This window comes from Nicotiana tomentosiformis, chromosome 9 (genome assembly GCF_000390325.3).
Source record: "Nicotiana tomentosiformis chromosome 9, ASM39032v3, whole genome shotgun sequence".
Lineage (NCBI taxonomy): Eukaryota > Viridiplantae > Streptophyta > Magnoliopsida > Solanales > Solanaceae > Nicotiana > Nicotiana tomentosiformis.
The window spans coordinates 78,623,455-78,695,543 of record NC_090820.1 but is presented as its reverse complement, the minus strand read 5'-3'; the positions used below and the strand labels follow the sequence as shown (position 1 = coordinate 78,695,543).

Below are 72,089 nucleotides of genomic sequence, written 5' to 3'. Positions count from 1 at the left end.
CAAACAAAAGGTCAACCCGAGCCTACAATTCGGAACCTGATAAAACTTATAATTTCCAGAAACCCATTTGAATATGAGTCCAACCATACTAATTTCATCTAATTCCGACTCCGAAATGTTCAAAACATAATAATTTTCTTTAGAAAAGTTTTTTGATAAATCACAATTCTCCAATCAAATCATGGATTAATTAAAAACTAAACTAGTGTAATCATGTTGAAATTCAAAATTGAGGTTAGATACTTACCCCCATGAAATTATGATAAGAACACCATGAAAATCACCTCAATCGAAGCTTTAGAACTTAAGATATATTCCAAATACAAAATGAACACTATCTGATTTTTTATACACATAGATTTTAGCTTTTGCGCCCAAAAAGCCGCACCTGCGGTTTTCCAACTGTCATTTTCTGCTTTTGCGGACCACCTTTTGCACCTACGGGGTCGCAGATGCGGACCCTACTTCGCATCTGCGAAGCACCATCAACAGCTAACTTCTCCGACATTAAAATGGGCATAACTCTCTCATATGATGTCCAAATTCGATGATTTATTTTGCTATAGCTCCGTAATTATAATACAGTTCTAATGCTTCAATCAAAACAGAATTTGGAGTCCATTTTATTAATATGGTACCATTTGTGCTTGAAGAAACGACGTCGAAACATCAAAACAAGCGCAACACAACCCTAACCTATTTAAAACTCAGCCGAGCCCCTCAAGACTCCGTTCGAACATATCAATAAGTCCCAAAACATAATACGGACTTGATCGAGGCCTCAAATCCCACATAACAACATCAAAATCATTAATCGCACCTCAAATCAAACTTAATGAACTTTTGAATTTTCAACTTCCAAAACTCATGATGAACCATATCAAATCAACTCGGAATGACCTCAAATTTTGCACACAAGTTCCAAATGACATAATGAACCTATTCCAACTCCCGCAACCACAATCCAAACCCGATAATATCAAAGTCAACTTACGGTCAAATCTATAAACTTTTTAAACTTTCAAGTTGCCAACTTTCGCCAATTAGCGCCAAAACCTTCTAGAAACATCCAAATACAAATTCGGGCATATGCCCAAGTGCAAAATAACCATCCAGGCCTAATATTACTGTCAAAACTCTGATATGAGGTCAAATACAGAAAAGTCAAACTTGGTCAACTCTTCCAATTTAAAGCTCCATATTTAAGAATCATTCTCCCAAATCAATTTCGGAACAACTTGAAGACCAAAACCGATCATACATACAAATCATAATACATCATATGAATATACATGTGCCCTCAAACCATCAAATGTAATGCAAATGCTCAAAACGGTCGGTCGGATTTTACCCTAGAAGAACAAGCCTCATACCGGCTCCCTAGTAGGAATATTTGTTTGTATCATATGCATTTGACGTTGGGGACTCAACACAGGGGTTGGCTCTAGGACATGTGTATCTAAAATTAAAGGCCATCATGTTGCATCTTATGTGCTACTTGTATATTGTTTGTTGGGCTTGCATGTTGACTGACTTCTAGAATAAGAAAAGAAATTTAGAAAAAAATGAGAAGGAGTAGAATAAGAGAGAGAATTCACCTAGTTTTCTTAAAATCCCGGTATTCTAAAAACCCAAGATTGTGTCAAAACTTTTACTCAAAAAATATTGCAAAATAATCTAGAATTTTAAAAATGTTATTCATCCTCTTATTTTGAAAACTTACCAAACTACGCGAGTCTGATTCTCACTAGCCGTGAGATATGTAGACAAACTTCATCAGGTTCGGCCCCACCTTTTGCGAAAATTACCAAAAATAAGAAACGTGGCAAAAGTTTTCAGATAAAGTCATGTCACATATTCTTTTCATCATCCCCGAGTTGTTCTTGCCGAAATATCCTCAAAAATATTCTCTCGAGGCACCGGAAGGCTGTCTTTACAAGAATAGTCATAGTCAACTCTCATGAGTCCTTTCTCCTCATTTTTCCAAAATTCACGCCGCTTGGCGAACACAACCCTAAATTCTTCCCTCAAAGTGCCGAAGGGCCGTGGTTGTGCAAGTAGACATCTTTTTACTTTGGTTAAAAGTTGCCCGTGTTGAAATATGAGTTTTGCAAAATGAATTTTTCCATGGTCATTTTGAAAAAATAACATCTATTTTTTTTTTGATCCTTCATATGTGTAGAATGAGCACTAATCAGAACCTATCTTTGCGAGTCGTAGACGAGGTCCCATTAGCACTTCACCTGTGTGTGGGATGATCTAGGAATAGAAAGACGGGACTGGGTCACCAAGTATCTGGGAGAACTTACCGATTTCATGAGGATTAGGCGTAGAGGCGACCTGATAAAATCCTTGGTATCATTCTGGGATACGACCCACGATACATTTTACTTCTTCGACTTTGAGCTGACACCTTCCTCTAGAGGAAATGGCAGGCTATACCAGATATGCTAGATATATGAGGCATCAATACTCTATATCCCCGAGAGTTTTTACTCCTTACAAGTTCTTGGATTTTCTGAAGATAGGTCGGCAAATCAAGAATTTGAATTTGGCATGCGGGTTCTGCTCCTTTGAATTTTTATAATGCCAGTTCAGGCAGCCAAAAGGATTTGACATCCATGAAAACGGCTTTGAAACAAGGGGAACAAGAGCATTTAGGAAGAACACATAGGCTTTGCCTTCATAGTGACATTCTTAGGCACCTCAGTATTCCCGAGAGAGGATAAGAACTTAGACTTACGTCTAGCCGGAGTTGATTTTATTTTGACTACTCAAGCCAAGAGTACCCTCATACCCATGATTATGTCGGATATGTTCCGGGCATTGACATATTGCCGGGTCGAAGCTAAGTTCTTTGAGAGTTGTAACCTGTTGTTACAAATGTGGTTAGTGAAACATCTCTGTCATCGCCCTAGGTACATGAACTATGGTGCAAGTGTAGGCAGCTATATTCAAGAACATGAGGGAAGGGTGAGTGGTTATGAGTTTCCGAAGAGGGTTGAGGCCTAGATTACCTGCCTCTGATCACTGACTGCGAGCAGGATCGAGTGGACTTTCGGATGGCTCCATGTTGATGATGTTTTTCATATGCTGTCACCGGTTGCTATTTTCTCCTGATGGGTCTTCGTAATATTCACCCATACGCGCCGTATAAAGTATTGTGGAAGTTGGGTAGGTGCCAAACACTTCCTCGAGATGAAGAACTCAGTGTTCATGCCATTGAATTACGTCCTGGAGATTCGTTTCCTGGGAACATGGTTCATCAAATTTAGAATGAATGTCAGTATTTAGGACCAGATACCTGGGTGCATAATTTGTCAAAGGGTGAAGTAGAACCCGAGTATGCTGCTTGGTACGGAAAGAATGCGCGGGTAAATGATGAGCCTGAAATGCTCTCCGAAAGGCCACGTGTAAGGCCAAGTGAAATTTCACCTAGAACCCGAGGTTTTGTGGTGCCGAGGTAAGCTAATGTGTTTGAGGATTGTAGATTTATCACATGCATGAGATAATAGATACTGTGGGGAAGTTGTTGAACAATCTTGGGTGGTTTTGTTCTTGAATTAGTTGGGGGAAGGTTGGGTCATCAGTGTAGCAGCTCTTGCCATACGAATTTCTCTAATCATGCTTGTAATTCGTCCCTCTTTTATAGATTAACATCGTTAGAAGTATCGGAATGTTATTGTTACACCAAGGAAAGCTATTTCGAGGTATGAAGGATAAACTCTTCTTCTAGTATCAGAATTCTCTAATCCCTGCAAAACTCCATCATGTGTAGTCGAACTTGAAACACTGTTGAGGTGGGATGTTCAAGCTAGTAAATTAATTCCCAAATTGTATAACGTGTCTGAACCCTTATGTGTTAAAGATTTCTATTATGACTTAATTATGTTATACCCCTTTTGGGAGGAAAACCTTGTATGAAATTAATATGATCAAACACTTAATTCTTATATGATGAAATCTTATAAACTCATACTTTTGTTAAGGTCAAAGGTGCCAAAGAGATTAATTTGAAAGGAAATCTTTTGTACAAACTGTTATCATTTTGAGAATCTAAGTTGTGGTTACACCTCCACCCGCATACATTGGTTGAGGCGGTAGGGCCGCTTTGTGTAGAGTTGTGGTATTGTGGTTACACCTTCACCCACATACATTGGGGTGAGGCGGCAGGGTCATTGTGTATAGAGTTGTGATATTGTGGTTACACCTCCATCCGCACATATTGTAGTGAGGCGGCATGGCCATTTTGTGTAGAGTTGTGGTATTGTAATTACATCTCCACCCGCATACACTGGGGAGAGGCGGTAGGGCCGTTTTATGTAAAGATGGTTGCAGAGGATCCCCGCCTTGAAATTATGAATGTTATTGGAAGTTCTTAATAAATTTGTTTTGACTTTAACGGCTATCTAAGCCCTATTATTGTTACCATGATTCATCATATTCATGTTGTATTTCCAAGTCCTTGAATAGGTGTTTTGGTTTTCATACTAGTACTATTCGACATGTACTAATGTCCCTTTTTGCCCGGTGTGTAATTAATAGAATATATCTCCTCTTTATTCACGGATGAGTTGGGTAGAAGGAAATCTAACAGGCTTTCTCGACCGGGTTATCTCGGTTGAGCGCCGATCGCGTTCCCCGAGGTAGGGTGTGACAATATGTTTAGGAATTTGCAGACGGAGGAAAGGATCAGTGGGCTTGGATAGCTAAGGAGGAAGAGTACCAAGCTACTGAGCTGCTTTACAAGAAAAGTTGAGAATCCTAAGCTTTGAGAAAGAGTTGCCGGCTCTGGGGGACGAAGGAGAAAGAAGAGGTTAGTATGTGAAAATAAGGGCCTCCGAGCTCAACTACGAAGGAAGAAGAAGGCACTTGAGGTGTCGGTTAGGAATGAGAGAGACCAAAAGATCATCACCAATCTGAGAGATAAAGTGTTTGATTAAGCTTCTATCTTGACAAGAACGGAGAAAGAACTGGGAAGATCCAAAATGAGGATAATACAGTTGGGAGAGGACGTATAGAACCATTTGAGGCTAGCCCGTTAAGCAAAATAAAACTACGATGAAGAGTTTTTCGGTTTGAGGAAAGATTTAGGCGCCCTTGAAGAGGCCATGCGCGGACATACTAGAGCGTTCGAGGCTGAGAGGGAGCACCGCTATAACTTGCTCAATAATCTAGAGGGAGATATGGTGAACTTGCAAAATCAAAAAGACGAAGCTTTACAGTTGGTGCAAGCTCGAGAGCAACAAATTTGAAGATTGTTCCAAGACCAAAGGGAAATAAAAGATAAGAACTCGGGAGAACTTACTACACCTCCAAGAAGTGCAACGATTGTGAGAGTATGGGAAAGGCCATATTTTTGCTATGGTGTTGAACTCAGTACGCCAGGTTATGACCGATTTGGAGGTCATCTATGAAGAGATAGGAAATAGGTCAAAGCAATTACCAATATATGTCACCAGGAGGATTATTTTTATCAGATTTATAGTCTTTTGCTTTTCAAATCTATAGTTATGTTTCTTGTATTAGCCTTTATGTTTATCAGTTGAGCGCCAGTCGCGCTCCCCGAGGTCAGATGTGACAAACTTGTTATCAGAGCCTAAGGTTTTAAAGTGTCCTAGGATGTCTCGGCGCCGTGTCTAGTAGAGTCCTTTTTATCGGTGTGTTGTCGACTACATCTATAATTAGGAGGCTACTCGGACATTTAGGAATAATACCCTTCTTTGATTTTCTCGATCATGCGATAAAGCTGATTGTAAGATTGTTCCTCCTTTAACTCGTGCATTGCTCTAACTTTCAGTACATGACGCCTAAGAACAAGGCAAGAACTGACCAAGGAGCCAATGTCACCCTAGGAGTGGCTACTGATTCTATATTTGATGAAGCGGGTGAGCATACGAGGGATGAGGATATTCCTCCAATTACTACACCGCCTGAATCTACTATTCTTGCTCAGACTGTACCAGTTCCTACACCTACTGAGGGTGAAACGGTCCCTCCAACTAATATTCCAGTTCCACCTTCAGCCCCAGCTTTCGGTCCCGGTGTTTCTGATGGGGATCTTAGGGGAGCCATGCGGATGTTGGCTCAGATAGTGACCTCCCAGGCCCGAAGATCAAATGTTGCACCCAGTTCTTCTAGTCAGCTAGGAGATTCTGCTGGTTCCAAGGTGAACAGGTTTCTCCAATTGGATCCTCCAGTGTTCACAAGTACTGATCCTGAGGAGGACCCCCAGGACTTCATTGATGAGATGCACAAGACTCTCCGAGTTATGCGTGCTACTGAGACAGATGGAGTGGAGTTGGCCTTCTACTGCCTGAAAGGGGTGGCCTACTCTTGGTTTGAGATGTGGGAGGAGTCCCGTGAGGAGGGGAGCCCTCCGGCGAGGTGGAGTGAGTTCACCGATGCCTTTATGGATCATTTCTTGCCTGCAGAGACTAAGGCGGCCCGTGCCGCTGAGTTAGAGATCCTGAAGCAGGGTAGCATAAATGTGTGGGAGTACCATATGGAGTTTGCGCGCCTGTCCAAGTATGCTATTCATATATTGCCCACTATGGAGGCTAGAGTGCACCGGTTTGTACAAGTTCTTGGCCCCTTATTTATTAATGAGGCTGCGACGACTGCCGAATTTTTGTAAAAGCTTTCAAAAATGTAAAATGATGATTTGAAGGACGATTTGATGTCGGAATTGGATAATTTTGTTATGGTTGGACTCATATCAGAATGGGTGTTCGGATTTTGTGAGTTCTGTCGGGTTCTGAGATGCGAGCCCGGGGTTGACTTTTTAGTTTTCATGAAATATCAAAGCTTTATTATCTGAAATTGTTTCCTATGGTTTTTATTTATGATATTAGGTTATTTTAGCTAGATTTGAGCCGTCCAGATGTTATTTCATATGAGAAGGTCATTTTAGAGTATTGATTTGGCTTCTTTGAGGTAAGTATCTTGCCTAACTTTATGGGGGAGACTACCCCTTAGGATTTGTGTTGTTATGCTATTTGTGTTATATGAAAGCTGTGTACGCGAGGTGACGAGTGCTTACTCGGGCTTATATGTGGAAATTGACCGGTTAGACTCTTAGTCTTCTTTCATGTATTTATTTTGAATTTTTAGCACATGTTATATCTTTTATTCAGCTTGTTTGCTATCACATGCTTTATTGAAATTGTTGTTACATGATATTCTTTTGTTGCCGGGTTATTATCATGCATTTAGATATAGTTGCTAGTCTGTTCCATCTCTTTCATTATTAGCCTATTTCATACACTAGAATCTGAAGTTTGCCATATCATGGAAATACCTTCATTATCGAGTTTATCCTTAAGCAATTAATTGAAGTTGAAGTTATTGAAAGTCATTAATCTATTTTAATTGAAGTTGTGGTTAAAAGGGGTGTTGTTCATTGTTGTGTTACTTTCCCGTTCATTTTGTTGTTATTGAGATTCTACACGCATTATGTTTGATCCATGGGCTATTTGTTGTGGAAATATTGATATTGTTGGTTCTTTTGGAAAGGTTGTAGTCTATGGGCACTTGTGGTACTAGTTGATATGTCATGTTGTTGTGATGTTAGCACATGTGAAGTGTTGTGTGGATTGGTTGTTGTTATGCGGAGCATAAGGGTAGCATCTCATTGTTGTTGTTATGGGGGCATAAGGGTGGAATCTTATTGTTCTTGATTGTGTGGGGTGATACGGGTGGCTATTGTGTTATTGTCCGGGCGGAGCGATAAGGATAGCTACTATGCGGAGTGATACGGGTGGATATCAGAGTGATATGGGTGGCTAATGATATTATCAGGGTGGAGTGATACGGGTGGCTATCGGAGAGATAAGGGCGACAATGTTAGGGATGATGTGTGATGGCATTGGGGCATTATGCTGACGATATTTGTGTGGCAACGTGATACTCTTTGTGTATTTCGTACACCTTACGTGACTTGCTGTGTTGCTTTCAATGAGCTACTCAATTTCTTTGGTATTACTTGTTGAGTTGGGTTGTACTAGTACACTCGCACAAGAATACACCGTAGCATGCCACTTATACTAGTTCGGGAGTATGAAACTTAATATTTATTGATCATGCCCATGTATTCTTGTATTATCTACTTTCATGTTGATATTGAGCATGTGACCATGCTGGGCGGATTGTGATTATAAGCATGTGATCATGATGGGTGGATTGGAATATTGACACGTGAGTTGTCCGTGCAATTATGATTAGACATGTGGGCACAAGGTGCCATGAGCATATGATTTGTGGTTTGAGACTCGTGACTTGTAATTATGAGATGAGGTATCTCGGGGTAACTTCGTTGTGAAACTTGTGTTAGAACAACTTAATTAATTGGTTGTCATTTGTGTTCCTTATTTGATTTAAATGGTACTTTCATGGTGTTCTTATTACTTTACTGTTTATATCACATTTTGATTCTTGTTGCCATTTACTGTTTCCTTCTTTTCGTTATTAGCTCTATACTTCTATACTACACAGATTATTTTGACTAGTAGGTGTCTTGGCTTGTACCTCGTCACTACTCCACCGAGGTTAGTCTTGATACTTACTGGGTACCAACCGTGGTGTACTCATACTACACTTCTGCACATTTTTGTGCAGATCCAAGTATTTGAGATATTAGACTCAGGTAGAGTTAGTCATTTGATCATGAGGATTCAAGGTAGAGCTACTTGATCGTCGTAGTCCCTTGGAGTCCTTTTCCTTTCATTATACTGTCAGGTTGTTATTTGAACAATATTGCATATAGATCTTTGAGATCTTTCCATGTATTCAGCTAGAATTCGTGACTTTGTATTACCTAGTCTTGGGAGGTTGTAGTAATTGATGTCCCGTAGGCTTATTTCACATTTATTTCGGTATTTATATAATTCTCTGATTTATTTATCATTGTTAAATTGGATTAATTATTGTAAGTAATGAGCTTACCTAGTATAAGAGAATAGGTGCCATCACGACGCCTAAGGCGGATTTTTTAGTCGTGACATTCTTGCGCTATTTTCCCTTTATTATTATTATCATGTTTTCACTGTTAAGATGAAAGTGAGTAGTGGACTCTTCCAATCTCGTCACTATCATCAATCCGAGGATAGACTTACTACTTACTGAGTACAAGGGATCGATTGTACTCATACTACACTTTGTACTTTATGTGCAGATCCAAATGCTACTTATAGAGATGATTGCTAGAGAGTTGCACCGGTTCCTGTTAGTGATTTCAAGGTAGCACTGCTATTTCCATCTGCATGCCTTGGAGTCCCCTCCTTTACTTTGGTTATTATTGTTTATGTACTTCAGACAATATTGTATCGTTATTCAAACAATTGTACTTATTATTCTATAGAGCTCATGTACTCATTGACACCAAGTTCTAGGATGGTATTTTAGATGTGTTATTATATTGTTACCATTATTTATCTTATTCTACTTCTGCAACTAATTCTTATTGTTATTTGAGTTTATTTTTGCATATTTGATGTTGGATTGCCTGGCAAGTAGTGTTAGGCGCCATCACGGCTTTGCTGGGATTTGGGGTCGTGACAAGTTGGTATCAGAGAACTAGGTTGCTTAGTCTCGCGAGTCATGAGCAAGTCTAGTAGAATCTTATGGATTAGTACGGAGACGTTTACACTTATCTTCAAGAGGCTACATGGTTGTTAGGAAACTTTACTTTCTTTCATTCTCTATCATGTAGATTTATTTACCTCTAAGTCTGAATCCTTGATTTTATATATTCTCTCAGATGGTGAGGACACGATCGTCGGGTGCAGCTTAATAAGCGCCACTACCCCGGGATAGGGTCATTAGAGGCCAAGGTCGAGGTAGAAGTAGGGGCGGAGTATGCAACACAGCTAGAGCCCCTGCTCGAGCGGCTGTTGTGGAGCCACCAGTAGGTTCTTTTGGGGATCAGGTTCATGACTTTAAGGATGATCCAGAGGTACCAGCTCAGGTTCCCTGGGGCCTATTTGTTTTACTAGTTATTCAGGATGCGTTGGTCCATATGGTTGGCTTGTTCGAGAGTTTGGCTCAGTCCGAGGCATTTCCTACTATACCAGCTACTTCTTAGGCATGGGTTGGAGCACAAACTCCAGCTACATGTACCCCAAAGCAGATGGCCCATGTTATTAGACTCTTGCAGTGTTACCCGTTGGGGGAGTTCAGCCTACTATTGCCGCGTAGCTTGAGGATAGGCCCATGATTTCAGCCGATGAGCTGAAGAGGCTAGATAAGTTCACCAAGTTGCATCCTCCTTACTTCAGTGGTACACCTTCAGAGGATGACCGGGGATTCTTGGATCGTTGTCATGAGATTTTATGCAATTTGGGACTAGTTGAGTCCAATGGAGTTGATTTCACTGCCTTCCAGATACAGGGTCCGACCAAGAGGTGGTGACAGTTTTATGAGATGGGTCGACCAGCAGGATCACCTCCTCTTACCTGGGCTCAATTCTCTAGGGTCATTATGGAGTATTTCATATCCCACACTAGGAGAGAGGAGTTGGGAGGCAATTTGAGTACCTTCAACAGGGTCTGATGTCAGTTATTAAGTATAAGAGGAGGTTCACAAAGTTGTCTCGTCATGCTATTATTTTGATACCCACTGAGGATGAGAGAGTGAGTATATTCATTGATGGTCTTCACCATGGTATTCGTATTGCTATGACTAGAGAGATGGAGCCCAAAACTCCATTTCACCAGGTCATGGAAATAGCGCATTGTCTTCAGAATATCCATGTCCCGAATCTTCAACTGGCGATACCCGGACCTCAAATCAATCTTAGAGAACACTATAGCTCCATGAAGCTGGTCAAATAAATTATCAATGCGTGGCAAAGGATACTTGTTCTTGATTGTAACTTTGTTCAACTGCCTATAGTCGATGTGATGTGCATAGGACCATCCTTCTTCTTCATAAACAGAACCGGTGCACCCCAAGGCAACACACTAGGCCTAATAAAACCCCCTTATCAAAAAGCTCCTGAAGCTACTCCTTCAATTCCTTCAACTCTGCTGGTGCCATACGATATGGAGGAATAGAAATGGGTTGAGTGCCCGGCACCAAATCAATACCAAAATCAATATCCTTGTCGGGTGGCATATCCGGTAGGTCTGTAGGAAACACATCTGGAAAGTCTCGCACTACTAGAAAAGAATCAATAGTAGGAGTATCAGCACCAACATCTCTCAAAAAGGCCAAATATGACAGACACCCCTTCCCAACCATCCGTTGGGCCTTCAGATGTAAAATCACCTTGCTGGGAACATAATCTAGAGAACCTCTCCACTCGATTCTTGGCAACCCCGGCATCGCTAACGTCACGGTCTTAGAGTGACAATCGGTAATAACATGACATGGAGACAACCAATCCATACCCAAAATTACGTCGAAATCAACTATACTAAGTAATAAGAGATCAACTCTAGTCTCCAATCATCGAATGGTCACCACACATGACCTATACACACGGTACACAACAATGGTATCGCCCACCGGTGTAGATACATGAATAGGTGAAACTAAGGACTCACGGGGCATATCCAAATAACGAGTAAAATAGGATAATATATAGGAATAAGTAGAACCAGGGTCAAATAATGTGGAAGCATCCTTGTGGCACACTGAAACAATACCTGTGATCACTACATCTGAAGCAACAGCCTCTGGCCTGGTAGGAATAGCATAGAATCGAGTATGACCGCCACCTGGTCGGCCTCCCCCTCTAGGGCGACCTCTAGATGCCTGGGCCCCACCCCGAGATGGCTGGGCGGATGGTGAAGTAAATGGTGCGGAAGTCATACCCTGACACCTTTGCTGAACTGGACCTCCAAAGCGACGGGGACACTGTCTCCACACATTCCCAAACTCCCTGCACTCGAAGAAACTCCCCGGTGGTGGTGGGGACTGAATCGGGCCCCTAGAACCAGAATAACTGCTAGAAGGACCTGGCACAGATGAACCCTGAACCGATGGAGCACAGGATAAAGTCTGAGCTAGGAGAGCACTGAGAGATGACTGACCCGAATGGACACTATATGAACCATGGCTAGCTGATGCGCCACAATGAACCAGACGAGCCATCAAAGCGGGCCTATAAGGACGACCCCTGTTGTGGTATGACTGCCCTACAAAAGAAACACCGCTGAAACCACCCGAACCATGAGGCCTCTTGGCCTCCCTCTCCTCACGCTCCTGACGACGGACCAACTCTAGCCATCAAGCAATATCAACCACCTCGTCGAACCTAGCACCTTATGCATTCTCCCGAGTCATAAGAAAATGTAAATATAACTGAGGCCATCAACGAACCTCCTAATCCTCTCTCTCTCTGTGGGAACCAACCAGATTGTGTGACGAGCCAACTCTAAAAATATCATCTCATACTGGGTCACGGACATACCCTCCTGGCGTAGCTGCTCAAACTGCCTATGCAGCTCCTCCATGTGGATAGGTGGCATAAACTTCTACAAGAAAAGAGCGAAGAATTCATGCTTTGAAAGTGGTGCAGCATTGGTTGGCCTGCTCCGTTCATAGTCCTCCCACCATCTAAAGGTTGCCGCCGTCAGCTGAAAAGTAGTAAATGAGACCCCAATAGTCTCTAGAATACCCGTCGTGTGAAGAATCTGCTGGCATATATCTAAGAAGTCCTGATCATCCTCTAACTCAGCCCCATTGATGATGGAGGCTTAAGCCTCCCAAATCTCTCTAATCTCTTCTACACTTCATCACTTATAACAGGACCCACCTGGGCTTAAGCAACTACAACCAACTGGGCTAGTAGTACCCCCGATGTCTGAAGTACATACATCACCTGCTCAAGAGTACGGGAGGCGGGAGTCTAAGCACCTCCCCCTGCCTGAGAAGTGGCTTGTGCGGTCGGAACTGAAACTGCCTAAGCAAGGCTAGTGCAAACAATAAATATATGGGCCAGAGCCTCCTGAAGGCCTGGAATCACAATGGGCACAGCTGGTGCCTGAGCTGATCCCACCGGCTCAACCACATCTGGAATCTGCTCCTAAGCTGGACAAATTGGTGGGTCTACAGGTGCTGCTCTAGCTGCTGTACGAGCTGCACCTTGGCCTCTACCACGGCTCTGGACTCTATCACGGCCCCGTCCTCTCGTGGCCCTAGCTCACGAACTAATTGGCTAAGGCCTCACGAAATATGGCTAGCTGATATGCCACAATGAACCGGACGAGCCATCAGAGCAGGCTTGTAAGGACGACCCCTGCTGTGGTAGGACTGCCCTACGGGAGAAACACCACTGAAACCACCCAAACCACGAGGCCTCTTGGCCTCCCTCTCCTCACGCTCCTGACTACGGACCAGCTCTAGCCGTCGAGCAATATCAACCACCTTGTCGAACCAAGCACGTGATGCATTCTCCTAAGTCATAACAAAACGCAACCCATAGCTGAGGCCATCAATGAACCTCCTAATCCTCTCTCTCTCTGTGGGAACCAACCAGATCATGTGACGAGCCAACACTGAAAATCTCATCTCATGCTGGGTCACGAACATACCCTCATGGGGTAGCTTCTCAAACTACCTACAAAGCTCCTCCCTGCGGGTCAATGGCACAAACTTCTCTAAGAAGAGAACAGAGAACTCGTGCCATGAAATGGTGCAGTAACGGCTAGCCTACTCCGCTCATAGGCCTCCCTCCATCTAAAGGCTGCCCTCGTCAGGTGAAAAGTAGTAAATGAGACCCTACTAGTCTCCAGAATACCAGCCGTGCGAAGAATCCGCTGGCACCTATCCAAGAAGTCCTCAGCATCCTCTAACTCAACCCTACTGAATGATGGAGGCTTAAGCCTCCCAAATCTCTCTAGTCTCTTCTGCTCCTCATCACTCATAACAGGACCCACCTAGGCCTGAGCAATTACAACCGGATGGGCTGGTAGTACCCCCATTGTCTGAAGTCCCTACATCACCTGCTTTGGAGTACGGGCGGTGGGAGTCTGAGCATCTCCCCCGGCCTGAGAAGTGGCTGGTGCGATCGGAACTGAAACCGCTTGAGCAAGGCTAGTGCAAACAGTCAATATCTGGGCCAGAGCCTCCTAAAGGCCTGGAATCACAATGGGCACAGTTGGTGCCTGAGCTGGTCCCACCAGCTCAACCACATCTGGAATTTGCTCCTGAGCTGGAGCAACTTGTGGGTCTATAGGTGTTGCTCTAGCTGTTGTACCAGTTGTACCTCGACCTCTATCGTGACCCCGGTCTCTCGTGGCTTGAGTTGGTGGTACTGGTGGCCATCAGCCTGATCCGGTAGCACGTGTCCTCGCCATCTGTGAGAGAATAGAATAATAGAGGTTTAGTTTCCGGAATCAACAAAATTGCACGACAAGAATACAAGAAAGTGAAGCTTTCCTAATGGTTCGGTAGCCTCTCGAAGATAGGTACTGACGTCTCTGTAGTCTGTACCGATCCGCAAGACTCTACTAAACCTGCTCATGTCTCGTCAGACCTATGTAACCTAGGCTCTGATACCAACTTGTTACGACCCAAATCTCACATGTCGTGATGGCGCCTATCGCAATACTAGGCAAGCCGACAATCATAATAAACCAAGCCTCTTTAAATTTAGAAACATAGTAATATAAGTTCAAGACTAAAATCTCATAAATACTGATAAGAAAATACAGCGACTGAATACAAAATCCCCCAAAATCCGGGTGTCACTGAGTACATGAGCATCTAAATGACAATATAGTCTGACTATTAAAAAAATTGTCTAGAAAGATAGAACAGTACAAGTAAATGAAAAGAAGGAGATTCCAGGTCTGCGGACGCCAAGGCAGCTACCTCGATCGTCTCCGACAGATAAATCTCCAAAAGCTAGCAGTCGCCATATCCGGAAGTACATGAATCTTCATAGGATCTGCACACGAAATGCAGAGTATAGTATGAGTACAACCGACCCAATGTACTCAATAACTAACAAGACTAACCTTGGGCTAAAAGCAGTGACGAGCTCAACAGGTACAATCCAAATACAGAATTATCAGTACAGAAATGTAGACATGCTTTCAAGTTTATCAGTTTAAGCTCAAAACAGATAAAATGTGCCAACTATGACTGAAATGAGGAATGATACATCTCTATATCTACATGTCAATTATGCATGCTAACTGAAATGCAACGCAGTGATAAAATCATATGCATTTTCTCGGAGTATCAATTCACTCAGTCCTCCTAGTAACTCAATCCTCACAGTCACTCAATCCTCACAGTCACTCAATCCTCCCAATCACTCGGCACTCACACTCGCACTTAGTAAGTACCTGCGCTCACTATTGGTATGTCAGACTCTTGAGGGGAAGATATTGCCCAAACGCTAAAATAAGCCAAGCATGGCATGAATCAATAAATTTTGTTACGGCGTTCAGCCCGTCCCCTTAAATATCCTCACAATCAGGCCCTCGGCCTCACTCAATTATCAATTTCTCCAGTCTCGGGCTCATGAATATCATGATAATCAGCCCAAACAATGATGATATGATGTATCAATATTTGGCAACAGAGATTGAGATATGATATGCAAATGATAGATGTGACTAAGTACATAATTTCAATTTAAGCAAGTAATTCAACAACAACACGACCTTTGCGGGTCCCAGCAGTACCAGCATAGCCTAAGCATGATTTCTAACATGAATCACATCTTAGTTTCTCTCACACATAGAGAATATATGGATAATGACAAGTTTATTTAACTATACAATTCCACGGAATCGACCGAGTCACAATTTCTACGGTGCACGTCCACACTGCCGTCACCTAGCATGTGCGTCACCTCAACACCCGACCACATAACACGTAATTCAGGGATTCATACCCTCAGAACCAAGTTTAGAAGTGTTACTTAACTCAAACCGTGCGAATCTCTACTCCAACAAGCCCTTGCCTCGTGAATCGACCTTCAAACGACTCGAATCTAGCCACAAACAACTCGATACAATCAACACAAGCTATAGGAATCGATTCCATATGCTAAAGCTAAGTTCTTAAACAAAAGTCAAAAAGTCAACTCAAAAGGTCAACCCCCGGCCCACATCTCGGAATCTAACAAAAGTTTCAACATCCGAACACCCATTCTATAACGAGTCCAACCATACCAAAATTATCCAAATTCGATACCAAATCGCCACTCAAATCCTAGAATCTTACTCTCCAATCCCTAATCCAAAATTCCCTAAAATTTACCTTAAAACACACATAAACTAGGTGGGAAATTCAATGGGAATTCAATATTAATGGGTAAAAATAACCAAAAGTGGCTTAACTCTAGAAATCCCATGAAATCCCTCTCAAAAGTCGCCTCCAACAGAGCTTGCAAAGTCCCAAAATGAGAAAATCTCATAAACCCTTCGAAATATAATCTGCCCAAGCCTTTCGCACCTGCGAAGCCAGGGGTCGCACCCGCGATCCCGCTTTGCGGAGGAGACACTGCTTCTGCGAAGCCAACTAAATCCCTGACCATGCGCATATGTGGTCCCCTATTCGCACCGGCGAGACCGTATCTACGAACAACCTATCGCTTCTCCGATCATTGCCCCAAATTGCCCAACTCCGCTTCTGCGAAAAACCTTGCGCAGATGTGCGCTCGCTTCTGCGAGTTTCTACTTCGCACCTGCGCTCCCCAGATCCCTTCTCATACCTCTCATCTGCGCGCACCTAGCCGCATCTACAGCTCTGCACCTGCATCCCTTTTCTAGCAGGTGTGGTTGCACCAAATATCAGCCTCCTCAACAAATCATCCAAGTCCAATATTAATCTGATTTCGACCTGAATAACTCCTGAGGCCTCCGGCACCTCAACCAAACACACCAACAAGTCCCAAAACATCATACGAACTCGCTCGAAGTGACAAATCACATCAAACAATACTAAAACCGTGAATTGCGCATCGATTCAAGCCTAATGAACTTATGAACTTCTAACTTTCAAAACTAATGTCGAAACATACCAAACCGAATCCGATTGACCTCAAATTTTGCATACAAGTCATAAATGACACAGCGTACCTATTCCAACTTTTGAAACCAAAATCCGAGTCCGGTAACCACAAAGTCAACACTCGGTCAAACTTCTCAATTCTCCAAACTTCTAATTTTCCAACTTTCGCGCATTTCAAGCCAAAATCACCTATGAATTTCCAAATCAATATCCGGACACACTCCTAAGTCCAAAATCACCATACAGAGCTATCAGAACCATCAAAACTCCATTCCAGAATCGTTTACAAATAAGTCAACATCCAGTCAACTCTTTCAACTTAAGCTTTCAACCTTAGGACTAAGTGTCCCAATTCATTTCGAAACATCCCCGGAACTGATCCAACCACCCGGACAAGTCACATAATAACAAATGAGCATAGAATAAGCAATAAGTAGGGGAACGGGGCTACAACACTCAAAATGACTGGTTGAGTAGTTACAAACCCTTACCCAAATCTCACGGGTTAGCAGACTAATAAGATAATAATCTTAATAATTATATAGGTATCCTAGTATACCTTTAAATATTAGGTGGCGACTCTCTTTTATCATCAACAGGGAAACCACTAGTTGAATCTTATTTTGACTCGTACAAAATAGGGTGCAACAGGTGAAGATACGCTAGAATATGTGTACAAGTCGCAATAGAAATCCCAGTAAACATGAACGTCATCATTGGCACCCACAACCAATCAATCGTGTATGAAGGGGTGGGGATACTATGTACGGAATATGGGAGAATTGGCCACACATTTGAGGAACTACGAATTTGTTACCATGCCCACCCAAACTAATGATCATGCCACACCCAGTAGCGGCTCTAATAGCGAGACAACTGTTAAGGATCAAAACTCCCAATAGCGCACGGTTCTCTTCTCCAAGAACAGACGCAATCACAAACAAGGGAGGTCGACCACAAAGATATAAGCAGGAGAAATCGACAGAGAAAATCAGCGTCTAGGTAAAGAAGTTCAATACCTCCTCAAGTATGTTCCTAGACTCAAAACCCAAAAATGCCATGGATTTCGGCGACCATGGCCCAAAATGAGGGGCACATTTGATCAACTGGCCCTCATGAACGGCTAGTAAACCCATCAAAAGAACAAAAATGATATGGGCCCAAAAGGGGGCCTAATGCATAGTGGCAGAGACATGGGAATCTCACACTCCCGCCCACACAACAAAATCATTGGAATAAAAAGGCATCTATACACTCCTGACCCGGTGTCAAAAGATGCCATTTTGGGAAAATGGGAAACCCCCAAAATCTAAAAAAGATACTTGCCACAGGAAGGATAAAGATGCGAACCCCACCCTAAATTTTACTACTGCCCCCACCACCACCACCACCACCACATCGAGCAATCTCCCAAAGTCAGAAGGCGCCCCTTTTTTTCAAAAATGACACCTTGACAACTCAAGTCATTTCTAAAGTAGGCCAACCACCTCTACGATGCTCCAGCCCAACAATGCCCAAATCCAAACTCCACCCATTATGGCAACTCCTCTGACTATGCCTCACACAATAGAGGTAATCGAGTGTCTACTAAAAATCAATTACACCCGCTGAGTAGTGAGGTGACACTGGTTGTCAATCCTCCAATATTAAGCAAAGATCTCAAAAACCTCACCGCGAAACCCAACAGTCACGAAATGGTTTATATCCAAACCGTTGAAAGGATGCTAACAACTCCAAGAATAACCGGCGAAGAAACCAAAGAGACCCCCATCAATAACAAACCAAAACAACCTCAACCACCACCAAAACACCACACCACTCACGATATCCTCCCCACCACTACCACTGGAGCTAACGCCGAAATCGTGGCTAGAGATGGTACTACAAGGGACAACCCCAGTATTGCGGATGATGATTGGGTCAGTCCCAGTATCAATCACTATTTAAGACCCGCGCTATCTTGCCCCTCTAGCAACCCACCTCCTTCATTAGGGCCTAGCCAACTTCGGCCATCAACTATGGTTGTCAACCCTCCTCCATGCCCAATACAAGGGTACTCAACAACCACTATCTATGGAGGAGATCAACAGCCTAACGGGCCAGCTATGGTAGACTATGTCGTTCTTCCCAATAATGAACCTAGAAGTACTGATCACATCCCTTGCTTTCACATTGTGTCCACTGGTGGATCAGTTGATTCCCCCAAGTCAAAACCAAATATCGGCACTGGAACAATTAATCAGGGGAGAAAATCAAACCTTAGAGTATCTCAAGGAGTCCAACATAGACCTAGAGAACATATTGGAAAATCTAGGAGTCTTAAAGACAAAAGTACTACTCATGCAAGAGGCATAGGAGATAGAGTTCAAAGGGTCATACGAAGAAATGCTTATTGCACTCTATCCCAGAAAACTCACAAACTGCAAACTAAATCTCCGAGTTTCCTCATCTCCAAACTCAAGGAACTCGGGAGTAGTCTTAGACCTACTACTGGGATGAGTGAAAGCAACCCCTGTGGGCAAGGAGAAAGGACTCAAGAGGAAAGCCCCATCACAAAACCCATTATTGATGAATTTCATAATATGGAATGCGATGGGAGCCAACAGTGTTGAATTCTGCATGTAATGTGCCTATATGGTCAAGATGCATAACCATGATGTACTTGTTCTGCTAGAGATAAGAATGGCTGATCACACGCACCTAACTGCTGAGCTCCAATTCTTAGCCCAGTTTCAATGCCCTACATTAGGGCAATCTGGGGTAATTGTTGTCATGTGGAAAGATGACCTAATTAAGCTGGAGGAAGTTTTCTCCATGTCTCAGTGAGTCCATGTCATGATCAAGGTAACCCCTAACGACTCTAAGTGGCTTTTCTCTGCAATCTACGATAGTAGTCATATTTCTGATAGAATTAGTCTTTGGCAATTCCTTGAGGACATGACCTCTGTTTATAAGGGTAGTTGGCTTGTAGGAGGTGATTTCAATGAAGTACTTTAAGCTAAAGGTAAGTTTGGGGGCAACAGTATAATAATAATAATAGAAGTAATCATTTTTGGAATTGCTTGAACCAGTGTAGGCTTGTGGACCTAGTGTTTAAGGGCTTGTTTGGTATGAGGGATAAGGAATAATTAATCTCAAGATTAAATTTAAGAAGAGTTTATCCCATGTTTGGTTGGAAGAAAATTGCAGTATAATTAATCTTGGATTAGTTATCCCGGGATTGTAGTATTTTTTATCCCCATGGAAAAGTGAAATAACTAATCCCGGGATAATTAATCTTGGGATAACTTCTTTCCAACCAAACGACCCCTAAGAGATCAAAATATACTTGGTCTAACAAGTGGTACACTTACAGGCAAGACCTAATCCTAGAGAGGGTAGATAGGTATTTTTCTATAGACGACTGGATTGAATCGTACCTAAATCCACAGTAACACACCTCCCTAGGACCCACTCTAATCGCTATCCACTACTACTCACCATTACTAGTCAGCGACACAATGATCATATGAGACCCTTTAGATTTGAGACAATATGGTGTAGCCACCCATAGTTCCCATCCATTGTGCATAATAGCTTCCAATCACCTAATGCCCTTTTAGGGGGTTGTGCATAATAGCTTCCAATCACCTAGTGACCTTTTAGGGGGCACTAACATTTTCAAGCAAAATGTGACAAACTGGAATAGGCAAGTATTTGGAAACATCTTCCATAAGAAAAAGTACATTCTTGCCAGACTTAATGGCATCTAGAGGTCCAATGCCTACCCTTTCAGTAGATACCTCTAGGATTTAGAAACCAAACTCCAAGCTGAGTTCTCAGTTATCCTTAAGAATGAAGAGGATTTTTGGAAGCTTAAATTCAGGATCAATTGGATGTGTGAGGGGGATGCCAACACTAGATTTTTCCACACAAGTACCATTAACAGAAGAAGTAGAAACATGATTCAAAGTTCAACTAATGAAGTAGGCAACCAAATTAAGGATCCACAACACATTAATGAAACCATCATGAGGTACTTTAGCAAGCTCTTTACCACATCTCATGTTTCTTCCTACTGCCAAACCTCTTGCAATGTTGATATATCACTAGTTCTATCTGATAAGGTCAGAGCATCTATAGCCCTCCCACTTAGATCTTTTGAAATCAAGAAAGCCATTGACTCATTCAAACCTATTAAATTTCTAGGGCCTGATGGACTCCACCCTTTTTTCTACCAAAAATACTGGCACGTCATTTCTATTCAGGTTACTAATTTATGTCACAAGGTCTTCTCAACATCCACAATGCCCCTGAAGTAAATAAAACCCTTATATGCGTAATCCCTAAGTGCCCCAATGGAACAATATTAAAAAACTTTAGACCAATTAGTTTGTGCAACATAATGTACAAGCTTGTTACAAAGATCATTGTGAACAGGATTAAGCCTTTTCTCCATAATATCAGTGGCCCCACACATTCCAGCTTCCTCTCAAACAGGAGAGCTGATGATGATGCCATTGTTGTACAGGAATATATCACTCATTTCCAAAAGATAAAAGGCAAGAATGCCAATATGGTCTTGAAGATAGATCTAGAAAAAGTCTTTGATAGACTTTAGTGATCCTTCATTATGGATTCTCTATTGTTCTTTAATTTCCCATCTAACCTGATCAATATGATTCTCTCTTGTATCCCTTCTAGTTCCATCTCTATTCTGGTTAATGGAAGCCAAACAGAGCCTTTATACCCTTCTAGAGGAATCAGACATGGAGACCCCATCTCTCCTTACCTATTCATTATATATATAGAGAGGCTTTCCAGGACTATTGACCAAGCTGTTTTGAGAAAGTATTGGATTCCCATTAGTATCAAGCAGGACTGGCCCAAAAATCTCCATTTTTTCTTTTACTGATGACCTTACATTGTTTGGTAGAGCAAATAGGAAAAGTTGTGATACTATCTTGGCCTCTTTAGAGGGGTTCAATGATGCTTTAGGCCAGAAGGTTAACTTTCTAAAATCAAAGGTTATCTTCTCTGCCAACTACAAAGAGGACTAGGCAAACCACTGTAGCTCCAGGTTAGGAATTAGGAAAAGCAATTACTTTGGCAAGTACCCGGGCTTTCCCATCTTCCATAAAAGGCTTACCAACATGGACTTCCAATTTATCATTGACAACATGAATACTAAGCTGGCTGGTTGGAAACCAAAGTTGTTAAACATGGATGGCCGTACAACCTTGGCAAAGGCAAGGCTGGAAATTATCACCAACCATGTCATGCAGTACATAAATATTCCATCACACATTACTAATCAAATTGATATAATTCAAATAAACTTTATGTAACGAGTCGGCCGTTTGTTTTGAGTATTTTAGCCCTGATCCTCTATTTATTGACTTCTCTATGCTATATTGTGGTTATGTGACTTTCCAGTGTTTGATTTTGGTTTCGGGTGAGTTTCAGAGTGAAATGGGACACATATTCTCTTGTTGGAGCTTTAAGTTGAAATGATTGGCTGTAGTTTGACTTTTGTGTAGACGACTCTGAAATAGAGTTTTGACGGTTCCAATAGCTCTGTCTGATAATTTTAGACTTAGGAGAGTGTCCGAATATTGATTTGGAAGTCCGTAACGGCTTGAATTGGCGAAAGTTAGAAAGTTAAAGGTTGGAAAGGTTGACCGGGAGTTGACTTTATTGATATCAGAGTCGAATTCTGATTTCGAAAGGTGGAATAGGTCTGTCATGTTATTTATGACTTGTATGCAAAATTTAAAGTCAATCGGATTTATTTTGGTATGAATCGGCATTAGTTTTGGAATTTAGAAGTTCATAGTTTCAATAGGCTTGAATTGGGTTGCGATTCGTAGAATCGATGTTGTTTGATGTGATTTCTGGACACGAGTAGGTCCGTTATGTGTTTTGGAACTTGTTGGTATATTCGGACGGTCAGGATTTGAGTTGGAACCGTACCTGCGATGGATTTTCCGCAGATGCGACTAAGTGACCGCAGATGCGGAATCACTGGGAAGAAAAGGGTTAAGTTCGAGGGTTTGATCACATTTTCATTTTTGGACCTAGAGAGCTCAGTTGGTGGAAATTTTTTGAGGGTTTTTTAAGGAAATTATTGGGATAAGAAATTCTAACTCGGTTTTGGCTATATTACACGGATCTATTATTGTTTTCATCATTTTATTAATGTTTTGAGTTGAAAATTTGGGGGAAAATTTGTCAAACTCCTTAGGCTAAATTTTGGAGATTTGAAAGGTGATTTGAGGTCGGATTTGAGTAATTCTTGTATGGTTGGACTCGTTATCGAATGGATGTTCGGATTAATTTTGGTCGGGTTTAGAGATGCCGGTCCGGGTTGACTTTTTGAGTTGACTTTTTTATTTCTTTGAAAAGATCGTAACTTTATTGTTCGAAATAGTTTCCTATAGTTTATATTTATGGTATGAAATTATTTTGGCTAGATTCGAGCCGTTCAGAGTTGGATAATCGAGGGAAAGGCTTACTAGTGGATTGAATTAGTGTGTTTTGAGATAAGTGTCTTGCCTAACTTTTGGGGGGGGGGGGGAGGAATTACCCCTTAGGATTGGTGTTGGTTTGTGATAATTGTTATATGTGAAAGTCGTGTATGCAAGGTAACGAGTGTATACACGGGCTAAATATGAAAATTTACCAGTTTTAGCTATGTAGATTCCTTTCATGCCTTAATTGAGTTACCTTAACATGTTATATTCATTATCATTAGTCTATCTTCACATGCTCTACTTGTATCATCTCTTGTTTTTTTAATTACATTTACATATTTAGTTGAAGTTCTTGTTTCCTCTATTCCTTATTCATTATTTAACCGTTGAATTCTTTACTTGAAGTTTTTGTTCTTGGGATATCTTGTTGTTGAAATTGGTATTAAGTTATAAAGGTCGTGATTTACATTGAGGCAAAGTTGTAAAGTTGTGGAATACTATTATTATTGAGTTACTCACTTCCGGTTGTTATTGTTGATACTCTTGTACATATTATGGTTGAGCCATGGGCTACTTGCTGTCAAAACACTACTGTTGTTGGTTTCTTGGCAAGTTGTGATATTGGGCACTTGAGGTGCAAAATGTGATACGTTGTGATATTGATACGCATGCGGTGGTATAAGGTTTTGGGGTTAAAATGTATGCGGTGAGATAAGGTGGGCTTGATACGCGTGTTGCTAGTAGGGGAACTACTTGAAGTCACGCAGTGTGATAAGGTGGGCTAAAATGCGGGAAGCTATTTCGAGAAAAATAATTTTTAAAGCTAATGTAAAGGCTCCCGCGGTGATATAAGGAAAGATTGTGAATTGATTTATGATTTGAGACTACGAGGCGATACCTCGGTAGTGACTCTTGTTCATACTTTTCTATTATTTTACTTGTGTTTTGTTGTTTTGATTTGTGTCATAGCATTCCTTGTTTTCTTCTGTGATGCATTATTTGCCTTAGTTCAGTGTAGCTATTCTCAGTGTATTTCGTTATTGTCTCATTTCTATTGTTATCATTATTTCACTATTATACATTTGTTCAGTTTTTTATTTATTCCAGCAGGGCCTTGACCTGACCTCGTCACTACTCTACCGATGTTAGGCTTGGCACTTACTGGGTACCGTTGTGGTGTACTCATGCTACGCTTCTACACATCTTTTTGTGCAGATCCAGGTACCTCCTACCAGTCGAGGCACTAGTGAGGCGAGCTCAGTCCAGAGACTTCAAGGTATACTTACCGGCGTCCGCAGGTCTCGGAGTCCCCCTCTATCTAGTTTATTTTATTTTCTTATCCTCTTATAGATACTGATGTATAGGTACATTCAGTACCATCTTATAGAGCTTGTGACTTGTATTCGCCGGGTTTTGAGAAGTTGTATATGCTAAGTTGCGGAGTTTCCTTTATATTGGTTGTTGAGTTATTAAGACTTTAATCATTATTTCAGTTATTTATGTATGAATGTTAGGCTTACCTAGTTTTATAGATTAGGTGCCATCACGACATCTTACGGAGGAAAATTGGGGTCGTGACACTTTAAATGGGGCACCACAATAGAAAAAAGGAAAATACACCTAATCAAATAGGATACTGTCACTAAGCCAAAGAACATGGGGGGTCTTGGCTTACAACAAGCCTAAATGAAAAATAAAGCCAGCCTGGCCTGGGGCACATTACCAAAATACTGACACAGTCTGGGTTAGGGTCTTAATGGGGAAGCACTGTAGTGGAAGGTAGGGCAGGACAAAAGCAAAGACTAGGACTTGGAAATGCATACAAGAGGGATGGAAGGTATGTATTGATGCTTCTAGATAGATTGTCCATAAAGGGGATATAGTCAACTTTCTAACTGATAACTAGATCCCCAATATGCAATCACTAAGCTCCATTCTACATGGCCTCTAGCATAACAATGGTCTGACCTTAAAAATTAACTCCATACATTTTAATGGGGAATTGTACCTCAACGCCATATAATACACCATTCACATGGACATAACCAATGTTATTCAATCCACATTCATCCCTGCTACTACCAATACTGATGATAAGCTTATCTGGAACTTCACTGGTAATGGGATTTTTAGCACAAAATCAGCCTACTAGCTCATTAACTCTGAATTGGACCACAATAATGGCCAGGATGACCACTTTAGTTGGATTTGGAAACTCAAAGTTCCAAATAAAATTAAAATGTTCACATGGCTAATGCAACAAAACAGAATGTTAGAAAACACCTAAACAACATTGGCTTAAATGTCAACCCCATATGCTATTTTTGCAACTCAAAAATAGAAGATATCAATCACATTTTCTTTTATTGCATCAATGCAAAAACTTTCTGGTTGAATTGGTCACATGAGTGTACTAATCATGCTTGCTACCCCCACCTTTCCTTTTCCATGAATGATTAGGAACAAACCTGGAATAAGGTTAAAAACATGCCTTTCAATGGCTCAGTTGACTGGAAATCCCTTATGCCTTTCTGTTTTTGGAGCATCTGGCTCACTAGGAACAACAATGTCTTTAAAAAAAAAGAGAAACTACACCTCTGTTGACCAAACCATTGCTAGAGCTACAAAATACTACCATGTAGCAGTGCATCACAATGACAGAAAAATCACAACTACAACCTATATCAAACGGAAACCCCCACCAAGTGGCTCCTACAAACTCAACACTGACGGAACTGCATGTCCAAAAACATGAGTATGGGGAGTTGGGGAGTTTTCAGGAACAATAGAGGTGATTGGGTGTTAGGTTACATGAAGGACATCCCACATACTACTGGTGTTGGGCAGAACTACAAACTCTCTGGACATGTAATTAGGTTGACCGCTCATCTATATCTATCTATATATTATTAAAAGAAGAGAAAAAACCCTATCCTTGAGCAAAGTGACAGCCTAGAAAAAATTCACATAGCATAAGTAGTTAATAATTAGTTATTGGTTATTGTTTTGAATTTAATAAAATAATAAATAAAATATTTTATAATAAAAAAAGTTGAAAAAAAATTATCCATTCAAATTGGAAAATAGTTTCAAGTTGGAGTTTTCAGGTTATTATAAAATAAAAAACTAGAGCCGAGAGTCTCCCGAAAATAGCCTCTCTACCCCCGGGGTAGGGGTAAGGTCTGCGTACACTCTACCCTCCCCAGACCCCACTAGTGGGATTACTACTAAGTTGATGTTTTGTTGTATAAGATAAAAAACTAAAATTACAAAAAATAAAAAAACTGCCAATTTAAAATTTCTTTATTTTTTAAAATAATTTTTGTTTTTATTTTTAATTTTTTTTTATTCAGAAAATATTATTGAGAATAATAAAATATAAAATAAAAAAAATATATATCTTCTATTATATTATAAAAAGAAAGTAGTATACAAATTTTTTAAAGTAATATGCTAATAAACGTTTCTATTAACAATGCAATAATACCAAATATTGGATAATATAATAAAGAAAAATAAAGAATAAAAAAGTTATTCTATGCCTATATAAGTCTCATTAATTTAATAGAGATTTTATTCATTAAATTTCAGATAGTATCATTGAGAATAATAAGATAAAATTTTAAATAAAAAAATATTTTAAGAGTAATAAAATATACATCTTCTATTATATTATAAAAAGAAATTAGTAGACAAAAATATTAAACAAAGTAATATGCTAATAAAGTTTCTATTAATAATGCAATAATACTAAATATTTGATAATGTAATAAAGAAAAATACATAACAAAAAAGTTATTCAATGACTATACAACTCTCTTTAATTTAATAAAGATTTTATTCATTAAAATTCAGATAATATTATCGAGAACAATAGGATAAAATTTAAAATAAAAAAATATTTTAAGAGTAATAAAATATATATCTTCTATTATATTATAAAAAAAATTGGTAGAAAAAAATATTAAATAAAGTAATATGCTAATAAATTTTTTTATTAGTAATGTGAAAATACTAAACATTGGATAATAGAATAAAGAAAAATATAGAATAAAAAAGTTATTCAATGACTATATAAGTCCCTTTAATTTAATAGCGATTTTATTATTAGGTATATCACATTGACAAATAAAATGACAATTGAAATTTATTAAATCAATACGATCTAATTTATTTAAACAAGTCTGATCATAATTTAATTTAATTAATATTTTTTAATATTGACCGCGACTACTGGTTTTATTAATAAAACAAATCTAAAAAAAAAAGAAGTAACTAAACCATTACCTTAAATAAATAAATAAATAAATAAAAACAAACAAATAAATAAGTAACATTACCTTACATAAATAAATAAAAACAAACAAATAAATAAATGGGATGCAGTTTTAGCACCAACCATTACACCAACATAGGGTTGTTCATTTGGATTGGATATCCGAAATCCGAATCGATCCATTCAATTTTGGATTTCGGATTGGATCGAATTTCGGATTGTGTTTATTAAAATTTCGGATTTCGGATCGGATTCGGATTGGTATAATTTTAATACGATCCGAAATTCGAAATTATTAGGTCATGTATAAATTTTAAACTTTAATTCGGATAATTAGTACTTCCTTTATATTTTTCTTCAAGTTATTACCTTTACAATTGATAGATTTAGCTCTATTGGTACCATAGTACTCTCATAATTGTATAAACATGAATTTTTCTTACTGTACTGCATCTTTTACAAAGAAAATATACATATGAGTTTGCAACTTTGAGGCATAATAATCCGATCCGATTCAAACTTTAAAATTCGATCCGATCCAATATTAATTCGGATCGGATTCGGATTGCATTTTCTAGAATCCAAAATGCCTAAATCCGATCTAATCGGATCCATGCACAACCCTGCACCAACATCCACTTAATTGTCTAGGGTTTCCAACATTTCGCTGTACAGCATAGTTCTGCACACATATTCATTCCTTTCCGCTTTTTGTTTTTCATCATACATATATATTCTTTTATGTTTTTTCATCATACCATATTCGTAATTTCCGAAATCACTCCAAGTTTCGAGAATATACTCCGATAATCGGAGCCTTACCGAAATCGTCAGTCTCTCCGTATAATCTTATTCTCTAAACAGTTTAGTATTCTTTTTTGTTCTTTTATTAAAGTACTATGTAAACTTGTTTAGACTGATAATTATGTTGTTTGGTTTCAGATAATTGTGCGCTGAGGAATTGCAAAATGGTGAGAACTGTGAAAACTCACCATGAAGATGACGAAGAGGATGATGAGGAGTTTTCTTCCAGAACTCCTGATGGCTCTTCTCAAAAGGGTATTTGTTTATGATTTTAAGTTCTATGCTCGAAAAATATAAATTTACTTAATCAGGTCATTTACAAAGTAATGTATTTAAGTTATATGCACGTGCAGTGTAGTGAAAATTCAGGGGCGGATCTACCTTACGAGGTAGGGGTAACACGGCACCTGCTTGCTTCGTTAAAATTCTTACTATGCACATAATATCTCAGCGAGGAAACATATAAATGGATAGAGTGTCACCCAAAAGTCAGTCACAAAGTGGAAGCGGGTGACATTGGTTCAGCCTTCCCTTTGAAGGCTTTCTTGGGCCATGAATGCAAGTTCCATTCCCTGTTGGAGTAGCTCCTTTGATTTTTCCTTTTTTCTACTTATTACGATTTCTTTCATTTTCAGTTGAGCCCTTAGGCCTCACCACTTTTCCTTCTTTTTCGGTTGTTTCTTTCCTTTTATTACTTGCTAAACCTCTCTTCTTCATTTTCTTAACTTTCAGTACTCATTTTGTTTCTATCATTATACCTTTCTTTATGAACAATTATTTTCTATAGGTAATTTGAATTGATTTTAATTAGCATATAATTTCTTTATTTTTAATGAAACGATATTAATTTATATATTGGAATATAATTTGAGCAATATCTTCTATTGGGTTTTGAAAAAAATTAAATGGCTTGATTGATAGTCGTTTTGAGTCGAATATCATAGGTTGAATGTTGAAGGTTTTTCTTTGAAAATAATTGTCATATAACTCAACAATTAAGATGGAAAAATAAACAAAGAACAATACAAGTAAATTAATCTAGTCAAACAAAGAATATATAGTGTAGTTAAGGTACTCTTTAAGCAAATATTTATATTGGAGGCGCTCTTTCATGAAATGTTATTTTTCTTTTGAATTTTTATTTAGAATGTGTTTAAATTAAGCGTTAAAAAATTGAACTAAAATCGAACTTATTTGTTTTGTGAATGAAAGGCCTATTCAAATTAACCAAAAACTAGCTGAACCGACCCATTATTCCTAATTTGTCTTTGTAGCTACTGACATGTATACTGTATGCATAACATGGTGGCACCCGCAACCTTCGAATCCTGGATCCGCTGAAATTTACTCCGTCAATCTAAATTAACTTATTATAGTATGTTACTTGCCATTTTCTAGTTTGCTAATTAAAATGTTTATTATCTAGAGTTACATGCAATTACCTTTATTAAATAACTTAAACTCAAAATTAATTATTGGTAACTCTATATGATAGCATTAATCGGTAACCTAGAACAAATCGTAAGTAGCTTGCTATAACATGTTATACACTCAGAAAAGTATTGTACTGTCAGTGTATATAAGGTTTACAAATATTTACACAATCCGATCATTTAAAAAGTAATTGCAGGTAAGTCTTTTTAATAACATTAATTGGTAAACTAGAATAAATAGTAAGAAATCTGCTAGAACAGATTATATTGAGTTGTAACTGTTACATATAAACTTTTGTTGAGTTTAAGTTCTATGCACTATTGCACTGGGTCTAAGACATATTTACACAAGTTGGTCTTTTAAAAAGTAATTGCAGGTAACCTTGTTTTACAGTATTAATTAGTAACATAGAATAACTGGTAGGTAACTTGCTATAATGGGTTATATTACACGATGGTATAAGAAAAACGTTCCACTGTTAGTATATATAACTTAAATTCAATAAGTACTTACAGATAACTTTATTTAATAACATTAATTGATAAGCTAGAATAAATGGTAAGTAATTTACTATTATATTACACTAATGGTGTAAGAAAAGCATTGTATGGTAAGTGTATATAACCTACAACTTTTGTTTATATAAGGATACATTATTGTAAAGCTAACTGCTATTGGGATTTGTTTTTTTTTTTTGGTCTGATAAATTTTATTGTGGGGTTTGATATTTTGAGGGTGACAGGGAAGAGCAATGATAGGAAGGGAAATTCTCATCGTTCAAAGCATTCTGAGACGGAGCAGCGAAGGAGGATCAAAATTAACGAGAGGCAAGTCTATTATTTATTCAATTCTGGACATCTTATAATGAATGACATCATTCCACTAAATCGTATTACTCCCTCAGTCACAATTTATGTGATTGTGTTTTCCTAAACGCAGAGTTTTAGAAAGAAAGAAATACTTTTGAAACTAGTGGTCTAGAGTAAAAAATAGACACTGTGTAGCTATAAATCATCTTATTAAGGGTAAAACAAAGTTTAAATTTAAATTGTTTTGAAATAGAAATGTGTCATTGTCACATAAATTGACACAGAGGGAGTATTATACTTGTACGCTTTCAAATATTCAAGTTTATTTGGTTTGAACTTTGATGTGATGGAATCTTTGTTAAATTATCTTTTCAATTATTACTTTATATGGTCTTCCGTTACTGCTAATATAAACATAAATGAAGTTAACATCTTGAACTTCATGGCTAGACAAACACATAAAAAGGATCACTGGGGTGAGTATTATTTTGTAGTCGTATTGGACTCCCACTCTCGTATTTGTGTAATGTATATGGTTATTGCTTGCATTTGGAAAAGTTTGAATAGTCCTCAATGCATTCTTTGAGTCTCCTATATTTGTTCATTATCTCTTTCCAAATTTGAAAATATCCTTTTGATAAGAAATGGATCTTTGGTCTAAATCAACCCCAAAAGCTAACTTATGAGATGAGGACTGTGTAAGACTATATATGGAGATAACAGCCCATTTTCAATATGTTTCGGAAATTGCCTAAACAATCTTCCGTCCATGCAATTGAAGCATATACCTTTTTTGAGAAAAATTTGACCTGCACATTTGTTTGCAACAACAACAACAACCACCTAGTAAAATCACACTAGTGGGGTCTGGGGAGGGTAGAGTGTACGCATCGGGGTAGGGAGGCTGTTTCCGGAAGACCCTCGGCTCAAGAAAACGAAAAGAGACAAATCGATTTGTAAATTAGGTGATAAAAAATTTCTTATTTAGGTGATAATCCACCTTAGATGTCAATCATCGAGGATGTATTCACATCCTCGCAATCAAACACTTATCCTTATCACCGCTTGAATCCAATTGGGCCTGTCTTTGTTTGCGAGAGGGACGCCTCGCGAGCTGAGCTTTTAGAAATGAGGCCTTTTGGCGAAGCCAGGTCAATTTCGGGCCACCAAACTCTGCAACCGTTTGGAGCGATCAGAGCAAGCGGTTCAAAGAGCTTCCAAAACATGTTCCCGAGTTGCAGAGAACAATCCGAACTGAGGCAATCTTTCCAGATTCGCGGAACATTTTGAGGTCAGCTTTGAGTGGTTGATTTTTTCCAATTTCCATATAAATTATGGAGAAAGAGAGATCGAAGGTCTTGTCGTGTGTCTTGGAGCGATATATTTTGCTTTTCATAATGTTTCCTTGTGATTTTTCATTTTTTTTCTAAAGCCGGATACTACCAAAAAGTCTCATGCTTACGTTACTGTTATTGATGATTTGACTATCTTGGACCACGAGGACCCCAGTCGTGCTTCTGGTTTCCACTCCAATCATCATATTGATGATAAAACTTCGCGGGAGCCGCACAACACATAGCTAGAAATCAGAGGGCCCATACTACCTGCCTAGCCCTTCGCTCCGATTAGAAGCTTATGTATTTACGATCTTAATCTAATTATAGTAGACAACTGACTTTCTTAATAAAGAGAAGTTGGGGATCCCTGTCATTTCACACGGAAAATGGTTTGTTTTGAGCGTTTGAAGTGGACGAACAATCGGTGTACGTAATCACCTTTGCGAATTTGCTCGGACTTCTGCGTAGTTAAAATGGTTCCTTCATTGGGTAAACCAAGAATTGGGATGGGTCTGACTTTAATACTATGACAAGAAATGGACCTTGATCCTAACTGACCCCTAGAGCGCTCATGAAGTGAGAATTGCTCAAGACTATATACGGGGACAACAACACATTTCCTCCATCAATGTAGGACACTTGACTGAGTTGTTGAACTAGCCTTTTAGTTGGTTGTTAGCCTATAAAATGGCATTTTGTGACTATCTCACTGTAATGACTGAGAACCCTTCTGTGTATACCTCAAAGTAAGAAAACTGAATATAGTCAACCAGCATGGAAGGCTGCAGATGGTTTACATGCACATAACTTTTTGGTTATTTTGCAGAAAAGGATCAACATTGTTGTTCGTGATTTAATGAATAACGATTTCAGACATAGTAAAGGATCAAAATATTAATCAACATTGTTGTTTTCATACATCACATAACAGAAGTAGTCTTCAGGCGCGTCTTCAGCATTCTCCTTCCCAATGCTGACTAATACTTAATATTTTACAGATTTCAGGCTCTAAGGGATCTCATACCTGAAAATGATCAGAAGAGAGACAGAGCTTCATTCTTGTTAGAGGTGTGAGTTGTGACATTTCACTTTCTTCCCTATGTTGCTGCTTATTCAGTTTTTTTTACTATGTCGTCACAAGGATAAGCTGCAGGATTTAATACAAAATTGCAGGTTATACAGTATATCCAGTTTTTACAAGAGAAATTACAGTGGTATGAGGGAACCCACCAAGGATGGAGTGCAGAACCCTCGAAGTTGATGCCATGGGTAAGATCTTTGTGATACTTAATTCACTTTTAGACTCTTACGTAATGTGGAGTATTTTGCATACAGCTCTCCTGTTCCTGTCTCGCTCACGAAGTTACTTTCTTTGCTTGGTAATATAACAAAATTTTATCATGTTTTCTTCTGTTGTACTACTATTAACATCAATACAGCAGTTTGCTGTCCTTATTCAAGGACGATCTCCAGCTTTTCTGCTATGAGCTTCAGAATGTTTGTATGGCTTTTGGTCCAACATTTGCTTGTTGTAGACTGTTTCTGGTTATGACCAACAACAATAGAAGATGGACTAAATCTTGGGAAAAAGTTTGTCTTGGAAAAAGTACAATTTAAGTCAAGTCTTTGCACCTTGCTAACTCCTTTACACCTTGAGACCGAAGATGGTTAAGGTGGACTTACCGTTACTAAGATGCTCTCTCCATTCCTTCTTAATTAGTATTTGACTGGGCATAGAGTTTAAGGCATTAATTTAACTTCTATATATACTAATATATAGGCACGTGCGTTGCTCGTGTATGCCGAGTCAATAGTTTACTTTTTTTTGTCAAGTAATATCGATATTATTAAAGTTTTGCATAAATAATTGCATATGAAAGAATAAAGTACAAGTTCCCATGAATGATCTAGGTGGATTGTTGTATGGTTACTTGTTTATCGATGTTAAGATGATTGAATATCGTCTGAACCTGCGATTTTGAACAATCAAAGTTTGATTAGATACAATTTTTTTACTTAATTTGATTACATATGTTAGAAACATGTAATTAAGCCAATGGTACCAGCTTGCAACAACAATAGAAGATGGACTAAATCTTGGGAAAAAGTTTGTCTTGGAAAAAGTACAATTTAAGACGTCAAATATCAGAAAAATAAAAAAGGACAAAATATAACTTAGTAGACAAAGATGATTAAAACAAATGAGCTATAGAAATAGTAGAGTCCCAAAGACGGAGAAGAGAGTTGTAGTCTTCTTCTAACTTATTACGTTATGGATCGTGCCAACTATGTAGCTTGTCATTGGAGCAGTGTGATTAGTCAATTCAAATGGATCAATCAAATTAGAGTCCATCTACACAACTTCTTCACTCCCTACAACTATAAATATAGGTCTTCATGAGCCTAGAAAAGCATCAAAAGCATTGGCAAGCTCCTAGAGAGAACTATGAAGATTAACATTTCAAAGAACTCTCCACAAACATTCAAAGATTTAAAGTAAAGAGCAAAGAACAAATCAAGATTTGAGACGCGACCAAGCTAAGGACTATTTGCTCGTAGCATTGAATCAAAGTTCATCATTCGTCCAAGTGTTTGTGGCAGATAATTCAAATCACATTCGAGATTTTAGACCAAGCTTTTCAAGCACTTGAATTAAAATCAAAGTTCAACACATTTTATATATCTTTTGGGATGAATCAAAGAATATTATAGAGATTGTTACATTCATCATATATTGAAAATAAAATACTGTATTTGTTACTCAATTTTTCTATTTTGATTATTATTTTTCTAGATGCGAAAATTTATTGTTTACAAAATTCCTTGCAAATCACTGGACAACGTAGCCTTTAATAGTGATTCTTCTCCAGTTTTGCTTTCTTCAAATTCTTCTTTACCCGTTGCTTCTTGGGCCTTTTCACCATTTTTCTTCTCGTCAATTGTTTACTTGATTCCCTTTATAAACTTATTTTGTGGCGTCTCCGCCAAGCCACAAGAATCCAACATTCATCATCAATTTGACAATTAAAAAAATAATTAAGGGAGGAAAATTGAGTAACAATTGTAGTATTTGATTTCAAAATATGATAAATGTTACAATCTCTGTAATAATCCTTTGATTCTTCCCCATAGAAATATAAAATATGTTTAACTTTTATTTTCATTCAAGGGTTTGAAAAGCTGCCTTGAATCACCGCCTTGAATAACGACCCAGTAAAGTCCCACAAGTGAGGAATCACCATCTTGAACATGATCTGAATTATTCTCTATGAGCACTTAGATGAATGATGAACTTTGATTCAATGCTACTGAGTAAATAGTCTTTAGCTTGGTCGCGCTTCGAATCTTGATTTGTTCTTGATCTTTGCTTTGAATCTTTGAATGATTGTGGAGAATTCTTTGAAATGTTAATCTTCAGAGCACTCTCTAGTAGCTTGCTTATGCTTCTGATGCCTTTCTAGGTTTATCAAGACATCTTTTATAGTTGTAGGGAGTGAAGTTGTGTGTAGATTGACTCTGATTTGATTGGTGCATTTGAATTGACCAATCACATTGCTCCAGTGACAAGCTCTACACACTTGCCATGATTCTATTAGTTGTTGACTCGACATGCCACTTTTTCTTGTGGCATGATTTCATTGGCTCATTTATTTGACTTGGATCGCCACATTACTTGACGCATGACATAAGGTTGGGCTTCAAGATGAGCTAATAGCTATTTAGAATCTGGGCTAGTAAAATGGGCTCATCTTTTGGAGTCAAACTAAATGGACTAGCCCAAATAACATTTGGACTTTAATTTAAATCCGTGGTAAACTTAAATAATTAATCTTTGATTTGGGTTGATATTTCTTGAAGTACGAATAAAGACAACATGTATACTTGGAGCAATTGAGACTCTAAATTTCGTTGGTCTCAGTGTTTTGAAAAGCGAGCGCTTCGTCGCTTTTAGCGAGAAGCCGTCGCTTTTTCCTAACTGAGGCGACCCGACCAGCAGAAGCGATCGCTTCAGCCAAGAAAGCGCGAAGTGACCCAGAAGTGAGAAGCGCAGAAGCGCTCGCTTTTGTTCAGAGGGGTCATTTTTTTTAAAAAAAGTTTGGGTCGTTTTTATTATACAAAACAGACCCAAAGTGAAAAGACCATTCTTTTTCCTTCCCAACGTTAGCAGCAACAACTAGCTAGGGTTTCAATTAGGATATCTCCTCTTCTCCTCTTTTTCATTTTTTCTCCTCCAACGCACAGCTAGGGCATGCGCTGGTTTTTTCCCCCCCTTTATTCTTCTTATTTATTAATTTTAATATGTATTTTAGTTTATAAAATTAATTATTATATATATATGTTATATTTATATATGTTATATTTTCAGTTTATGGTTTATGGAGGATTTGGTGGTACCTACTTTTAAGTTTTTAGATTGAACTTTTTGATTATTTATATTGTGTCTTTGTAAGGTTTACATTATGTTTTTTAAGAATTGCGCTTCACTTCAATGAAGCGTGCGCTTCGCTTTTGAAGCGAGGCGAGCCCCTGTCGCTTTTTTGCACTTCTCGCTCTCAAAAACACTGGTTGGTCTCATGGGCCTAGCGGGCTGCTGATCCCGTTATTTTAAACCAATTTTGAATCTTTGGTTGTTATGAAAATGCACGTAGAGTATTCATTATCATTTAACAAAATCCAATTTGAAAAATTTCAAGCTGAGTATTCTTGTGGGAATATTACGTAGACATCACCTCAGAGGCAGACCTACAAGGTAGGGAGGGGTCACCGACACCTGGAAACTCTGGCAAAAACTCCATATATAATCGCAAATATCTTTAAGAACTAGTCAAATATTAACAGAGGCTCCCGTACCAATCTTTATTAACAATGATAAATTTATATTGAATGTAACAGTGCCCCCATGACCGTCGAATCCTGGGTTCACCTTTGCGTTATCTTAAATATTGAGATTATCCTTTTATTTTGGTATTATCCTTTGCATTTGAAATTTCAAAGAGTTGAGCTTCGTATAACTAGTAGTAATTTTTTTTTACTAGTAGTTTGTGTTGATTGTCGTAATCCCAAAAGATATGGACATCAACTAGCTTTCATGTTATTAAAAGAATTCGACCTAGCTACTTTCGCTCCAAATCTAGGATTCTATTGTGTCGTTGATATGAATCACTGGCTATCAATTCCACTTCCATACATACGAAGACTTACGAATTCTACTAGGAAAAAAAAAGTACTAGTAGATAAATTCCTCTTCTTTTCTATTACTCTCTCCGTTTCAATTTAGATGATATAGTTTGACTTGGCACAAAGTTTAAGGAAAAAAAGAAAGACTTTTGAAATATGTGGTCCTAAAAGCTCAAGGAGCAAAAGCTTTGTAGGGCCATGACATTTGTGTGGCTATAAAAGTTTCTCATTAAGGGTAAAGTTGGTAAAATAAAAAGTTCAAAGTTAAATTGTTTTCAAATATAGAAATGTGTCATTCTTTTTGGAACGGACTAATAAGGAAAGTGTGTATTTTAAATTGTAATAGAGGGAGTATAATATTAGCGAGCGAATCTTGGAAGATGCTGATCAATAACAATCCTTAAGATATATAGTTTCAAGTACCTTGGGTCGATTATCTAAGGAAATGGGGAGATTGATGAGGATGAGCAGGGTGGGTAAATGGAGACTCGCGTCCGGTGTTTTATGTGATAAGAATGTGCTACCTAAACTTAACGGTAAGTTTTACAGAGTGGTTGTTAGACCTACCATGTTGTACGGAGTGAGGCTTAGGTGGTTTGGGCATGTAAAGAAGAGGAGCACAAATGCCCCAGTGAGGAGGTGTGAGAGGTTGGCCTCGGTTGGTTTAAAGAGAGGTTGAGGTAAGCCAAAGAAGTACTGGAGAGAGCCGGAGAGGTAATTAGGCAGGACGTTGCGTTGCTTCAGCTCACTGAGGACATAATCCTTGTTAAGAAAGTGTGGAGGGCGAGAATTAGGGTAGAAGGTTAGTAGGTAGTCGAGTGTGTGTCTTCCCATATAGCCTTGTATTCTGTTATTGGTAATCTTTATTACTACATGTTTTCTTATTATCTTGCTGTTGCTATTGTTGGTTGTTACTGCTTTCTTTTTTCTTTCCTTGAGCCGAGGTCTATCAGAAACAACCTCTCTACCATGTAGGGGTAAGATCTGCGTACACACTACCCTCCCCATACCCTAGTTGTGGGATTATATTGTTGTTAGTTAAAATGATTTTTGATATGGAGCTCTTCTCCAAATTTAAAGGAAATTAGGATTCCCGCTCTTAAGACTTCATTCTTGAAAAAACCCTTTCCGTTTTGGTAACCGACAGTAGCGATCATGCCTGTTGCCTATAAAAGCAAAGCTTCTATTTTAACTTTTCATTCAATTCTCAACTCCTCTGCTGGTTACAGAAAGAAGAAGCTAACTTTCGATTTTCGTCAGGTAGTTAGGCGTTTTTCCCTTTTTCTTTTTTTCTTTTGAGATCAGCATCTCCTTGAATCGTCATATTGTTTTCGTAAGTGGCAAGACATTATGATAAACCTAGCAGAAAGGCTTCATGTATTAAACCCGTGCTTTTTCCTGCATACCATTGTGTGGTAGTGGTATATTGGCTTGGCAAATCTCTTCTCAAATACTCTTAAAAGAAAATTGGAACCATGTCATTCCTTCTTTTTCAATGACAGCAGTTTCTTTCTTATTATTCTTTTTCTTGAGAATATTCGTCATTATCGCATGCCTTGGTGCAGTAATCTTTAATTTTAGAAAATAATGAAATCAGTGGACTATTTGAAAACAAAATTTGTTTGATCCAGGAGTATTAAACTGCGCCTATATAAAATCATTTGAGTGAGTGCTTTAATTTCTCTGCAGATATTATTCTCTGAACAGTAATTAAAGTAAAAATATGTACTGTATTCCCCAGTTGCTGTTCAATAAATTCGTAATTCAGTAGTTATTCCTAATGCTCTCCAAGTAGGGAAAAATTCAGATTTTAGCTGTTTTTTATCAGAAACTCCTGCCTACGGTTCAAACGGAGGCGTAACATTTTCTTTTCCTTTTCCTCCCTTGAAAGCCTAATTACCCAAGTTCAGGCTGTTTTAGGAAGAAGTGATGCACAACTTTAGGGTGTTTGCAGTAGTGCTTATTCTGAAAGTGAAACTAATGTTTTTCTCTTATTGTTGACAGAGAGGCACTTCTGGGCCTGTCGAAGGCTTTGTAGAACAGTCTCAAATAATCAGAAATGGCTCTACTCATGAAGATAATATTGTCATTAACCCGACGTTACTTACAAGTGCACAGAACTCTGTAGAACCGAACTTGAGTGCCGCTGCTTTATATACAGATGATCCCCATATGGAAGCGAATGAAGCAGTTGCCTTTAGCATGCCACTGCAGTGTAATCTATTTGAAAATGCGTCTGTTCAACCTTCTCAATTGTCTCCTGATGCTGAGCATTGCACTTCCCAGCCGCAATCATTATATTGGCCAGGTAAACAGGATGCAATCGACTCTGATGTTCCGAGCTATGGTAGAAATGATCAGGAAGAAGTGAAAGTTGATGGTGAAGAAGCTGGCATCTCAAATGTGTATTCTCAAAGGTAAGATGATTGTTCAGGACTTCAATTAACTTTGACATGGATTTTCGCTAATTTTGGTAATGGCACCAAACTTGTATTACACCTACGAAGTAGGCATGTGAAGTAGTATCACTTTAAGTCCCTTGGATCCAGTTGGCCTAGTGGCAGATTTGTTTAATGTGTCACGTGGTTATTAGCTAGTAGACTTGATGCAAACTGTAGCCTGTTTGAGCTCCAAGGCATGGCTTTTGTAAAACCTGCAGCATCGTCTCCATTCTTTTCTGTGAATAAAGTACCTAACCAGAAAAGATTTCATTGGCCTGAAGGAAGTCCTCATATTTTGTGACCCAACTTGTTTACCTAAGCAATCAAATATTAATCCGGTTTCCCTGCACATATCATGGCTCCCCAACTTTTCTACCTGAGCCATCAAATAGAAATCTAGGTTTATCTACACGTATTATGTTTAACAACAGAGCCGGATGTAGCTTTTGAGCTACGGGTTCATTTGAACCCAGTTTTTTTGACACGGAATATATATATATATATATATATATATATGGTATGTGTGTGTGTGAGAACAAATAATAGATTCTGAACCCATAATATTCAAAGGTACAGTGAGTTTAGTGCTGCGAACTTTAAAAGTCAAATCCATCAAATTCAAATCCTGAATTCGCCTCCAAATAACAAGCAGATCTCTGGAAGTTGAGGTTTGAGCCTCAACTTTAACTTTTTCCAGACTTCTCATTACAATGAACAAATGAATAACAAACTAATGCATATATTATTCTGACATGAGTAGCCGTCTGGACCTTGTGGGCCTGTGGCATGTTTTGGTTCGAACTTGCTTGTTGATCTGCATTATGTTATGCTGCTGCTGATTTTGGATTATATTTGGTGACATATTGGGTCTTGCTGTTGAACAGGTTGCTGAGTACCTTAAACCAGACACTAGCATCTATGGGAGTTGATTTATCACAGGCCAACGTTAAAGTGCAGCTTGATATTGCAAAATGCCCAAGTAGTGGAACCATTGCTACAACATTAATTAGTCCAGATAATTATGATCACGCTCGTAAAAGGCTTAGAACAGAAGGTAGCATGTGATTCTCCATCTAGCAAGATGATTCCGCTCCTAATTATTCTGAATCATAGGTGTAGTTTTGTTGGCGAGACACTTGAAGAAGTCGGTGCCTGTGGATGAAATGGTTCACAAAAGGGCTTCTTGGTTTACTGTGCATGCCGATGGTCTTTCATCTGCTGGGCTGCTCAAATCATTCTAGACTACTGTAGTATTTTTCTTTTTCATCGTCTTCTTTTCCCCATAGGATAAAAGGCTTCCATTTGAGTATGAGAAGCTGCATTTTCATTATTAAGGGTATTTGATTTAGAAGTTAAATCTTAGTTCACTTTCTTCTCTTGTTTCTCATTCGACTTGTAAATATCTGTCAGTTTGGTTTTAGAAACTTTTCTATTACCTAATCACAGTATGTCGATGAGGCTATTGGCCTGTCTATTTAAGATGCCTCTGCCCGGTCTGGTTTCATAGCGAGTTTACAGAAGAATTCCAGTTTAGTTTCAAATCTCAGTATGTCGTTTCTTCTAATTTTCTCATTTTGATTTCATAATATTACTAAATCTTTTCCCAGTTTAGCCTTTTTCTTTGGAATCATGTTAAGAATGAAATTCAGCACTTTTTGTCATTGGAGATTATTAAATATTTGGTGCGTGCTTATGTTTCTTATTTTTATTCTTAATAACCATCCTATATCTGAAGCTTCACTGGCCCTTCTAATTCAGGTCTGCCTTAGGGGATTTTTTTTTTTTTTTTTTTTTTGTATATACGAAATTTTAAACTTTTCACCCGGTTTAGCTAGGTTTTCTTATTTATTAGAAGTAACTAAACTTTTTTACCGAGGACATGGTTCTAGACAGGAAGTTGCGGAGGTCAAGCATTAAGGTTGTAGGTTAGGAGATAGTTGTGCATATCTCTACGGTGCACTAGGGTGAGGCTAGAGTGAGGCTAGTCTGTTAGGATTTGGTCTTAGACTGTTAGTAGTTAATATTGAGTTCACTCTACTCTTTCGTTCCTCTTAGTGTCGGGTTTTATTTACTGGTTATTGTTTTGCTTTTCATCTATTTTCTGGTTCTGGTGATGTTATTCTTTGTTTTATGGTTTCTATTGATGGTACTGATATATTGCCTCTTTTCGTCTTCTTGAGCCGAGGGTCTTTCGGAAACAACCTCTCTACCCCTCGGGGTAGGGGTAAGATCTGCGTACACACTATCCTCTCAGACCCCACTAGTGTAATTTCACTAGGTCATTGTTGTAACTAAATTGTTTTTACATAATATATACAAATCTGGTTAAAAGCTACAATTTATATACAATTTGAATACAATTTTTTGTCATATAGAATCCGGACAAAAACTACAATTTACATGGGACTTATATACAATTTGTATACAATTTTTTTTATGTAGAATTAAGTTAAAAAGCTATAATTTATATACAACTTTTATGCAATTATGTTAGTCTTATATATTTTGCATGTCATTTGTACACCTGAATATATACAACTTATTTATGTCGTCTTCGAGTTTTAATCTGAAATTCTAACTAAAATCAACTCGAATTGAGATAAAAACTCCAAAAAATATTCTCAATCATTTGCAACAACACCCAATCCAAACAAATAATAATTTCGTAAAACTCGATTTTTGAATTTAAAACTTCGAAAATTTTTAATGGCTATCAATAGAGTTTTTAATGGATTAACAGATTTTCAATTCAATTTGCTCGCTTCTAATTAACACTCTTAGTTTATTAATTCCAAAAAACTAAAAGAAATTAAGAATCTTCCCTCTTTCAGAAGTGATCATTGGTATTTATTGTTTAACATAAAAAACAAAAACAAAAACAAGAAAACAAAAAGAAAGAGAAAACATAATGAGGGTTAATCAGCATATGAAATAATATACGGATATAACAAGTGAAGTAGTATTGCACCAATGATCATGTAGAGAATTAGAGCGGCAAATACTAGAACGAAGATAGAATTTCAAGCATGAGAAAGAGAAAGAGGTAGAGAGAAAATAAGGAAGATTAGAGACTACATTATTTTGTATATAATTGGTAAATTGTATACCAAATTGTAATTAAGTTAAAACCTCTTTAGTGAGAGTAAATAAGTTTCTAATATGGTATATTTAGGTAAAATGCTTTTTGCCCTAGATAGGCTTAATAAGGGGTAAAAGTTCTCTGCCAAGAAATATTTTATATCCCATGCTCGAATCGAGACTTCTACAAGAGTGGGTTGCTCTAGTAGTAGCACCCTCTTCCAACCAAGAGGTTGTGAGTTTGAGTCACTCCAAGATTAAGGTGGGGAGTTTTTGGAGGGAGGGAACCGATGGTCTATCGGAAACCACCTCTCTACCCCAGGATATGGGTAAGATGTGCGTACACACTACCCTCTCCAGATCCCACTAATGAGATTATACTGAGTTGTTGTTGTTGTTGCTGCTCGAATCGAGACTTCTTATTCGTGTTTATGTTCATTGTGTTGCTAATAGAAGAGGCAAATAATGAAACACTAAGGCTGGTGGCAATGACTAAACTAGTCACAAACAATGACATTTCGTACTGCGCTGAAAAAATGTTTCCCTAATCCCTATTAATATTCAATCTTAGCGATCGAGGTCGATGGTCATTGAACTTTTATGTTTGTTATCCAAAAGTTATTTTTTTTGTTACGTAAAAATCATTTAACTTTGTGTTCATTACTTAAAAGTCATTTTTCTTTATTATATACTATATAATATATTTTTACCTAGGTATTTTATTTATAACTAAAATAACTTAATATTATTTTATTTATTATTTTTATAATATATTCGTATATTTAATTTTTCCTTAACGTTAATTTTCAAGATATATTGGTAGCGTTATTAAATTTGTCGGTAACTTTACTGTGAACAAATCTCACATTAACGTTCTTAACCACTCCTAATGAAATATTTTTAATAAGAAATACAAAATCAAAGCTCACAGATTTATCAATCAAGCTATATTCATTAATCCAATAAATAAAATACCAACATTTAGTAAACTCACACATCAGATTAACAGTTTCAAATAAATAATATCAACAGATAAAGCTTAAAATTTAATATTAAACTCAAATATCTTTTTAAAAAATTAAAAGTTTTACTGACTATAAAAAACTATAATTTGTTAAACAAATCTGTTTTTGTTATTTCAAATAAATATTTTTTTGTTGTTTTCATTTTTGAAAATATGTTCATGCTTGAATATGATTAAACAAATTCAGTATCATGGGAAAATTAAACGTACTAATATATTATAAAAATAATATAAAATTAATTTAATTATAAGTAAAATTTCTTGGTAAAAATATATTATAAAATATATAATCTAGAATGTATTACATAAATTGGAGAATTTATAATGTAAAGGGCATAATAGACTTTTCAGGTGAAAGTTTTATAAAATCTTGTCAAAGTGATTATCGTGATAACTATACCATAGTAAAATAATTTTTGTGTAACAAAATAAAGAAAGATTTTACTTTGACACGATAATCACTTTGACAAGATAATCACTTTGACAAGATTTTATAAAATACAGGTAAAAATTAAAAATAAAATTAGTTAAGGAAAAATTAAATGTACGAATATATTATAAAAATAATATTAAGTTATTTTAGTTATAAATAAAATACCTAGGTAAAAATATATTATATAGTATATAATATAGAAGGTATTATATAAATATGAAGATTTATATAATATCAAAGGCATAATAGACTTTTCAAGTAAAAATATTATAAAATCTGGCAAATGTGACTTTTGTGATAACTAGAGCAAAGTAAAATGATTTTTGTGTAACAAAAAAAAAAAAGAATAGTGACTTTGAGAAATAAACACAGTTAAATGATTTTTACGTAACAAAAAAAAGAAAAATGACTTTTGGGTAACAAACACAAAAGTTCAATGACCATGAATAAAATTAACTCCAATCTGGAGTATCAAAGAATGATTAAGGGAATATAAGAGTTCTCCTATTAATTAACTAGGGAAAATTATCCAAATTGTTAGTCCATAAACAATTTCAACCAAAACTAGCCCAAAATAAAATCTCTATCGAAAATAGCCCAAATGTCATTTTGTAACACATCTATTTTGCTTAAACACAAAGATAGTTCAAACTTTTTGTGACTTCAGCAATATTGTAATATTCTAATTCTTTTAAGTTGAAATTCAGAGAATCGAGCACCTTAACTCAATTTAGAAATCACTATTAAATATTAGTTTGTTGAATTGGGTCGAAGGACTAAACTGAAACGTCATGGACAACTATTGATTATTGATGCTTGCTTAAGCTTGAAATCAAAATTTTGGGTTTTCGAAAACAGAGGGAGGTGCCCGACAACCTCATGTCATGCGCCGTTACCATGTTACTGCCAGGGACAACTATAAAAAGTATATATTACAATTAAAATTATTTTTATATTCACGTTTAAAAGTTAGTTGGTGTTACTTATAATAAATTTTTACACTATATTTAACCTCTTATGACATGTTATTTATCATTTATTCCATCGATGCTTATTATCTCTAATGCAAACTCTATTTTTATAGCCACCTTTAGAAATTAGTCGAGGTTGATAGTCTCAACATAGACTATTTTTACACTAGTTCTCAACCTGCAGCAAATTATTACTATTATTTTTTAATAAAATTTGAGTTGTCGAATAATTACTTATGGAATATGCTTTACAAAAAATATTTTATGTCATCTATTGGTTTAAAGAACCTTTATTTTTTTGCTGGCTGTGGAGTTGGGGGGGTATCGATTTTTGTGGACTTTGGAGTTTATTTATGTGATTAATTATGCTGGTTTTAGTGGGTATTATTAGGTACTCGAATTTGAGCAGAAGCTAGTGAATATACTCCTGCTTTGTTATATGAAAAGCTATGAGGCTTTCTTTTTACTCTTCAGCTTTTAAATGCAGTTTCTGCAATACTCCTGCTTTGTTCTATGTAATTGTGAATTGAAAAATGAAGGAGCGAAAAAGTTTAGAGTGTGAGGTATCTTGGACATAAATGGCTGGAAATATTAACTCATCAGTGTCATTGAAAAGTCATATGTTTATACCTATGATTAATACTGGATTGTGCTGTTTCCCAAGCGTGTGGCCTAGTCGTCAATGAAGTAGGACGAAAACTTCAGATTCAAATTCCAGCGGAGACAGAAAATACTAAGTGATTTCTGTTCATCTGCTAAGCGGTGGTAAACAGAATTATCCGGTACATATGTTGATACCTAGTGAAATAATCAACATGCGCGTAAGCTGACCCAAACACCATCTTTAAAAGAAAATTAGACTTTGTTTAGTATGTAGTGCTAAACCTAAGTAGAAAACTTAGGCCATTTTTTAGAAGTCTAGTTAGTTCTATTTTCCAATGACTATTTTAGTGAGTAACCATATATAGTACTTTATATTACAGATAAGCAGCTAAGTCCTCCATCTTGTCTAGTCCAAGTGCAACAAAGGAATTAGGCTGAATACATGCACGGCCCCTTAAAATTGTAATCATTTTTCATTTAGACACCTCAACTGAGGTATTTACCGGAAGGGGAACCTTGGAGCAACGGTCAAGTTGTCTCCGTGTGACCAAGTCACGGGTTCGAGCCGTGGAATCAGCCACTGATGCTTACATTAGGATAGGATGGCTACATCACACCTCCTTTAGATGCAGCCCTTCCCCCGAAACATGCGTGAATGCGGGATGCTTTGTGCACCGGACTGCCCTAACTCTCTGGGCATTGGCCAAGGAATTAGAAACAGAGGAGCTGTTGGGCTTTGGGGGAAGAGAGTAGGCATAATTCTTCACATTCTTACAGAATACAGATATCTTTAATTCTTAAATTGAGTAGATTAGCAGAGTGGTTAGTTACTGCAGTCACCTGTTAATAGTTAGATTTTATTGAAGAACTATTAGATATTAGACAATCATTTTGACCCCCCATGTCCCATCTTATATGCTTTCTAAACAACAAACCTACAAACATGAAGAGGAAGTAACAAGAAAAGGGTCTTTTAGAATGCTAGCTTAATGTTTTTTATTGCTTTATCACCAAGTCTTCAATATATCTTCTTTCTTTCTTTATTCAGCCTTGAACCCAAGGGAATGATTGAGAGTTATACATAGTGTTTGATGTAAACTACTAGTTATTTGCAGGTGTTTTTATATTTGTGTTTTGGACTAAGGAGAGTTATTTTTCTCTGGAGATGAAGTGGTAGCAGGAGGAACTCCAGGGAAGCCAGATATTGGACGGAATGGGAACGGAGGTAGATGGAATGGGAAGGTTGGTGGCGGAGGTGGTGGCGGTAATGGAGTTAAACCTGGTATAGGTGTTGGGATAATTGGAGGAAATATTGAAGGTGGAGACATTGGAGGTGAAAGAGGAGTTAAACCTGGTATAGGTGGTGGGATAAATGGAGGAAATATTGAAGGTGGAGACATTGGAGGTGAAAGAGGAGTTAAACCTGGTATAGGTGGTGGGATAAATGGAGGAAATGTTGAAGGCGGAGACGTTGGAGGTGAACGAAAAATTGGTGGAAATAATGGAAGAGGTGGTAGAGGAGGGAGCTCCGGCAAAGGAGGCAATCTTGGAAGAGGTGGAAGCAATCCTTGTTTTATGGTAGTAAAACTTGATGGTTTACCTTGAATTGGTTGAGAAAATGTGGGATCGTTAGGAGTTGAAGTTAAAGACTTCTGCACATATACTTCTTTATTGTAGATACTATGGCTACTTGGCTTTTGGTTGCAGAGCTTTGGTTGGTTGACAGGTTTGAAAGTGAAGAATCCAGCAGAGAAAATATGTATCCGTTTTTTCCTCGAGTGGAGTTGGAAAGAAGATGAAGTTGCTGGTGATGCCACAGCACAATGTGGCTTGCTGCTGTTGATCAGCTTAACCGAACATCCTTTAATTTGCTTGACATATTTGTCCACCAAGAAAGGAAGGTGTACACTGAATTTTCCATGCTTATTGGTCTTCACTTCCTGGTAAAAACTTGACCTTTTACCTGAATTTGCACATTCTACTGCAACAATAGCTCCTAAAAGCATAAACAATGCATTAAAAGTTTAGAAGTCTCCCAAGAAAGAAAATATATACTAACAGTGTAAAATAATTTACTCTATTAGATCACGTAAAAAAATAACTAGATACATGTAACCGTCTACAAAAAGTAGGATCAGTAACCTAGCAAATTACCTACTACGATAGGTATTCTTTACAGTGTTGGTGTATATAAGTTAAATCCGATAATATACTATCATAAAAAAGGTGACAAGGATGATGAACCTGAAATGAAGTGACTAGCCTTAGAAAAATCTTGCTGGTAGCAAGCATCACAGAGAACAGTCCCTATAACAACAGCAGTTGGTTGATGGCTGGAAATAGGCCTAGCCTGTGAAACTGAAAGGTTATAGAATGAGAAACCAAGGAAGAGGTTTATAATCCAAAACCAAGATATTCTCTTGTTCATCATCTTTTAGATTGTACAAAGTTGAAGACTTCAAACAAAAAAAATGAAGACTTCAACTCTGATGAGTCATTGCTTGGCTTCCTAGCTAATAAGATTTTATTTATACTAGGGATGTTATTGGTATGGGAGATTTATACAGTAGAATATGGACAGTTAAAACATAAATTGGTAATGGATGTTGCCCAATTCCTCTTTATATGCTCATGCAAGGCCTGTGAACTGCAAAATTGCAAAAGTAGTTTCACCTTGCTATCACCAAACAAAGACAAGAATACACATTGGAATTATGCCAACTTGCTTCGCTTTATCTTTTTTCTTGTCATTTTTAATTTAATGAGTTTGCTTCTTCTTTGTTTCAGTTGGTAAAGAATAAGAATTACCAAGAGGAGACAGTTGGGTCCTTGTTGGTTCACGAGACCTCTGTAGGACTTACAAATTCGTGATATTATGAAATTATGATACGGTTGTTCCAATTTATTTGCACATAGAGGTAGAGGCGGATTCATGATTTAAATTCTAACTTTTAAGATTTAATATTGAACCCAATATATTTTTAAAGTTATACATTCATATCTAATATTTGTTATAATTTTATTAAATATTTACACAAATTTATGTTCCGCGTAAAAAAATATTAGGTTCAGATGAATACCTCTTCAACTCAAGAAATGCTAAATGGACCTACAAAATAGTATGGGTCTTGGTTATCCACCTTTTAAGCTGGTAGAGGCCACGAGATTGTTGCTTAATTTTATTTTTACAGTTAGGAAATTTCCCCTATCAAAACTGAAAATAAAAAAAGAATTCCAGCGAGTCTAGTTCTGCATTCATGTGAAATCCTTTAAGCTTCTTAAAACCAAAAACAGTTATTGTGGTAAATGTCACAAAATAAGGCATAATTAACTACTCATCCATATCTATATCTATCTTCCTATACAATTATAAAAATGCGAAACTCGAAAGCTAAATGTAGATAGACTTTTAACCCTTCGAAAATATATTCCATGTTGGACAAAGTTATAATTGCAATTAGTATGTCTGCCCTTAATTCATCATTCGACTAATTAGATACACTTCAAACTTCAAAATCTGTAGCTTCTATCTTATAATTTGTTAACTTCTTTGGTTCAGTTACCAAATTCTTTAAGAAATGTACCACTACTAAGCCATACAAGGAAGAAAACTAAAACCAAACATAGAAGCTTGATCGATTTGTCTCATCAATCAGAAGGCGTTACAGGACAATATAACGAGGCTCAAATACTGTGACATGCTGACCACCTTATAACTAACTGGTCCTTGAGATTTCCATACGTAAGCTATTCTTTCTTTTCTTTTTCAAAATAACACAAGAATTTCTGTACAAAATAAGAAATGCAACAAGAAGATATCGTACTCGACCTACATTTCAGCGTTGAAGAACAATCTCTCTCCCCCCCCCCCCCCCCACACCAGAGTTGGCTGAAAATTTCTTACAGTCCCTAGGTCTAGGTTGAAGTCTCAATTGTTCTTCAACAATTGCCGCCTAGGTTTTGTTGCTGCTGCTGCTAGAAACCCAGCATCGACGAATACCAAAACCCACAAGAAGTTGCAGAGAACTAGCAAGCGAGAAAAGGAAAATTTACAGACATTGTGTAACAGCTGCCAAAGAATCGAATTCAACGTAGTTTCTGATCGTGAAATGCCTTAAGTTGCTTCACATCATTACACCATGCAGCAACATTTTGTCCATCAACAGTAACCCACTCAACTACAGTTGATGCTGGTTGTTCCCACCATTCATCTACCTGTAAAGATGCCACAATATCACATTTCATTAAAAGGAAACTTCCCAGAACTGAACAAAGATGAGTATGTGAGAAAGGAAATAAAAAAAGACATAACAGCATCATCAAGATATCTTAGTTAAAGAGCTTGAATTTCTTTTTTTCTCTGAAGTTAGACCCTTATTTTTGCTTTCCCTCTTTTTGGATTAACAAAACTGTAGCATGATGAATTGGCCTTCTGACAACACCAAACAAATTCAAAACACAATCTTTGGATCAATTAAGGTAACTCAATTGTTTCCCACATATGGGTACTTGGCACTTCACATGAAGTACTTTCTGTTCATGCAATCATGCAGAAAGATCTTGAAATTCATCCACGGAGGTCAATCTAGTATACATGTAAAGATTTCATTTGGCTGACATGAAATGATAAATATCAAAGAATATGATTTACAAAATACACTTAATTAAGTAAAATAGTCTTTTTTTCATTAAAAAAAAGTAAGTCTTTTGTGGCGTGTCCTACATTCTTTTTGGACACCCCCACAGACCATATCTGTATTCGGATAGATAATTGACAGCATGTAATACAAGTTTGGTTATTGACACAGTCCATCTCAAAGTATTAAATAGATTGAACATATAAGACTGAAAGAAATGTGTAATTCCATCATTTTATCCAACTAAGTTCTAAGATACCTATAAGATGTTACTTCAACAAACTGGTAAACAAATACATAGCGACAAAAATTACTCACCAGGCCCCGAACATACTTGCATTCCTCGTTAAGGCAGTGTTTAGCATTATCAATAGCTACATCCAGTTCATGTAGCCAATTCTCAGTCGCTGTGTTCTCTTGGTCAGCAGCCAGATTTAAGCAGTAGTTTGTCATCCTACAAAGCACAGGAAATAAAACCAATCAACCTATATTGGTCAAGCCAAATGTCCAACAATGAAATACAATATTCCAGGCACTAGAGTTCAATCTTTTGTAAAGGCACCTGGTTTCTGGTTTGAATAAGCATTAGAAAAACTTGTGCATTGCAAATAAGCAAGTATTCAACCAAGAAAAAAAAAAGGAAAAACCTTTGCCGCACCTTTCATACTCATTTTGTGCCTTGTAAGCATGATCTAATAAGGCATGACCACTTTCAACAAGATCTCGTCGTGTGTGAACCAAGTTGATTGCCTTTTCCAAGTCTTCCAATATAGAAGCTTCAGAACAACGAAGCTTCATACAAAATCCCAAAGATTCTATAACTGCTGCTAAGCCAGCATCTGAGCCATCCAAACCTAAATACTCAAGTTAAAAAAACAAAATAAGATGTACATACAATAATCACTACGTGTAAAAGGTATGACAGCAAGGAATGCAAAGCCAAGTTCAAAAGACAATGCCTGAATATAAAATCCAAGAAAGTCATGGTATGGAGTATCTAAAGTTCAATAAAAGCAATTGTGTCTAACAGATCTAGTACATATTACAAAAACAACATAACAAGCTAACAATGAGCTGAAGAGACTCATTCATATAGGTTTTATTCAGATTGATTACTCATGGTTTAGGTCATCTCTTGTGATTTTGTTATGGGACAGAGTAATCACAAGCACGCCGTATACCTATATGGGTTTGAGGTGATTTATATTGCCTTAATTGTTGAAGGTTTTGCAAATTATCACATCCTTGGCTGCTGATGTTTCTCCTTGCTGGTTATATTTTCATGTTGGGCATTGATAGAAGCTCAGATGTCCGGGTATCCAATCAAGGTAGAATTTCCCTTACTGTTTCTAACACTCAGATGGCCCTGGTGGTTAAATTTTTGGTCCAATTAGCCACCTAGAATTGAAAACTATATCCATCTTATAGTCCCTTGAGACCTGCTAGCTGCACCAGAAACTATAGGCCCATAGCTGTTCTAACCAAACCAGACAAGTCGACAGACTCAACACTTCGACTAACGACACTGAAATAACTTTTCCATCTAAAACACTCAACGGTATGATAAACAGTTAGATTTAAACACAATCAACAAAATAACTTCCAAAAGAATATTAGTCTAAAGGTCCAAGAACTGGGAACAAGAAAAGAGGTTGTATTCATGGGAACAAGAGTCACCGTCAAGTCAATAATAGCTATGCTATTTTCCAACTGATTTAAGGGCTCCACCCGATCCCAAATGCAAATTTTGCTTTCCAGAGATAGGTTTTTTTTGGCATCCCATAGATAGTCATGAACTGAATAAACGACTAGATTCTTTTGGAATGCTAGCTAAGCTAATTGTCTTAGTTCCCTTCAATTAAATCAGTAAGCTTCTTCATTGATTTTCTACGCCTTCAACAATGAGAATTCCAAAGACGATTCATTTTGCTCTGCTTCCTGAGAGATGATTGATAGATAATGATTGTCTAGGCTTCCAGCCATTCTTCTCTTTTTTCCCACTATGTTATTATTTAATATTTTCTTAATTTGTGGGGAAATTCAGGGGTCTAAAACTTGTATTCATTCACGGTATGAGTTTAGAATATCTAGATAGCATGCAAAATAAATACATAATCATTGCATCTGATTATTGAAGAATAAGCTATTTTTCCGGATTTTGGCACCACTGGAGCTAAAAGAACTACTTTTATAGAAGATTTTATAGTTCCTTAACTCAAACATTGAACAACCTATAAATGAGAGATATTATCTTTTAGTACTCACTCTGGTCATCTTCATTCTTCAGCCTAATCTTCACAAGAATAAAGAGAAATCTCAACTCCCTAACAACCAAAACAGACAACAGCTCCTCTCCCTTGTACACCCTTATTCTCTCCTCTACAAATGGTTTCTTCGTATCCACAGTTGAGACTTAATATATTTCAGCAATTATGGGTATGCCCACTCTAACTACACACTTCAACATGGTATCAACGCAGGCAAGAGATCCTAGGTTCGAGCCCACTATCACCCATTATAAAAAAAGAATTTCTACGTGTTTGGCCCATAAAAAGATCAGGCCTACACGTGAGGGGGCATGTTGAGATTTAATATAATTAAGTAATTTAGATGAGATGATCACATACTTCAATACCTTTTATGCCAATTTTCATCATTATCCATATCACGGTATGAATAATGAGAGAAGTACACACTGAGGATAAAATGAGCTGCAAGTAGCACACATTGAGGATAAAACGAGAGGTCTCTTGAGATGGTTGGGTCATGTCCCGCATCGACCTACAGATACATCAATACATAGGTGTGAAACTATAGTGACAGACTAAGTTGCTCGGACTAGGATGCAGGTGTCTGATACGGATGCGGGTCTAGAGGTTGGATCCGTCATAATCTAAATTTTAAGATTCGGGGGCACATATACGGGTGCAGGGATTAGAAAGATGGGTGGGATCAGTGTTATTAAAAGCGTGCGCTTCTCGCTTAAAGCGTAGAAGCGAGGCGAGGCGCAAGACTTGCGCTTTTCTGCCCTAAAGCGAGGCATCTGATAAAAAGCGCACGCTTCAGGCAAAAAAGCGAGAAGTGAGGCGCAAGCGAGAAAAGCGAGAAAAGCTCGCTTAAGCGAAGTCGACAGCTGCCTGGGTTTTTTTTAAAATTATTTTTGCAAATACACTCTTACGCGACCTTTATTCCAAAACATCTGCTTCAAGTGATTGCTGCAAACCTTGCGACTTCTCCTCTTCTCTGCACTGTTGCGACTTCTCTCAAGGTAAGTTTTTCTTCTCTTGTTCTCTTTCTTCTTTTCTCTTCTCTTCCTCTTCTGCTTTTCTCTGCTTTACCTGCTTCCTCTCGACTCCTCCTATTTTCCATTCTTCTCTTTTTTCTCTTCTTCTTTTTCTTTTCTATTTTTTTCAGTCCATCTTTTCTCTGTTCTGCTCTGTTTTCTATATTCTGCTTCTGCTCTGTTTTTTTGTTAATCTCTGTTTTGTTGACTGTTCTTGTTTTTTCCTCTGTTTTAACTGTTCTTTTTTTTTTTTGTGATTGTAGTAAATTCTATCTAATTATTCAATGACATCGAGCCCAAAAAAAAAAAGATCCAGCTTGACTGTTCAGGTTTTTTTTCTCTGTTTTAACTGTTCTGGTTTTTTTATTTGAGTTCTTGGTCATTTATCTATGCCTATTTAATATTTTTTATTTATGTATTAAATTGCGCTTCACATGAAAAAAGCGCGCGCTTCGCTTCACGCTTCTTGCTTCGGTGAAGCGAGGCCTCGTCGCTTTTTTCCGCTTCTCGCTCTCCAAAACACTGGGTTGGATGGCCTAAAAGGGATGGGGTAGACCTAAAAATTACATGGAAGGAAGTTGTCTTGGAAAACCGATAAATTCCTGAAATCAATGCAGACTTAGCTAAAGATAGGGCACAATAGAAGAGAAAGATCCATACAAGTAATACCTACTAGTTGGGAATAGGTTTTAGACTTGGTAGAGGACTTTCAATAGTATTGTTATTATACTATTTCTTGGAATCAATGCAAACTTAGCTAAAAATAGGACACAATGGAAGAGAAAGAACCATACAGGTAATACCTACGAGTTGGGAATAGGTTTTACACTTGGTAGGACTTTCAATAGTATTGTTATTATTACTATTAGAGAGAGATCTTTTTTTTTTTACTTTATATTGGTAATGAATGCCACTGCAAATCAGTAGGCACTCTATCAGCTAAAAACATGAGCAATCAACCATTTTCCAGCAAATCTGGATGAATAACAGATCAAGTTTGCGTCAACATCTTCTTCTTTGGCTCTTTCTTGTGGCTCTATCCACAATTTTTAGATGTACTCTTAACACAAATACTCTATCAGGGGTCACATTCTTGTCAAACCAAAGGGGCTATGGTGCCGCAGGTCTCCGTGGAAAATAATCTATGTTTCTAAGTTCCAGGTCCAGATAAACAACATCTCAGATCAAAAGACCTTATTCTTAAACAACTCCTCTTATGCATTTTAATAATGGCTATTGCTAAATTAGTGGTGAAAACTATTCTAGAAGTTGGAGAAAAATAAAACTGGCTACCTAAAATCTGATTCAAGCGATAATAACACATTGAAATGAAGAAGAAAACTCACCTGCAGGATATTGTAGAGCAGCAGAAATACGGCATATAGATGGAATTGCAGACGGGTCTCTGGCACCAGCCCTAGCAGTCAACATAGCAGCATTCTTTTCAGCAGCAGCAACAGCTTCTGGTCCAGTAGATCCACTAACACCCATAGATTCCAATAGAGCCTATTTAGCATGAAACAACACACCATAAGGGAGACGACGCAAGTGTAAACTGCAAAAGGTACTAAGACGATAATGTAAAACAGAATAGCAACTAATAATTATCAGTCAGTCATTTCGTTTGCCAAATTTTAAACTATCATTTTAGGTAAGACCACCATCTCTCTGTCTTCCATCTTTTAGCTTATCTTAACCTTCCACAGAAGAAAAAATAAATAAATAATCCTTCAGTTTCTTTTGTGTGTTTGGCAGGGAGATGGAGGATATACTTAGTTATTACCAGGTGAATACATTCTAGCCGGCAACAAAACTGAGAAGCTTATATATACAGGCTCATATACATTCGTGTGGGTGGGTGGGTGTGTGTGTGTGTGTGTATATATATATAAAACTTATCAGAAGAGCAAGAAAAAAGCCATATATCTATATACATATATACACATTTTTTATGAACGTATACATCATAACGTTGTACAAGATGCCTCTAATACATAAATATCTTGACCACTTGCTTATGGTAAGAGTTTTCATCATAAAATATGTCACGATAAATAAATACCGAGGTCAATCCTGAGAAAATGAAAAGTCCCTTCATACAAATATTAAAGTCTCTGCACTTAACTTAAACACTATGGTTCAGGTAAAAGCAGGTTTTGAGCTCCGCCTCGCGTAAGTTACGCTTTACTTCAGGAGTTAAGGTGCTACGATGTGTCCCTAATCACCTATGGACTATGTCTTTCAAAGCACAGTACTAGAGAATAAATATAGTTGATAAACTGATACATTAATCGTTAAAATGTTAGGAAAGAATTTTTAGTGATTAGGAATAATAAATCAAACTTGCTATAAGAAAATTACCTCTGAAAAAACATAAAGCTACATCTTGTGATAGAAATAGAAAAAAATTTAATTGCTTTTAAACTTGATTGATATGATTTTTACTTCATTCAAATAGTTATTGACAATGGAGGAGGATCTATGTGAACGCTAATAGTACTACAATTAAACTTGATAAAATGGTCTTCCCTGTGATTCTTGTCCTTAAAATTCAAGGCCACATTAGCTTCTCCTCCATTTGTCAAATAGTTATTCCCGAATATTGTGTTCAGTAATGCGGTGTAAAAGGGAAAAGAAAAGGAAGAAGTTTTCCTCCAATGTATTCTAAAACGTATATACAGACAACACCTCGACATTAACACGTAACATGGATTACTATGCACCTACATAGGGGGGAAGAGGTAGACTTACAATTTTTTTTTTTTTGAATCAGGAGGAAGACTTACATATATTGTTAGTGTTAGTTATGCTCATGACCGTTGGGGTATCCTCTAAAATTTAGAAGAGTTGTTACTATTGAATTACCTAAAAGCATGTGAAACTGGACTCTTTGAAAGTAGAAGAAATAAAGGGGATATAAGAAAGACACTCAAAATTATCAAAATTTCAACAACAAATGCAGGAAAAAAGTATTTAGATGCGAAAAGAAACGGAGTCAAAAGCGAATAGTTTGTCACACTAACCTAAAATAACTTAAAGAGAGAGTTCTTAGTAGAGGAATTTCAGAAAAACAAAAAAAGTTGAGTGAATAAATACAAAGTACTTCTCGATGGAAAGAGGAGGAGAAGCAACATGGAGCTGAGGGATCATTAAAACAACAGATAATAGCATGATTGTTTAAATGAGAAGAGATAATAACATCATATGACCAATCAGAGAATAGAGGATAAAGAGATGCAGATGAAGGAAAAAGGGATGTAGATGAAGGAAAAGGGGTGTGAAGCAAGGAAACAACCAAATTCAGATTTCAAGAAAGGAGCTTTCCAGCATTATATTATATGTCGAATCAGCCCTACCTTTAGGTTCCCAATCAGTTAATGCCAAATATATGGAAGCACTTATCAATATTTAAGAAGACTACCAAAAATATGCAAGCGCTTCAACACCCTTACATTAGGAGGGCCCTTCAAGAGGGCAGAGATGCAAGTGCATCTAGCATAAACTTGAGAATGGTAGATAAAACCCCCTGATGGACAGAAAAGACATTAGACCAGGCAAGGGTCCTGAGTTCGAGTCTCATTGCTACTTTTTTATTTTTGAAATGGTAAAGGTATTATTAATAAAGTTACCAAGATGGTACAAATAAAGTACAGGACTCCAGAAAGACTAGAAGATACTGTACTACTTCACAAAAGCAACTACATCCTTCCTCCTAACTGATCTAAGAAATCCATATATTGATCCATACTTCCAATATACCTACTCCTACACTAGAAAAAAAAGATTATGCAGACACTTATTCTTAATTCTAGAAATAAGAATTAAATAAATATTGCCACCTTTATTTTAAAAAAATAAAATCATGTAATTGGCCCATGAAAAAAAAAATCAAGCATGCACGTGACGAGACATGTTAAAGACATAACTAAATAAATAAAGTATGCTCTGCCAAACATCTTAATCTTTAGATGAAATGACACCTATGTTGCGCGGACTCTTTAAAATTCCTGCCATACCCATGTCGACACGACATTGATGTGGGTTCAACACCGGATATGGTCAACCGATTTTGAGTACTTTGACCAAAGCTACAGAAAAATTCGAGATAAAATACATATTGACTTCCAAGTTCCAACATCAAAACAAAAGCTAGGGTAAATTTGAAGCGGGTATGCCGCAATTGGGGAAGGCCTTTAGATGGATCATGCAACTCTTGCTTCTTTTATTTTTTTTCTTTTTAAGGGGGAGAAGCAGAGAGCTTCGAAGAGGGACTTGCAGAAGACGAGCATTCGACGAGAGGAATTGGGGTAAGTGCAAGAGTAATAGAGTTCGAGACTTTATATTGGAGTTTATCTGCTAAAAAATATCGTACCCCATTTGCTCTCCATTATAAGCAAATCAATATAGTGAAAGCTTGACGCGTTTGCTAAATCTTCAAGAGTTTTATTTCCCTATAATTTGGTTCATTCTAGTTAGCATTCTTCCATGTTGAGAAATTTTGTGAATGAACGACAAAATTATTGGTTGCACTCCACAATCCACAACCTACAAGTAAGTTTTTCACAAAATATCTCTCATAATTTAGGATATTTTTATAAATTTATTTTTAGAATTTTAAATTATTTTTTGCCAAATCCCTGCACTAGTATCCGTATTTGGATCACGTATCCCCGAATCTTAAAATTTAGATTATGAAGTATCTAACCTCTAGATCCGCAGCCGTATCGGATACCCGCACTCGAGTCCGAGCAACATAGGATGACACACCCGTCAACACCTCTAAAAGCATGCTTATCTACATTTATTCACTTAGTTCAAAAGGACTCCAATTGTCCAAAATAATTATCTACAATTATTCACTTAGTTCGCAAAGTTTGCTTATCAGCTTACAGAACAACATAGATCCTTCCAGCAAACTCAAGAAGAGCATCATAAATCTGATTTTGAAACCTAGCAGACTAGTCACTTTGCTAATTCTTCTTTCATAATTTGCACCGTCTCCAAAATTTTAAATTTTAAATATTTAAAAAGAAGCAATTAGAAGCAAATAATTAGTAACTGAAATAGCACAAAATTCTATTAGCATACAATTAAATAGTTGATTTCACAAATCCTCCTTAAACCTAGCAGCGTCAATGATTCTTTTAAATTTCTTTAAACTGTCTTTATTAGATAAGTGGATTAGTGAAATCTACAAACCTGGGGTGTTGATGGAAGCATGTAAAGTGTATTATCAGGAGTTTGATAAAATGCTGAAACTTCTTGCTCAATAAGATCTTTTGCACTGTTTGATAAATCTACAAGCACAGTGCAAGCAGGAATTATAGAACTTGATGAATACTCCCTTGCAGCTGATGGCTGCTGACTCCAAAATGCTGCAGCATCCTACATAGCAACAGGGAAAATTTTATGTAATCAAACAATCAATAAATTTCTCCTAACTAGCTCAGGATTCAGGCTTAGTTGTTGTCATTGTAGTTGTAATCGCTCAAAAAATTTACTAGATTCTCCAGCATAAAAGCATAAATATGTCCGTGGAACATCTAATTTATTAACAAATTGGAAAGGCTGAATACATAAGAAGACCCTTAAACTTGTCCAAATTTTTCACATAGACACTTGAACCACACCTTGTTCCTATTGAACACTTAATTCAAGCTCAAGTGTAACTATTACACACAATTCAGTGACATGGAACTGTGCGTGTAAGACACATTCTTTAAGAGCGTGAGAGGCCATATTTTCTTTTTAATTTATTTTTCTTGTTCTCCTTCCTCCTATCTCTCCCCCCTCCAAGAATCTCCACCACCATATACCACCACCCTCCTATCTCTCCCCCCTCCAAGAATCTCCACCACCATATACCACCACCCTCCGCCATACTTCTGTCTTGCCGCTACATACTACCCCTTCTCCTTGCCCTTTTGTTCTCCGTCACTCCCACCACTTCTACCACCACATTCATTCTTTTCCTTTCCTCTTTTCTCTGTTCATACTATCACTGTCGCTGCCACCAACTACACTTTAATTTAGAAAAATGCTGAAGGTTGGAAGTTTTTTAGACATAATACTAATGACGCATTGAATGTATTTAAATGCAGTAGGTTAAAAATGAATTCCAAACATACGGTGAAATTTTTAGCTATCAACATTAAAGAGATGCCCTTTCAACAATCCTAAACCACCATTCTTTTGGAGAGATCCAAACACCATTTGAATATAAGCTCCTTCTTCTACCTCCAGTTTCGCTCCTCCAACAATCACTACCCCTGCTGCTTCACCGCCACCAGTTAGCTCCTCACCACCGACTCCGATGTCGGCCACTGCCATGTAACCCCCAGAAATTTACAACCTTCCACCATCGTACTTCTTTAATATGTTTCTCGACGTAAAGAGAAAGAAGGAAGAAGACAGGCTAAAATGTTTCCACCGCTGGCCACCATCAGTCAATGTTACTCTTCTTTTTTATTTTAAAAAAAATTCAGACATTGACCGCTTTCTTTCTTCGTTGACGTGTCAGTTTTTCATTGGTTTGATCTGCCATGTCATTGGCAAGTGATATTCAAGCACTCTAGTTTATTTAGAGTGGTCAAATTTGGGTTCAATTGGTACATTTTTCATAGAGATTAAGTGTTTAATAGGAACAAGGCTTAGTTTAGGTGTCCAAGTGAAAAATTTGGGCAAGTTTAAGGGGCCATGTATGTATTCAGCCAATTGGAAAATTTTCAGTGAAGACACTGAGATGCATATATATTGGGATGGGCATCAAGTTGCACATCAATGTACATATAACCTACTACCTCCACCCAATTTTGTTTAACCAAATGCCGACCAATAATTTATCCAGTAAACCTTTCAAACTAGGTCGTCAAACAATGCATATGTTAAAACTTCAGTGTTCCAACAGGTACCACATTTTTTTTGCACCTTTGTACAAATCTATAAAAGTCTAAGACGTAAGACTTTTCTCATGCCTTATCCTATCTTCACTCATTTCTCAAACATAAAATGGGACAGAACTAGTACATTAGACACGGTTGGGCTGCTGAAGCCATATTAATTATGCCAATAACTTCATCATATGGTCCCTTTGCTTCAATCTTTATGACACTCTTTGATTTAGGGATGTCCCAGAATATTACACAATTCCATACCTATACAACTTTTAAGAATTCAAATTCATTATGCTATTCGTTCAGCATTTCAACCATACTTTAGTGTTTTCTTCAACTATTGACAATATAAAGGTAAGTCAAATACTTTTGCTTGTAACTCATCCAGCAACCTCTTCTTTTGCTTTACCGATTAAAAAAATAAAAAAATAATAATAATAAAAAGGTAAGTCAAATTAACATCTCAGACTCTGACCAGTCAAATGTTGTTATATAGAATAGAATTGAGGGAGTACTAGATAGTGACCATCTTGGTAATTGATCAACATAATTGTGGGCCATGGGAAATTTCACTTTTAGTTTCCAACAAAAAGTATTTAAACTAACTATGTGCAAGGCTACATTTGATCATATAGTAAACTCAAACATATTTAAGGAGTCCCATTGCACGAGTATCTGGTTTAATGGTCAAAGCAATTCAAGTTAGTTGTCCCAAGTTCCAACACATTGCTTAAGGTACACATGCACTAAGTTGGAAAGTAATAGTGTCTCATGACAAAAAAAAATAGTCCCTATGCAGATATCATTTATACTTCCAGAAGGTCATAAGCTTAATAATTTTGGGAAAATACATGGATAGATCTTCAGATCGCAATCACATGCAAACCCCCCCCCCCCCCCCCCAAAAAAAAGGAAATAAAAATTTAAAAACAGAAGGCTGGTGTAATGACATATCGCACCGCATAGATGGACATAAGTTCAGTCATACCATGCTTGCCTTCAGTAGGGCACTATAAATTGATTCAAGCTCTGATCTCCGAGCATCAAATTCTTCGATCTTCTTCCATTTCTTTCTCAAAGAATCTTCCGCTTCTTTTCTCTCCGCACACAATGTATTTAAACGTTGTATTTCAGACATTAGAGTGTTCACACTAGCTCTTAATCCAGCTGCTTCTCTTTCCTTTGTCCAGACCTCCAGCTACAAAAGGAAGAAAAAAAATTGCTAGGACATCCCACATGTACAAAATCAATAAATATGTTTCATAAAAGTAACATGGCTTGAGCTAGAGAAGATTATAAGATTACACACAAGACCAGCATGTTTGAAACTACCAAGAGAAAGCACTATATAAGTAGACAAACCAAAGGAAAATAAAGCACTATTCAATGCCTTTAAAAGACAATATATTCAATATTTACATCTCTAAACTTAAAATCAGAAGAAGTATGATAACCCTTATAATAATAACAATATTCAATCAATAGTTGCCCATGCACAACTTCAGAATGTTCTCCAAAGAAGCCAAGAAAGGTGTCGCATCCCACTTTACCACAGGTCCCACAGCCTACGCAGTATTTTTAAGTTTTATAAGAGAGAAGTCAAACCTCAAGTTGTCTGAGGCTGCTCATACTCTTTGATGTTCCGCCAATTACTAGTGAGTGTGAAGAGATTGCATCACCAGTTCCTTGCAGACGCTTTAAAAGCTGTTGACTCATATTTCTTGCTTCTGCGGCTTTATTCAATGCATCTTCGGTAGCCATGAATTGCTGAACATGTGCTTTCTGCATAGGACAACAAATCAGACAGTTTAGAAAATATACCAAAATAAACAGATTTCCTGCATATAAAAATGAAAGGTCCTAGTTCTTACAACCGTAAAAACAAGTGCATATCTAACAATGAACTCACAGCATCCATGTCAGGTTAACAATTGTGAAGGAAGTATAACAGACAGGAAACACTCAACTAATAATCAAGTCAAATTGGAAACCCAATTCAGGTCAAAGGGAGCAACAGTTTACAAAGAGCTCCAAAAGGATTTCAAGAAACAAAATAAGGCAATCTATTAAAAAAGTCTAAGGAACTTCGCAAAGTAAAAACTTGAAGGTGGCAAATAATTATACGCGATGACATAAAAAAGGACCTGTCTCTCAAGAAGTTGATTTTGAGTCCCTCTTGAAGATGTATCACCTCCAATTTTGCCATTGCCATAAAGCTGATATTGTAAAGGTGATGTTACATCAGGAGAAGAAGCATCCATTACTCTATCATTCTCGTACTTGTACCTGATTCGAAGTTAAATATTGACAACAATGAATAGATACATCATCATGCCACAATTATCATAAACTGGGTTCAAGCAGATACACCTTACCACAAAATCAAGCGGAACCAAAGAACTCCATCCCTTTCAAATAGGTGGCCTTGTCAGAAATTACATGTGTTTATTAAACAGATAATTTGAATTAGTTTACCTTTTCATTCCATCAATCAACTCTCAAATAATTGGGCCAGCTATATCAATCTTCTGTATGCATTCCACTCTCATGTCCATTTCATTCTAATACTGAATGGTTTATCTTGTAAGGCAAGTCAGTGATTCTTTAAACCAGATTTTCGAAATTTTGCAATTAACCCCAGACGGGTATAAAAGTGCCTAACCAGAATAAAAGGACTCCCAACACCGAACTTAATATAAGCGTCACAGCAACTAAGTATAGTTCTAACTAGTTTGTATCGACTATAATTGGTATGACACTTATCTCTGATTAATTTACCTTTTGATATATTAAAATATGAGGAAGTGCAACAGTTGACCAATTGAATTTTTGGCCAAAAATTAATTAAAGTCAGAAGTTTCCACACACGAAAATGGACATATATTTCCCATAAAAGTAAATTTACCAAATCAGGTAACTGCAAAAAGAAACAAGAAAACAGGAAAATAGGAGTTATTATAGTTTTCAGTTGCTCATTCAAATAATCACAGCAAAGAACAATCAGAATCCAAGGTAGGCGGAATTCCACTCATAAATGAAGATTTTAAAGCTATTTCTAAGAAGATCAGATTACCTTAGAATCTCTGCATCAGCTCTAACATCAACTTTCTCTATTTCTCGAGTAATCGAAGTCTTCAGATTTTGAGCATATGCAGTGATTGCCTGTAGCAACTGAGGAGGACTTTTCAGGCAACTTACAATTGCATCTCTTACTTCATCGGGCAAATCACCATCAAGGTCAATACCTAACTTGGCAGCTTGTAACAGAGAATTCATATGGATTCCATTTCCTTCATAAGCAGGAAAAGAGTTGTGAATCTTTTCAGCCATCTGCATAGCAAGAGACTCACATGCCTTCCTGATATTTCTTTCCCATGTTGTTTCAATAAGAATGACATCCTCTGCACTTTTGGCTCCTTTAAAAGTTGAATAAACAGATTCTTTCTCATTTGCATGAAAAGTAGTAACCACCTCCGCAGAAGAATCAACACTAGACCGCTTAACATTCCTTGCTTGGCTAACATAATAACTTAGACGTTTATGGTACTCCGAAAATATTTTTGCAGCTTCATCACACTGTTGATCATAAGCCTCCAGCATTACTTGTTTATGTCTGCACTTAAAAAGTATCAATATCAGCTATACTTAATGCCACCAGTGCTAACCAGTCTGGAAACAGGTTCTTGTTGCTTATGGACAGAAAATGGGCAAGTTTAAAAATTACAAAATAATCCAACCCGTCCCATCCCTACCTTCAGAGAGTCAGTAGTGACAGTCACAAGGTTAACTCGATTTCATATTATCAGGGTGAATCCAAAAATTTAGAGTAAATGAACTTGGAGTGGGTATAGTCGATTATATATACATATTCCTTGGCTTGATGGTCAATGAAGTGAGAGGAACCATTATGTCTCAAGTTCAAATCCTGGCGGTGGCAAAAAAGGTGATTTCTTCTCATTCGCCTAAGCCTTGATGGGCAGATATACACACTATCTATACTAGTGGGAGATAGCAGGTACCCAGTAGAATAGTCGAGGTGGACACAAGCTAGATGGATACTACCATCATTATTATATAAACACACGCACACACACACACACACACACACACACACACACATTTCCTTACTTCTTCTTTTTTGGGTATATGGATACATGGTCCGAGCAGAATGTAATGGATTCAATTAACTGCTAGAAAAGCTAGATTTGCTTTTGCATATTTACACTTTAAGATGAGGCATCGAAGTAAGACTTTCTTCTATAGATAAGTTTGTCACTAGAATCAAATTAAGAACAACACAAAGCTAGTAGTTACTAATAGATGACAAAATAACATTACAATAAGCTAATTTTCAGAAACGATACCTATAGTTAGACCTCTCGTCAAGCATGCGCTTACGCTCAGCCTCCTCCCTCGAGACCTCCAACATCCTTGCCTTCAACTCTTTCCTCTGACGCCTCACTATCTGCCCTAGCCTTTCCACCTCTTTCTCCGCCAAGTCTCTCTCCTGCAATGCAAATTCTCTACTATTCTCACCCGAACCATTGTCCCTACCCACTCCCCCTACCTTCTCCTTCTTCTTCCCTTTACTCCTCCCTGAATCAACAGCATTAACATTTTCATCATCTTTTCCGTGCACGAGGATATTGCGGCGGATTTTTTCAACAGTTTTCTCGGATTTCACTCTGTTCAAGAGGAAATTCCAAATCGGTAACATGTTCCCACGGCAAATCTTGCGAAGCGAATCGATAGTGGGCATTGCTGCTTTGCTTGAAGCTGCGTATGAACCTAAAGGTTGGTACCCCATCTCCTTCTGAAGCCATTCCAGTATAGCTTCTGGTTGTACGGGCCCTGCCATTATCGGAACTAGGGTTTCCAATTTCCCAAAAAATCGCAGCTAACTTCACTCCAGTACCGAAAAATTCCCAAAATAACGCATGGTTATTTGATCAATTGATACCCCAAAAAACGCGAACAAAAACTAAAACTTGGGGAAGTAAGTTGAGATAAATGAAATTTCGAGAAAAGATGAACAGATCTGAAGAATGTGCATTGGATTTGCCGTCAGTGGTTAGAGTAGAAGTAGTGTGGCCGTAAGGAATCTGTAGCTTAGTGGGTCACTGGATCCACACTCGTAATGTAGAGAATTACGAATTGGAAATTTAGAAAGGGCAATTGGAACAAAAAGACAAAATAGTGAAAGTTCAAAATATAGAAGGTCCCGCTCGAATCATTACGCGTGCTAATGCTTCACCTTCACTGCCGCCCGGCCCAACCGTTCTACAACGTATAGTTTGTCCATGTCAACAAAGTCAAGTATTGGGATTATCTTAAGGTGTTAACTTATATATATGGATCATGTAATAAATTTAAGGAATTAATTATTCAGATCGTTTGATCAATTTTATTAAACTTGGATAGTTTAAACGGAAATGGTCTAAAAATACCCTTAAATTTTACGATTAGAAACAAATATACACTATGTTAATAGTTGGGCATCTTAGTACCCTTGATCTTACTAGACTAAAGCACAAATACTCTTACCCAAATGGCTAGCCACTAAAAAAAATTAAAACTTATTATTCAGCACTTTTTTGCTATGTAGATTTAGTTACCAGCACCCCTACCTAATTTACTTGCTAATTATTTACCCCTTCCCCTTGTTTGTTTCTCCCCCGCAAAATCAAAAGCCCCTTTTATCACTTTTCCCAATTTCAACTGCTAGAGTTTCGAAGGGATCTCGAACTAAGGAGGCTTCCCGCGAGATTTCTATGAGAAATTCAGTTATTCCATGAAGGTTAGTCGCTTTTATACTAATAGATTGCAGTGTTGAAAATATTTTTATCTGAGTGGGGGTCGGGTTATAAAAGCTATATGAAGTTGTATGGATTCATTTTTCGTTTGTATACAGGATCACGTGGTATAGGTGTTTTTGCTAAAATTATCTGGCAAAAATAATAGTTTAATGTATAAATGTGTGTCTTTTTATGATTTTGTCGAGTTCTTGATGGACCTATTTTGGTCTGCTAATTTTACTGTTTCTTAATTCGATTATTTTTTTTCTTTCTTCATAACTGAAGTGGTCAATGTGCGTTTGTTTGCTTCTTCTTTGCATGTGACTACTTTTCAGGATGATTGACAAAGTAAAAATTATTTTCAATTATGGGGTCACTAGGTCATTTCAACTAAGTTAGGGTATAACAAGAATCTGGTGCACTAGTGAACTAATTTTGATCCTAATTTGTTATCTGTTCGAGACATTAGTGAAGAGTTTACTTCTAAGCTAGGGTTTAATGAAGTTAAGCAAGTGTTGGTGACAGGCCCATCCAGCAAGTATTATATAGTTGATAATGATGATAGAATGAGGTCATTACAGTGTCTTATTTCTTCTCAATTTAGTGTTATTAATTTTTTGTTGTTGATGATTATGCGCTTGACCTGACTGCATTTGCACTCAATATTATACATCACAAAGAAAATTATGATGTAGATGTTGCTACTATTGATAAGTGTAAGCTTGACCTGACTTCCTTATCACCTAATATCATACATGATAAAAGTAATTCTGATGTATAAGTTGTTGTTGTTAGTGAGTGTGAGGAAGGAGATGATTTATTTGAATTTGGTGCATCTGACTATGATGAGTATAATCCTGAGGAACTTAAACTTTTTAACCAAGAGAGGAGGAGAACTATAAGTGATAATCTAGAAAATTTTAAGGAATTGGAGTTGGGCATGACCTTCAAGGCTATGAAAGAAGCAAGGCAATTCATCAATTTCTATGTTGTAGTTAATAAGAAAGGATTGAGGGTTAAGCAAAGTGATTCAACCAGATTCAGGTATTTATGTGCGGATGGATGCCCTTTTTGTTTGTCTTATCTCTAAGGATAGAAACACTCATGCAGTTAAAATTAAAACTTTAAAGTCAAAACACACTTGTGATGATGCTTTTAAGAACAAAAGAGTTGATTATGCTATATTAGCTCATTACTTCAAGAATAAAGTCCAACACAATCCCAAGTTTAAGGTTAGTGAAATGAGGAGGGAACCTGAAAATGGTTTTAATATAAATGTGTCCAAATATAAGCTGAAAAGGGCAAAAAGACTAGCTTTAGAGAAACTGGAGGGAAGCTTTCTTGATGATTATAATAAACTTGAGGCATATTCCCATAAAATTAAGCAAACTAATCCTGGCAGTGATATTGTTATAAACATATCAAAGGAGGCCTTATTGGAGGGTTTGAGGCCTTTCATTAGGTTAGGTGAGACTTTCTTAAAAGGAAAGGTTAGGGGTCAATTGTTGGTTGCTATTAGCCAAGACTCCATGAGCCATTTTTACCCAATAGTATGGGTTGTGGTGGACAAAGAAAACAGTACGACATGGACCTAGTTTATGCATATGTTGAAGAGGTCTTTGGACCTTAAAGATGGTGCTGGAGTGACATTTATTTCAGATATGCGGAAGGTGAGTCATATTTCAGGTTTTTTTTGTATTAGTTTAAGTCATATTAATTCTGATTTTAACTTTATCTTATCTTATTTTTCATTTATGGCAGGGACTGTTAAATGTAGTGTCGAGTGTACTGCCAGAAGCACATCACATATACTATATTAGACATATTAAGGCTAACTAGTGTAAAAAATGAATGAGTGGTGAAATAAAAAAATTAATGTGGTGGTGTACTTAGATCACTTATGAGGAGGAATTTGAAGACCAGTTGATAAAATTTTCGAGATTTATCTGAAGATGCTGCAAAGGATATATTACATTACCCACCAAAAGCTTGGTGCAGAGCTTTCTTTGATACACAATGTAAGAACATAATGGTGGATAATAACTTTACAGAATCATTCAATGCATGGATTTTGAAGGCTAGAAGCGAGCCTATCATCAAAATGGTTGAAGAAATAATGATCAAGGTAATGAAAATGTTGGCGAACAATGAAGCTAAAGTGAGGACTTGGAATGCAGACTACAGTCCACAAGCTATGAAACTATATAGTAATTACAGGCAAATTTTCTCACATTGCAAGATACACTCTAATGGTGATCATGGATATGAGATTTCAGAAGGTTAAGATAGACACACTTCAATCTGAAGTGGAAGAGATGCATATGTAGGATATGGGACTTGGGTGGAATACCATGCCCCCAAGCAATCAAAGCCCCGATGTATGAGAGGGTGGATCCTATAACTGAAATAAGTTAGTGGTATACTAAAGATGCTTATATGCTAACATATAAGGAAAAGATGCAGCCATTGAGGGGTCAAAAATTCTGGAAATTTGATCCTTCTCAAAACATGGAACCACCTGATGTTGCGAAAATTGTTGGCAAACCCAAAGTTAAGAGAAATAGGCAGCCATATGAGGTAAGAAAAAGAAAAAGAGAATAGATTCATTCAAGAAAGGGTACTCAATTTTTGTACAGCAAATATGGTGAGCCTAACCACAATGCAAGGGGGTGTTTCGAGGTACAACTTACAGTATTTTGCATTTATTAGATTACATTGATATAACTGACATACACTTTTTGTGACAGGATTCTAGTGCTAGAGCCAATGCACAGGGAATTGAAGATAAATCCCAAGCAAAGACGAGTGAAGAAGAGTCCATGACAGATCTTACTAAAGATCTCCAAGTTGTAACATAGGGAACACAACATTCTATTGGCTATGGTCCTGAAATAAGAAGTGATGAAGACCAATCATTAAGGCCAAAGGTTATTTTTGAGATAGAAATAAGACTGAAAATCAAGAAAAAATAGAAAAATCCAACTGGTATAAGAATGATTCAGTTCAGGGGAGATCACTTAGGAAGCTCAATCCCAACTAAGTTGCCTTTCTCACCAAACAAGATGTAATGATCTGGCCGATTGTTTTGAGTATTTTAGCCGTGTTTCTCTATTTATTGCCTCTTCTATATTATATTATGGTTATGTAACTTATCAGGGTGGTTGGTTTTGGTTTCGGGTGAGTTTCAGAGTGAAATGGGATACTTAGTCCCTAAGTTAGAGGCTTAAGTTGAGAGAGTTGGCTGGAGTTTGACTTTTGTGTAGATGACTTTAGAATGGTTTGATGGTATTTATAGCCCCGTATGGTAATTTTGGGCTTAGGAGCGTGTCCAGATATTGATTTGGAGGTTTGTATGTCATTTTAGCTTAAATTAGCGAAAGTTAGAAAGTTGAAGGTTTGAAAAGTTGAGAAGTTTGACTAAGAGTTGACTTTATTGATGTCGGGGTCGGATTCCGATTATGGGAGTTAGAATGGGTCTGTTATGTCATTTATAATTCGCATGCAAAATTTAAGGTAAATCGGAGTTGGTTTGATATGAATTGGCGTTGGTTTTGGAATTGAAATGTTCATTGATTCAATAGGCTTGAAATGGGGTGCGATTCGTAGATTTAATGTTGTTTGATGTGATTTTAGGTCTCGAATAGGTTCGTTATGTATTTTGGAACCCGGTATGTTTGGACGCGATCTTGGGGGGAGGGGGGGAGCATGATTCAGATTGATTCGGGTTCATTTTCGGACTTAGGAGGGATGGTGTTGCTGCTGAAGATCTGGTGTCATCGCACCTGCGGTGGGGGGGAGGGGGGGGTCACAGGAGCGAAATGCACCTGGACTTGGCAGGAACCGTAAATGCGAGGGGTTGTCCGCATCTGCGAGCCCGCATGTATGGGAGTTTCGGTCGCAGAAGCGGAATTGGCCAGGATGGCCTAGGGTCGCAGAAGTAGACTTTGTTCGCAGGTGCGTGTTCACAGAAGCGCTCGTTGCCTACAGAAGCGGGAGCACACATGTACTTTTGGACCGCAGTGGGGACTGTTGGGCTTGAGTTGAAGTCGCACCTGCGATAGCTTTTCTGCAGGTGCGAAGCTACAGAAGCGGTTGTTGGTCCGCAAAAGCAAAAATCACTCGGCAGAAATATTGAGTTCGAGGGTTTTTCATTCATTCTTTATCTTTTAACCTATAGAGCTCAGTTTGTGGTGATTTTTCGAGATATTTTCAAGAAAATCATCGGGGTAAGTGATCCTAACTCGGATTTGGCTATTATACATGAATCCATCATTATTTTTGTCATTTAGTTAGTGATTTGAGTTGGAAAATTTGAGAAACTTTATAGACCGAATATTGGGGATTTGAAAGGCGATTTGAAGTCGGATTTGAATAATTTTAATATGGTTGGACTCGTTATTGAATGGATGTTCGGATTTTATAAGTTTGGTCGGGTTCCGAAACGCGAGCCCGGGGTTGAATTTTTTAGTTAACTTTTTGTTTCTCTTTAAATATTACAACTTTATTGTTTGGGATAGTTTCTTATGGTTTGTATTTATGGTATAAAGTTATTTTGGCTAGATCGAGCCATTCGGAGTTCGATAATCGTAGAAAAGGCTTACTAGTGGATTGAGTTAGCATGTTTTGAGGTAAGTGTCTTGCCTAATTTTGTGTGGGGGAATTACCCCTTAGGATTGGTGTTGTTTTGTGTTAATTGTATTATGTGGAAGCCGTGTACGCAAGATGACGATTGAGTACACGGGCTAAATATGATAATTGACCAGTTTTAGTTATGTAGATTCTTTCCACGCCTTTAATTGAGTTGCCATAACATGTTATATTCATCATTATTAGTCTATCTTCACATGCTTTACTTGACATTGTTAACACGTATCTTATATATTACTTGCTAATTGTCATTACATGCTTAGTTGAAGTTGTTGTTCTCTTATTTCCTTGTCAAATACTTAACTGTTGAGTTACCTTACTCGAAGTTGTTATTTTTTGGAATATCTTATTGTTGAATTTTTGTGTTGAAGTTACAAAGGCTGTGATTCACATTACGGCAAATTGTAAATTGTTAAAATATCATTCTTGTTAAGATATTCACTCTCTGTTGCTATTGTTGAAACTCTTGTACACATTATGGTTGAGCCATGGGCTATTTATTGTGGAAATATTGTTATTGTTGACTTCTTGGCAAGTTATGGTATTGGGCACTTGAGGTGCGATTTGTGTTACATTGTGATATTGATACGCATGTGGTGGTATAAGGATAATGGTTGATACGCATACGGTGAGATAAGGTGGGCTTGATACACGTGTTGCTAGTAGGGGAACTACTTGAAGCCACAAGGTGTGATAAGGTGGACTAAAACGCGGGTAACTATTTCAGAAAAATAATTTTTAAACCTAAATGTAAGGCTCCCGCGGTGATATAAGGAAATATTATAATTTTATTTGTGAAATGAGACTACGAGGCGATACCTCGGTAGTAATTCTTGTTGATACCTTTCATTTACATCACTTGTGTTTTCTTTGCATCATTTCCTTGGCATCCTTATTATGTGTTTCTTCCGTGATGTCTTAATTACCTTAGTCTCATATAGCTATTCTTGTTATAATTCTTCCTTGTATCACTTCCCTTGTTTTCATTATCATACTATACTATACTATACATGTCCAGTTTCT

General features: G+C 37.4%; 3 protein-coding genes across 5 annotated transcripts; 1 reads left to right on the top strand and 2 right to left on the bottom strand.

The window, feature by feature from the left end:
* The first annotated feature begins 28,302 nt into the window (after window positions 1-28,302).
* LOC104091151 (transcription factor BIM2) lies at window positions 28,303-41,248 on the top strand. Of its 3 annotated transcripts, none has more exons than XM_009596429.4 (7): window positions 28,303-28,528; window positions 28,642-28,758; window positions 30,680-30,764; window positions 33,082-33,151; window positions 33,257-33,352; window positions 39,266-39,678; window positions 40,587-41,248. In XM_009596429.4, the coding sequence occupies exons 2-7, from the start codon at window positions 28,668-28,670 to the stop codon at window positions 40,765-40,767; spliced, it is 936 nt and encodes a 311-aa protein (XP_009594724.1). In that variant the 5' UTR covers window positions 28,303-28,528; window positions 28,642-28,667; the 3' UTR covers window positions 40,768-41,248. The 3 variants fall into 3 exon arrangements, with proteins under 3 accessions (XP_009594724.1, XP_009594725.1, XP_009594726.1); XM_009596430.4 differs by having other exon boundaries at window positions 28,371-28,562; XM_009596431.4 differs by having other exon boundaries at window positions 28,402-28,540.
* Window positions 41,249-46,647: 5,399 nt separating this feature from the next.
* On the bottom strand, window positions 46,648-48,347 carry LOC104091152 (pollen-specific leucine-rich repeat extensin-like protein 3). The gene is made up of 2 exons (XM_009596432.4): window positions 48,056-48,347; window positions 46,648-47,807 (listed from the first exon to the last, which is right to left on the bottom strand). The coding sequence occupies exons 1-2, from the start codon at window positions 48,240-48,242 to the stop codon at window positions 46,951-46,953; spliced, it is 1,044 nt and encodes a 347-aa protein (XP_009594727.1). The 5' UTR covers window positions 48,243-48,347; the 3' UTR covers window positions 46,648-46,950.
* A 1,360-nt stretch (window positions 48,348-49,707) lies between these two features.
* Window positions 49,708-65,876, bottom strand: LOC104091154 (AUGMIN subunit 5). The gene is made up of 10 exons (XM_009596433.4): window positions 64,989-65,876; window positions 63,698-64,237; window positions 62,769-62,910; window positions 62,230-62,406; window positions 61,613-61,822; window positions 58,931-59,116; window positions 55,078-55,237; window positions 51,107-51,302; window positions 50,767-50,902; window positions 49,708-50,026 (listed from the first exon to the last, which is right to left on the bottom strand). Exons 1-10 carry the CDS (start codon window positions 65,480-65,482, stop codon window positions 49,898-49,900), a joined length of 2,370 nt encoding a protein of 789 aa, XP_009594728.1. The 5' UTR covers window positions 65,483-65,876; the 3' UTR covers window positions 49,708-49,897.
* Window positions 65,877-72,089: the final 6,213 nt, after the last annotated feature.

Excerpts from the sequence above, each read along its gene's own strand:
- LOC104091152 (XM_009596432.4), bottom strand. The coding sequence starts at position 48,242 with ATGATGAACAAGAGAATATCTTGGTTTTGGATTATAAACCTCTTCCTT. Across the intron at positions 47,808-48,055 it reads GGCTAGTCACTTCATTTCAG|GAGCTATTGTTGCAGTAGAA; the intron begins GTTCATCATCCT and ends TTATGCTTTTAG.
- LOC104091154 (XM_009596433.4), bottom strand. The coding sequence starts at position 65,482 with ATGGCAGGGCCCGTACAACCAGAAGCTATACTGGAATGGCTTCAGAAG. Across the intron at positions 62,911-63,697 it reads GCTGATGCAGAGATTCTAAG|GTACAAGTACGAGAATGATA; the intron begins GTAATCTGATCT and ends ACTTCGAATCAG. Across the intron at positions 61,823-62,229 it reads GCAGCCTCAGACAACTTGAG|CTGGAGGTCTGGACAAAGGA; the intron begins GTTTGACTTCTC and ends TTCCTTTTGTAG.
- LOC104091151 (XM_009596429.4), top strand. The coding sequence starts at position 28,668 with ATGGTGAGAACTGTGAAAACTCACCATGAAGATGACGAAGAGGATGAT. Across the intron at positions 33,152-33,256 it reads GAGCTTCATTCTTGTTAGAG|GTTATACAGTATATCCAGTT; the intron begins GTGTGAGTTGTG and ends ACAAAATTGCAG. Across the intron at positions 39,679-40,586 it reads TCAAATGTGTATTCTCAAAG|GTTGCTGAGTACCTTAAACC; the intron begins GTAAGATGATTG and ends GCTGTTGAACAG.